This window comes from Anastrepha obliqua, chromosome 5 (genome assembly GCF_027943255.1).
Source record: "Anastrepha obliqua isolate idAnaObli1 chromosome 5, idAnaObli1_1.0, whole genome shotgun sequence".
Lineage (NCBI taxonomy): Eukaryota > Metazoa > Arthropoda > Insecta > Diptera > Tephritidae > Anastrepha > Anastrepha obliqua.
Window position 1 is genome coordinate 550,305 of NC_072896.1, and position 72,089 is coordinate 622,393.

Sequence of the window (72,089 nt, forward strand, 5' to 3'; positions counted from 1 at the left end):
ACAAGTGGTCAAAACATACTTAGAAACGCTCAAATGGGATGTCCTACCCCACCCGCCGTATAGTCCAGACCTTGCGCCATCCGATTACTATCTCTTCCGATCGATGCAACATGGCCTGGCTGACCAGCACTTCCGTAATTACGATGAAGTCAAAAAATGGATCGATTCGTGGATTGCGGCAAAACCGACCGAATTTTTCACAAAGGGAATCCGTGAATTGCCAGAAAGATGGGAAAAAGTAGTAGTAAGCGATGGACAATACTTTGAATATTAAATTTGTAACCATTTTACGTCAATAAAGTTTCAAATTTCGAAAAAAACCCGCACGAACTTATTCATAGTCCATTACAAAAGTGCATCCATTGTTTAAGCGTAAAGCAGAGCTGATGATCTGGATCAGTGTCAAACTAACATGTGATTAAAATCGAGCCAGCTCATGACCCACCCTGTTTATTAAAAACCATAAAAAATTAAAATATAAATAATGTATAGGTATATGAAAAATATACAAAAAAAAATTATTAAAAGCAATCTTTATATTACATATGAAATATTACAATATGAGTACATATTACAGCCTTTCAATCGAGTTTCAAAGGCATATCTTATTTTATAATGAATAAAAAAAACTAAGTGCATTGCAACAAAAAGCAACGATCTAGTAGCGTTATGCTAACTAATGAACGGCTGCAAGCGGCGAGTAGCCGCAGAAACATAGCTGCCAGCTGCACGAGCAAAATACTGACAACTATTGTAAATCAACGGAGCAAATATTTCCACACTCTTTATCACTCACACACAACCTTTCGCACGCTATTGGAGAAGCCTCAACAACGGCAACTAACCTAATATTACTGTCGGCATATTAGTACAATAACACAACTCTGCACAATCGCAATTACCATGTTCATAAACATATGCGCAACATGAGTGTGGCAATGTTGCAGCCATGACAACACAGCACCAACACCAGCAGCAAAACGTAGCTGTAGTGACATTATCGTCATGGTCAGCAGTAAGTCGCGTAATGTGACAATGTGTGCCACAAAGGTTTAGTAAAATGTTTTCCTGTAAAGCTGCGCAATGGCTGGTTCAGTTTGGTTCGGTTAAGTAAGTGCTGCAATATCCACGTTGATGCCAGACAAACACAAGCGCTCAACACAACGCAGCACAAATGAAAAAATTACTTAAAAACTCGCGCGCACGCATAAATACGAGGGTCGTTTGAAAGGTCCGTGCGATGTCAGAAAGATGGCACTACTGGTGCGTACCGAGATTGTGATTAGTTAGTAGCATTTCTTGGAGGAACACACTCCAAGTTTCAGCCAGGTCATTCTATTTTTTTGTGTTGGCATTCGTTCGAATCGAGTAAGTCGTGTGATTTTCAAAAAAAGGTCAATTTCCACCACGACAACGCACCAACTCACGTTGCAATTCTTTTCACATCCGCCCTATTCTCCAAACTTGACCACCTTTGATCCCGCGGGCTACTATTTGTTCCCCAATTTGAAGAATTGGCTGGTTATTTTTCGAACGAGGAGGTAATTACAGAAATTAATGGGTAGTTTTCAAACTTTGACAAATTCTATTATTCGGAAGGGGTCAACAAACTAGCACCAAGTGTATAAGCCTAAAAGGAGACTATGTCGAAAAATAAAAAAGGTGTAACTCAAGCAATTAAGTAGTTTTTATTTTTGCATGGACTTTCCAAGCGACCGTCGTACTTATAAGTACGCAGGTAGATACAGTATCTGTTCATTGAATTACGAACGCAAAGAAAATACACAGTTTCAACTTTAACCAGCAATGAAAATCCAATATTTCGAGAGAAAGCAACAAAACGTGACTTTATTTCAGATACTTATTTCTAATATTAGCTGCATTCGTTTTGCATCCGACCTGTCAGAGAGCACTAGCAGATTTGCGAATTATGCGGAAAGCTGCAACACAAAATATCGTAAGTGAGTTGATATAAAGAGGCTATTGTAGATGGCGCCAGGAAAGTATTTAGGAGGTAGCAGCTAAACGTCGAACAGCTGGATACACTCATAATACCGAGGCGCATCAACACAATGTCTGAAGTAAAATATATTATTTATGCCAAAATACAAGGCAAGAAGAAAACTTGCGTATTTTGTTTTTGTACTACCTTGAATTAATGGAATCGTTTAACTGCAGGATACACACTTAAGATGAAACAAACTAGGACAAGTGTAAGTAAATGTGAATATAACCGATTTCGGGTGTGCTTTTACATGTCAAATGCAAAAGAAATTCTACATAGGATATCTCAAACAAAATTTAAGGGATACTGTTACGATTTTAGGAAGCAAACATATTTTACTTTGAAAATTTCAATACATATATAGCACCTTTAATCGGATTTTCTCGAAAACTTTAATATCTAGGGCTAATCGTATTCGAAATTAGTTTTGGGTTTAAAAGTTTTGTGAGACTTTGTGTTTTTGGGTTTGAAGTTAGAGCGGGTTAAGTTTAAAAGTAGTCAGAGGATTAAATAAGCTGATACCCACTCACTGTATAATCGTGAATTTATACGCTTTGATTAACATATAAGCGAATATCCATGGGCCACCAGCCTCAGCCAGCCGTGTTTCTGTTTTCATTACCCTCATTTAACACCCCACTCTACCTCTGACGACAAAACTGCTACGCATACATACCACAATAAATATGCGGTGCTTTAATGTTAGTAGGCACGTTTAATTTTTACTGCTATTGCTGTAATTGTTTAACGTTTCTGTTGTGGTGCAATCATTGAATTCAGTTCAAGAGAGAGAAAGAGAGAACAGAATTTAATGTAGCCCCCATGCGCGTAACCAATGGGGGTTTTGGGGTTCAAACAAATCAATCATCAGTTTATTTATTAAAAAAAAAGATGTACTGCTTGGCTATAATAAGTAAAATATTTTGCAGAATGAAATGCGAAGAAAAGTCAAAAAGAGTTTTCGAAACCATTGCACTGAGCCAAAAGATACTCTTGAATATAAAAAATATTGTATTCTAGCTACACTTCGCATAATAACTTGCGAGAATGAAAAATCCTTTTTATTACTTCGTCAACTCAAAACACATTTAAAAAGTACAATGTCACAAGAGTGGTTGAAAGGAGTAACACTTAACTTCCTCGGTGGAAAACATTTACAAAAATGTGCCGAAAACAAGCGAACACTGAAGGTATTTTTAATTTCATTTGCCGTTATGTAGTCATGTACCTGGACATGTACGTAAAATATGTCTATTTTTGAAATTTTCCCACTTTTCATAAATCAAATATTGTAAGTACCCCAATAAATACTTACTTATTTTTTGTATTTACATTTAAGGTTTTAACAAAAATCTCTCCCCGAAAAAAATCGAGTTTGGGCGCCTGGTAGTAGTAAATATTACAACAGAAAAGAATAAGCCAATGCTAACAAGTACAAATACTCGGTATTACGAATTCAATGTAATTTTCCTTACTAAATACTCGCACAAATAACAAATATTGTGTTGTCTCAGTTGCATCACTCATTAATATAAATGCATACATACGCACATTCTCCAAACAAAAGACCGATTTTTGAGACTTCAATGCACAAATTTATTGCAGTAATTATTAGTACAAGTATATAATCGATCCTTTTGTTTCGATACCTTTGCACTCCGATACTCCAAGGTCATCCCCAGCATTGAAATATTTTAGAAGTATAGTACAATTTATGGAGATAGCCGTCAGTCCTGTTGTTTGGGACATTTCTATTCAACAGGCCCGTAGTTTGATGCGTATTATGGGCGTGAAATGTCAACAACAACAACACTTCAATCATTACGTACAAAGATTTAATTAATTCACGGATGTTCGATTGACATCGTGCGATAAGAACTTCTCGTTTGAACATTTTTAAAGTTTCTGCAACCTACTTTTCTTGTTCCTACAAAGGGTTTTTTTTACACCGAAAAAACCAAGTAAAGATAGTCTCAGTGAAAGCTACTAGCCGAAATGAATTTCTTTAAAGTGGCCAACAAAACTTTTCATACTTGTTTTTCGTTCGCAAGCTTTTTTCAGGCTAAAACAACAATAAGAAAATATATTGGAAAGTATGCGGAATTGCTTGGCTGAAATTTCATTACAGGTGTTTGCGGTTGGTGCTGAGTAGGTTGGCTGATTTCAAGCGAGTGGTAATTCAATTTTGGCCAGTAATTTAAGCTGTGTCAAGCGAATGATACGAGTACATTGTTGGAAAGGCGGAAACTCATGTATCGGTGGCCCTTAATTTTCCTCAATCATAATTTCACTTTCAACAGGAAGAACAGTAAAATATTTTCTTTTAAAAGTTACAATGAACACAAACATTTCTGTGAGTTATAAACAATTACTCGGAAAGGTCGCATAAACTTTTAAATACTTTTTACAGATATTTGAAGCTCTTTTTTACTACATTTAAGTATAATTATCAATAAATTTTAGCTATATAGAAACATGCTTGTGCATATGTATGTGCATATAATATTTATTTTCTTTTCTTTTTCCAATTTAATTTACACTATGTACTATAATTTACACAAAAGGTCACCAACGTAGTCTAAAGACGGCAAAATAACGCGATTCAGACTTACGTCGACTAGAACTGATTTTTTACTTTGTTATTTTTTAGCTTCTGTTGCAAAACTTTTATTTGTATATGCATCATCTTTGCGCAAATTCAGAAGCTAATAAAACGGCAAGAAGGGGACGTCAGTTTATTTATCAGTATTTGTGTGCATGTCATCATAGCCCATCAACTAACGGAGTCGCAAAAGACTTAGGGCCAATCTCACCTTAATCAAATTTGTATTTAATTGACTTTGAATTTAACTGCACTTGGGCATTTTCACCATCCAACACTTAGCTAGTATTTAATCGAATCATCAGAGCTCCAAAAATTAAAACAAATTTCAAAAAATTCTCATTAATGCTTTCCCAAATCTCAAATAATAAGGGATAGGATGAAAGCGACGCTGACGATGAAATGCTATGTGAATGGCGTTGTCCTAGAATTCTGCGAAAACGAAACAATTTTTTACATATTACGAAGGTGAAGATTTCCGATTGAAATATTTTTGTTGCCAGGAGAGCGGGTTGGATTATATTGGAACATACACATACGTACATATCATTTTTGTTTGATTCAGTAAAAAACTTATTCAGCTTTTACTTTCATATTCCTCAAACTTATGCATCACTTACTCCGATACCGAGGGATTTAGAAGAAGCTAACTCGTTCACAAAATTCTTAGGCCTTCGATTTTTCATCTTCCAAACTTGGTTTTAAACTACCTCTCAAAAAATACCTACGTAACTCTTAGCTGTTAGACGTACCGTAATTCTAATTTCAAAATCTGTAGGAAATACTAGATTAGGTAGGTAGGTGAAACGTTTGAAGTACCACTCTGGCACTCCCCAAGTAGCACTAAAGCGCCGTTTTGATACCATTATGAGACATCAAACACGCAGATATCTACAACCAGCCAGAGCTGTTGATGTAATGGAGGAGATTAATGGGATTTAGGTTGGCGCATTCCCCAGACTGTCGAAGAAGGAAGCACCCAGCGATCTTAATTGCCTAGCTGCCAAACCCAGACACTCACAGAGAAATTGCTCAACAGTATCCACCTCTGAAAGGTCCTCCCAGTTTCTGCAATGGGGGTTAAATGGTACACCTAGCTTTTCCACGAGTGTGCCAATCGTCCAATGACCGGCAAACTCAACTACGAGTTTGGAAATTGAATGGTGTGGAGTCCCCTGAACTTTCTGAGCCGTCCGTCTATTGTACTGGGGCCAAAGCGTTTCGAAATAGCACATGAAGAAATGGATCTCCATCTCTTCTGCGCTTTCCTGAGAAATAAGTTGTGCAATTCGCCATCAACAACAGTCAGGGCGATGCCGATAACCGGGTAGGAGGTCTCTGAGACCAATTCAGTCCCCTTCCCGTAAAACTCATCAGCAATTGGAAAGAAAATGCCACATGTCCTGGAATCCGATAGATTTGATCTCCTCCTTACAGGAGTTGACTAGTTTGACGCTGCACCATAGCGTCGTCAGAGCCTTGATCGCCGTATGAAAGCATTTTTAATGTCTTCAGGATCGCAGAGACTTCTGCCTGAGAAACACTAACAGTATTCGACAATTTTAAGGAAATAGTTAAATTGGCTGATTTAGAGAAAACTCCTGCTAATGTGCACCATGCTAGTCTGCACATGTATGTTGGATCCCTGTTAATCTATTCGTGATAAAAAATTTCCTAACAGCCCCCGCAGGCCCCGACATATACTTATATTTTACTGATTATTTCTCTAGCACACACCGAAACATTTATCTCCTGTGTCCTGGGCAACAACTTTGCTCCGACAACCATTGAACATTAGAAATTAAAAAGTATGAGCAAAAAACTTTTCGAGGCCAGCATATAACTTTTGTAGCTTCTTATTATTATATACCTTCTATTTGCAAGATCTTATTAAACAAGTGGAATGACATAACCATATAAAGGATAACCATAAATTTGTGGCCCTACGCTCCAACTTGAAACTCTAGGATTTGGTGATGATGATGATAAATTCCTTTTGACGAGGCTTCGCATGCATTTGCTCAGAATATTCAAAATTGGATCAGAAATGTTTCTTTCTACATAGAATGCGATCCAAATCATGGCATTAAAAGTTGATCAATGACACAAACGTTCACCAACAAACTAAAAATGTCTAAACTCAAAGATTTCAATTTCTACACTACAAAATCCCACAACTCTTCTAATTAATTATAATCAAGAAATCAAACACATTACAATATAGAAATCTAAAAAATCAGAAAATATTAATCAAGAATGTGTTGGAAAAGATTGAAAATAGCAAGCGGAACGCATTCAAAGACATAAGGAATTCATGTTAATACCATTTTAATTGCTGACAAAATGATGGGAAAACCGACAACACATCGACTTAAAAGTAGAACAAAAAAGAAGCGAGGAAGTGACAGTAAACAAAGAAAAACAAACAACCATCAGCAGACAAATTGCTAAAAGGCTGAACACTCAACAGGAGAGCGTAGAAGGACGCATAACTCGTACAACTATACACACAGGTAAGAAAAAAATACTTATAACCTACAAACAGTTGCATGTGGCAGAGATACATTTGAAGTAGTTAAAGTGCAACAAACGCCATAAAATGAAAAACTAGCAACAACTGCGATCTGCAAATATGGAAGAGTTAAACCATTATACACATGACCATCGCTACTTGTGCGGTTGTCAATTGGGGTTGCCTCAGTCTACTGCACCGCACGGCAGCAAGGAGTAATGGACAAGTGCCAAGTGCATATGAAGAAGTAGTCACCTCCTACTCACCACTGAAATATACAAACGGGCTAGTTAGTGGGTGTTCGTGAGTTCCTGCGTGTGTACGTGTAGGTTGCGCACAAGTGCAACAGTGGCGGTGCGGATGTGGGCATAGAGAGTGTTGGCGATGCCAACTAAAAGCAACCAGCCACATTCTAAGTAACAGCAACGGTTGGCCAACTTTCGAGGACTTGCATTAAAAATTTAACATTTTTGCAGGCGCATTAAAAATTAAAAATGAAAAATGCCAAGATGTTCGAAAAACAAACAAAAACATCGGATAGGTGGAAAAGGATGTATGCATTGCGGTTGAGTTATGAACAAATAAATTCACTAGGGACAGTTTTGGCACGTTTTGGTAGAAAATAAATACACAAATATGAAGCAGATCTTAGAGAAGAGGTGTTACAATAAATGAAAATTAATAGATTTGACAGACGTTTTTAGAGGCAACAAAATAGGAACCAGAGAGATGCTAAGGGTTTGACGACTTTGGTAAGATATTAAAAAGGGTAGCGTTATGTGTGTGTGGAAAAATCAGTGCGCGTGTTGTGTCAATTGACGTTGTCAATTTATTTCGTTACGTTAATCAATAAACGATTTTTCATTAATTCCAAGAGAATTAGAAACTCAAATGTATGTAATGCTTGGACGAATAAACATTTTTCCACCAATTTTTATTTAGACTATTTGAAGTTAGCCAAATTTGTTCAATTTTTACAACTATTTGCATTTTTAATTGCTTCCTACTCGAGTTATTTGATGTACAATAAGCCAAAAATTTACTCTTAATGACAAAATTTATAATTTAATAATAATTAATAATATTTAAAATTACTATACTTCTCAATTGAAATCTATTTCCAATGCGTTTAGGGTAGATACTTTTAAAACCCTAAATATAATTTTATCCAAATGATTTGAGAGCAGAAATGCCAGTCCAATAAGAACCTGATCTCCCCTATTTGTGTAACATTTATACGACAACAACTGTATCGGCTTTACGTTACAAGTTGTTATACAGTTAAGTGAACAAAAATCCTGAAGGATATTTCCTTCCTTAGCTTACCAACATCAGGCTATTTATCTCGTATCCTTAAATGTCAACTTTCGTATCCACCGCAAAAGCACAAAGGACAAATGTAGCTATAGTTTATTTGCACGTGAAACACTGTTACTTAAGTGCGAATAAAGGGTGCAGATAAAAAACTAAACAAAGGCCGTCAGAAAAGTTAAATTTACAAGTGGGCAAAGCGAAGTATGAGTATTTATACGCATACACAAGGGCACACATAACTAAGAAGGTAAACAAACACGAAGCGCAAATCAAATGAAAAGAATGGGCAAACTAGGGATGAAACAAAGATTAAATGGGGGAATGAGCGATTCAGTAATTTTCAGTTTTCCTGCTCGGAAAATAAAAAAACGAATCGCGTTACACAAACGACGAGAAGGAAATATATTGAAGGTTGAAGTAATAAAGCATATAAACACGCAGCGAGAAAAACGGCATCACGATATTAGCGAAATGACCTTTCGTATCAACGGCTTTGGGTCACCTTTGGGGAGACGGAACGGCCTTACGCGGAAGTGGTGTTAATTTAAAGTGCCAACCAGGCTCGGCACAAAAGCGTGACATGTCCTCAATCGGAAAGATATGGAACAAGCAAGCAAACAATAAAGGTCTGGAAACAAAAATTTGAAGAACTAGAAAAGTAGTGCGGCAGTGGTCAAATCAAAGATGTATAGTATGTCCAGCAGGCAAAGAAACAATTAAAGGCTATGAAGCAGAACATTGTAACACACGTTGATGTAAATTGAAGCTCTAGCCTGCCACCCATTGTTGACGCCTGCAGATAGCCAACAGCTGGTCGTAGTTAAGAAGTAGCGCAACAGTTAATTATTTCCAACAGTAGCGCGACCGAGATGCTTGCGTAAATACGAACCCACTTATAATAGACGTGGCACCATGCGACGTACTCGTACATGACCATGGAAATCTCAATCCCACTACCGCACTAAGCACCGCAAACATTCCTACCGCGAGCTGAGTTAGCTAGCCTCAGCAGTAATGCACGAACACTGGCCGGAAGTGTTGAACCAATGCCGATGACAAGACGCTACATGTGTATGTGTGCGAGAATACAAATTCCTAAGTATAAACATATGTACAAGGAAGGCTGAATCTTATAAATAGGTCAGTCAGCACCAAAGCCAGCCCACTTTACAAGAAACTTGCAGTCACTAATAAACACTTCTACAAACGCAATTGCAAGAGTGTGAAGGTAGTACCTTAGCATGGCGCTAATATGATGTTTCCTGTTCCTGGCCACAAGGATTGCTCGACTGGCTGGAGTGGTGGGTTGCCCCTGGCGAGCCACGCACTTAAGCTAGAATGGCGTTGTAAATGCGTCGCTTCCTGCAAATATCAAACCGTTGAGTTCCACGAAATGGTGAACGGTGGTGAACGAGTAAATGAAACATTAAAAGCTGTAAAACAACATCGTCATCATTTCGCTTGCGCCTTTGAATTTCGAATAAAAAGTTCTAAATTTCTAAAAGTTGATTCACACCCCTTCCAGGATTAATTTATATCGGTCAGCTTTCACTTATTTTATTGAATTTTTCTCTTATTTATAATTAGATCATCTGCGCTAAGTGAAAACTTTAAAGTTAAAGAAAAAAAATTTGGACGTGCTACAAAACAGCAAATCGCCATAAAGTATTTATTTTCAGATTCTTTTTGATTTTCTCCTGTGTACAAACTCTCGCCCGACGGTGTAGTATATAATTAGCTAAAAAACTGTATTACCCGGTCTTCATTCTGTTAACTCCGGATTTTCCTCGAAATAATTGTAACATATTTTCCCGCACTGAAGCTTAGTTTTTTCAAGAATCGTTTTTTCAACGTGAATATCAATTAAGTAAATTTTTTATTTGCAGGCCTCCAATAATGAAACCCCATTCAAATAGGCGGACCACTCAATCTTTAACTATTATGAAGTTATTAATGATTTAGTTGGCTGTCCAACACTTCTTGAGTCGATAAGCTTCAACATTCCTAGCAGGGTGCTAAGTTTCTATTATCCTTTTCGTGTTGTATTTACATATAATTACTTTGATTCTGCCCTTTTTACTGAAGCACTTGTTGAGATTAATAAAATCTAAGAGTTCTTTTGATCTCGATTTTGCTATGTCGAGATGTCTGTTTGTGTCTAAGTTTAAATCTATCTATCACTTGCAATTAGTCAGTAAGTTATTCAAATTAAGCTATTCTGTACTTCTAGTATGTAAAATTTTGTAATTATAGATCTAATAATACCGAAGGGATACAACTCTGGAGAATAACGTTGCATTCCATACGCATATAGGAACATGAAATTATAAATATTTTTTACGAACATATTCACGCGTTGCACAAACCCAACAAATTGGGCATATAAGTATGCCTGTGTTCACAATAAGGCAGCGCGGCATATTGAAAAGTTTGGACTATTTATTTTTCATTTAAAATTTTTTATTAGAAATTCTTACTTAATTAAAATTAAAAAGTTCGAAGTTTTTATGAAAACTTGTTGCATATTTTTAATCTTTTATGCAAAGTTTGAAACTTTAAGTTATATGATTTTTGTTGTAGCATAAGACAATATTTATGTGACAAAATAAAAAAATAATAATTAAATATAAATAAATAGGAAAAACTTGGCAATATGTTGCGCTGCTATTATTGTGAACACAGGGCTATGTGCCTAGTATATGTACAGCCCTACGAATAGAAGTAAAGGTGTAGCGTCTAAAAAAGCCCAAGCGCATTTATCTACATCGGCAATACTTGCCTGCTTACATGCAACAGCTTCCTCTGCTGCAAAGCCTGCAGTGATTTTTTCGTTGGTCCTAGACGATGTGGCACACAGTCTTGCCACATTTTTACATTTTCACACGCTTACTCATCTACATATCTGTATTCATATTATATATAGAAATTCAAGCAACGCAAAACAAGCCATTTTGTATGCTGCCATTCTCCTTTTTTCACACATTGGTGTGCGCTCTTTTCGACTCGCACTCATTCTCGACGGCAGGGCAAATGTTTAAATTGCTTTTTGCAAATCGCATAAATTTTATAAGGTTTGAATTTTACTCCATGTTTAAAAGCTCATCGACATTCAAAATCAAATATGTATGGGGTATACATATATACGTTAGTGGATGTGCTGCTATGGCAGTGAGTTTTTCCATGCGGGCATGAGAATGTGATTTGAGTGCCGTTTTTATTTGTGACCATACATTGGAGCATATTTCACCAACGGCCATAGAAAAACACATGCAGCATTGAAAGCTATGAAAATGAAATAATTTGCCTACACAAACATACACGCACGCTTTTCCATGAATACTATAAATGCGTGCGGCTGTGTGAACTGTTAAACTAATATATGCAGTGCACAAAGCATACTTTTCGGAGCATAGAATTTCAATCAATTTTCGTTTACGTAAATATCCTGTGCGACCTCGTTTAATGAGACAGATGGGCTGCGATATTGCGGCATGGCGTTGTAAAAATGTTACCTTTCCTAATATTGATGCTAATGACGACGTAAACGGCAGCTCCACATATGAAAGGAACAATCAACCGTCTTGCCAACATACATCAAAGAACAGGCTGGAAATATGCTGCAGACTACCTCAAACATTATGAATTTTACATAGAACTAACTTTAATTTTAATTATGGTACGCCACCGTCTGTTTCACTAGCCACTTTTCACTTTAAATATGTATATCTCATTTGGTACAATTTCGTCACTAGATATTCACGATTTTCTCAACATTTCATGGCTATTTTTTAGCATTTAAAAGATTCGTATCAGAAAACTTTTTAGGTCGCCCCGTGACATTTCTTCGCTCATTTAATTTATTCTTATTCGTTTAGTTATCGTTTTTGCCTCCATTGTTTTTGTGTCTGCATGTTTAAATATTCACATACGCACAAGTTGAACGGGATCGACATAGCTCGCCGATATCCATTTTCAAATATAAAGCCTCAAGTTAGGGAAAACGTTTGTATTACATTTAAAACTTGTTGGAAGGCAACACAATTTTAAAACAACAAACAAAACAGTGTGAAGTTATCCAGGTTAACATTCAAGTCAACCAGAGGTTTGTACCAACGAAGCACACATTACGATGTGTTCTCATAGAGCCGGGAAATTTTATTAACATGAGGAAAGTGAACTGCTCACGCCGAACCACTTTATAACAGCGACCACCCGAAGATTTTAAGATTTGGTCACCAAATTACAGCAGTTTCTGCTAATCTCCGAGCAAAAGCCAGAACAGATCGTTCACGTTCGTTCATAGGGCGCAACGTAGTAGCCTTTCTGAGGTGAGCAAAATGTCACCAGCATCTAGCAAATGTTTGCCTGCTAGAATAAATGGAATTCAAACTACCGCAAAATAAGCAGGACGAAACATTCAGTAACCATTAAACCATACGTCATAATAAAAGCTTAAGAGCTGAGGGAGCGGGTCAGAGTAGTGAGTCTGATGCCAACTAGTACATATAGTTAGTACAGCAGTATGCGTCATGTTAATGTTAACCCTCGCCGAGTTGTGCTTATCCATGCAGAAAGAGCGGGGAAACATCAAAATGTCTTCGTTGCAGCGGTGATCATTCGATCCTAATGCAAAGTATACACGCTGCAACTGTGGTATCAACATGTCAATGTTGGATAAACAGTTGGTCAAATTTGGTGGGCGGAGCTAGCTGTTGTACAATGAGTTAAAACGTGTATACGCATTTTGTACAATCAACTGTTAACATTTTTCTTTTTAGTTATTTACACACAAAAAAATTAAACAAAATAAAAAAACACTTTCTTAAATTAAAAAAAAAATATTAATTAAAAAAAGTCTTTAATAAAAAAAAAATTTAAGATAAAAAAAAAAAAAATTTAATTAAAAAAAAATTTAAGATAAAAAAAAAAAATTTAATTAAAAAAAAATTGAAGATTAAAAAAAAAATATTTAAAAAAAAAACTAAATAACAAATAATAAATGAAATAAAATTTCATCAATTATTGTTATTGTTATCAGAAAAGAAGTAAATTTTCCCCCCTTGTGACCACAACCGTGTCGTCCTACTCAAAGTATATTGACCTCTCAATACAAAGCAGCCAAATGCGAGCTCGAAATATTCGCGTTTCCTTTTTTATTTTTTTATGCATCATAACCTAGACGGACATGGGAAATTAGTTTTACTACCTGATGAAATATTCAAAAGAAGACATAGTACATACATATTTTCACTTACCGTGCTTTTGGTATTTTTTTCATGTCCATCTCATTGGGTTTAGTAAACTTTTTACTAAATTCGCGCATGCCAAATTAAGACATTGTTGCTTGCTGAATTTCCTTTGGATTTTCGCTGAATATACTGGCTTGCAGCTGCTGTTGGCGGCTGGTCTTGCTGCACAGGAAGTGGCGCTGATAATGTTGGTCAACTGGATTTCTCGCAGTACACTCTTTCACTCTTTTTGATTTTGTGATTCCTTGTTTTCAAACTAGTTTCTAATGAGTTCGTATGCACACAAAATGTGTTTGGTGTTTGTTAAAAGGATTCCGAAGGAAAATTAAAACAAAATTACATATTGAAAATATGCCCGCAGATCTGGAGTACTTTTTAGTTGATTTTGTTTTCGTTCCAATAACTGCACATAGCGCTACATAACTGTAAGCAATGATTTGAAAACGTTTGTTAGCTGCCGCACGCCCCACTGTATACGTTGTGTTTCTGTGTTTATTGGAGAATAATCGACGTTTTGTTGTAATTGTTATAACGATTGGTGTTTCCACGGAGATAAACTCTTTGTATTCGTTTAGAATTTTTCGCAAAGGTCTTTCTGTTTTCTTCAATATATCTTTCAATTCATAAGTGGGAATTCATTTGGTCAAATCCCATAAGCATTCTCACAGTGTTAAATATATTGAATGAATTTACTTTACTTACTAAGTGGTATTATTAGGTTTCGCGTATATAATAATGTGTATATAAAGTAACATATGTATGTATGTACTTGATTAATATTAAAGAGATTATGCAATTAATTTAGTGTTTGCTGTTATAGTTCTTGTATCTATAATACAATTACGATTTAGTTAATTAATTACTTAATTCATTTACAAATTGATTAGATTATCACATTTTCCTGCCTCCGCTCTATTCGTTTATAATAATTTATAATATAATTTATATATGTAAGTAATTACTTTTATTTTTGATAATTGATTCTTTTGTTTTTAATTTATAGCTTGTTGTTTTTGTCTCGCCTACGCTAACACAGCCACGAACATTTTAATTACACCGCGCGCGCGAACGAGAACGAGAATATGCGGAACGGGAAAAGTCCTAGAGGACACACGAAGGGGCTTCACGAGTACCGTCTGTGTTTAGCGCCGAGTTGTATTGTTTATTTATTCTTTATGCTTTCTTTGTCCTATTTTAATTATATTTACATTTAAACTTAGTTTTTTCTTTTTGTTTTTGGTGTTTTAAGTTTGAGAATTTTACTTACGTAATTGTATTGGTTGCTTCTTGTTGTTGGGTTTTTGAAGTTTGTTTGTTGTTTTTATTGCTTTAAGTTGTATGGTAATTTTGTTGTAGCTTTGTTGGTTGCTGTTATTTATATTGCAATGCTTCGGCTTCAACGTTCATTTTAACATCCGCACTTTCTATACGAACATACGTCACAGGAGCCGTAAATTAAGGGAATAACTTTATCCTTGCCGTTGTAGTCTTTATAACTCTTTCAAGGAAGTGGGGTATTTTTCTGCAAAGAGATCAAGATGTGTTTGTTTGTTAATAGTCGGTTTTTATACATACATACATACATACATACATAATTATAATAAAATATACGCTTTTAATATATTCAGTGCGTACGTTACTAAAAATTCAAGCATATAAATTTAGAGAATATAATTTATACCCTGGCATTAACACCCGTTGTACATTTGGAATAAATCAACTAGTTCGAGTCTGCTGAATTAGCAGAAATAGATAAATACTGGTCGAGAAAACTGTTTTTATGCACAGTTTCAATGTGACAAAGTGTGCAGTTGTTGTGAAGGCATGCACCAAAGTATGTTACACCATGCACCGATTTAACGCCATGTTAAAATGACAAACTCCCATCGTGGTGAAAATTGAAATTGAAATTTGAAAAAGGCGAACCAAGAAGCTCCCGTTGTATTGAAAGCTCTGGAAAGCAAAGGCCTACAAAAGAACGTTTGAACTCTGTATAATTTACAAATAAATACAAGCACATGTAGTTAGTTCACAACTCTGGTGTCATCTGTCTGGTCAGTTTGTGAAATTTGCAAACGAAAAACAATAAACAAAAATATTTAACAAAAAAACAAAATGATGTAATTCCGAAGATTCTTTGGAAAATTAAATTTATATATTTCTAAATTAAAGCTGCTGGAATCAGTGCGCCCTTAAGTATTTGATTTGATTTGTACTATAAAATGCGACCTTCTGTGTATGTCCTTCTATCGCCGTTATTAGAGCTTCTCGTGTCAAGTTGTTTCCGCTAAACTTTTTTCATTTCGTTCGCGGAGTGGGGCATATTGCAAGTATTTGTAGATGTAATATATGAAATTTCTTTCCGTCGGCCAGGTCAACCTAACCTAATATATGAAATTTAATATGTAGCACTTTTGATTTGAGCGCACTTCGTCCCCTTAGTATTAAAATAGCCTATACATTTTTTGATGTTTTGAGAAAATGAATTTCAAACTTTTTGTCGAAAGTAGCTCTCACTCAAATCTCGCTATGTCTGTAAATATTTATTATTTTATGACTGACGTTTTGACGCATTTTGTGGAACTAGAATTTGACAAAATTTTGACCACATATAAAATCGACGATGGAGAATCCAAAAATTCAATAAAAAAATAATAGCCTATGAACACATAGGCTATTGTTATACTAAGGGGACGACTTATCGAAAGCATGCCGGTCAATTTCGATTATTTCTGGGATTTTATCGACATTACAAAGTTACACGTAATTAGGTGTTACCGTATCGGAACCTTGAACACCATTCACAATTTCACCGACCTAGCTTGCATTTTCGCCTTTATTAAAGACTAGCAAACCCGGCCCCCTTCGCTGGGCACACTAAAATAGAATAGATATGGTTTAGAACAGAAAATATATGATTTTCATATTATTTATTTCTTTATTCTTTATTCAAGCGCTTTGGCATAAACAATATTTTTTGTCATATTTTTCCAAAATAAAGTGTAATCCATGTTACTCGTGGATAATGTAGTTTTCGAATGGTGAAAGAATTTTTAAAATCGGTCCAGTAGTTTTTGAGCCTATTCGTTACAAACAAACAAACAAACAAACAAAGTTTTCCTCTTTATAATATTAGTATAGAAAAACTATTAACTGTACCGAATTTATATATGTATCTGAAATATTGGACAAAACGGAAAGGTACTGTAACTAGATCATTTGGAATTTGAAACAAAACACTTAAAATATTGAGATCAGAAATCAGAAATGAGCCCTTGAGAAAAATCATATACTCTTCCATTTAATTTTTTGAAAAAATAGACAAGAATCGTACATAAAAATACCACAAAAGGTTCAACATAGTTAAGGGGGAACACCATTGTGATTTTTCGAAAAAATTGATTTCTTTGGTTTTGCATTTTCTTAAAGTAGATATATTCAAAAATATATAAAAAAAATTTTACCTGACGAAGTTATACCCAATACATACATTATGTGCAGGCAACGGCCAATGAAAACTCTAAATGCGTTTTTATCAAAACGACTTTTTCGAACACGGTGGCCTCGATTTCTCGAAGACTTATGAACCGATTTAAATTTTTTTTTGAATTTTTGTACATGTATTGGCTACAGTTGTACATAGCCGTTTTTTTAAATTCCAAAAATTAATATTTTTTTAAGCCTTTCGAAACAAACAAGGGTAAAAACACCAACTCATTTTTCAAACCTGTTCCATTTTCTTAAAAAACCGCCTCGTACAACGATTGACGTATATATTAAGATTTTTTGTGGTATTTTCTTTCAGATGATTTTTCACCGCTACATCGTGGCCACCAGGGTGCATCAGTTTTTTATGACGTCATTGCATTAATATTAATAACAACTGTAATTTTTAGTATTTTTTAACAACAATTTGTATCAGTGTTGTTGAATATATGTTAAATAAATTATAATTTGTCCGATCCTCAAATAATCATCCCTACTTATAAAAAAAATTATAAAAATCACTTAATTTTCACGCGTTCACAGTGGTATTCTCCCTTAAACTGGATAAATGTCCAGTTTGCCTCCAACCAGTCTGAGCCATAGCATCAAAGTAATTAATGTTTTTTTAATGCTTTTATAGTCCATCAACTGCATATATGCATACTTATATGTGTATACCTACATATTTACCATATGTGGATATGAAAAAGTTATGGGGTTGATTACGCGATTTGACAAAGACCTTAATTATTACAACCACAAATAAATTTATCTCAACACTGCAATTTAATCTCAACCAACAGTAAACTGTTTAGAGCATCATTTCACGAAATCCCCCTATACTTGTGTGTGGCAACCAGTCCGCACTGCAGACAATGCTTCACACACCCATATCCTCAGCTAATCCCGAATGAACTTTCTATTAAAGACCCCGCACCCTTAAACGCTATTATCTTCGTAATTAACCAAAAAGTCATAGGCCCGTATGCACTGTGTGTAAACAAATCAGATATATTGAACAACAAAATGTCAAAGCACATAAAGTAAGCCGCGGGAAAACTTAGATGGAAAACAGCAAACCACCACTTTATCACTCACAAGAGTTCAATTGTTCAACACTTACAAGTAACATCAAACAAAATACGATTGGCTTCATATACACGCATACATAAATGGATTTGTATGCATTTGTGTATTTGCTTTGATGTGTATGTACCTGTCGTGCAGGAAAAACTCAACTAGTGAAACACATTTCTGATTCAGATGTAGAACGATTTCGTCAATCGTCAACCAGTTCGTTCCTCATGTCGAGAGTAGCGACATCTGTCTGTAGAGAGTGAGTGTCAAACCCGAAAATTACCCCAAACAGACCGTTTCCTTACGCATTACAGCCGTGGCATTGTATGATAACAACGGCGCTTGTAGCAGAATGTTTGAGAATGAGTCTGGCTGGAAGGTTATGTAGTCTTATCGAATTCAATAAATTTAGGTTATTTGGTCATATTTGACTTTCAATAAATTTTCAATTTGAATAAAACCGATAAGAAAAAATAAATAAAAACTGAAAATTGTTTTGTCTGTCGCCAGAATCCCAAAAATCTATAAATATCTGAATGATATTCCAATGTACTTCCCGATTAGGAGGACAGCGACTGAAATGGAAGTTAGATTAGTTTCGCACCAGTGCAAAACGAGTGGATTTTCCTATAGGACATTACAAGACTTTGAGAGTGGTGTATACCTACAAATCCATCGCACAGAAACCTATACACATATGTATATATGTAAATATGTATGTATATACATATAGAATGCATTTAATACGCGGGTGTATTTGCATGTGTCAGCTGCAGGATCATGACAGCTTTTGTAAGGATTTGCTGAATAAAGGTATGTTTTTCTGAGTAAATTGATTGTGGTTTAAGAATGTTATGGCTGATTGTAGCTATAAGAGTTATTCATGTAAATATGTCGCATGTCGCGCCAACGATTTTTCCACTCACAGTATAAAATGGTGAATGGTGAACGGCTTAGAGTATATATGAACCTATAGGGTAGATAGATTCTAGGGTTTCATTTGTTTTCCACCCGCAAACAAAACAACAAGTCACTTGTTGAACTTGTGTTTGGCACCACTAAATTATAAGCAAATTGAAAAAATAATGGTGAAAAACTCGGTGAGAGCAAGAAAACATCAATAAATAAAATATACATATATAGAATGTATAAAAAAATGTGCAAGTATTAATTGGGTTTAAGAGATAACCGCTTAATTTCATACCCGTCTGTTGCGGTTTTGTTTATCATCTCATTTTCCGAATAAATCTCTGCATCTCTCGGAGAACTTATGAAGTCGTACTTATAAAGCGTACCCGGAGCACATACTGCAGACATGCCGCACGCACCAACGCGGCATATCAAGAAGTTCTTCCCAATAAAAGCGACTCTTCCCAAAAGTTCCAGTGCCACCAGGAGCAACAAATTATTTAAAAGGTGTTTAACAGTACCCCAAATGTAATGAGCTACTAAGCTGAAATAAATAAACACGTAAACGTACCTGGGTTTAATCTAACTCCTTTAATTCTTGGTTCACTTAATCGCCCTGAGCTAAACTTGGAAACACTGACCTAAGCTAGTTACTTGCGAGCTAAGCGGCAATAAGCAATGTTGCTTATGGGGTCTTCTCTTCGTTTAATTTATTGCTGCATTCCCAACATTTTTTAGCAAGGCCGACCATAGCCCTTTGGTGTACAGTCCTGGCTCTTAACGGTGGAGACAAGAGCAGCGACTTTACATAAACTTTTTATATTTTTATATCTCTTGTTATTAATTTCGCAGTAACAATTTCCTAAATTGCGAGCTCAAATTAAGCAAGCGTAGATGGACTTGTCCAGTTAATATGACTCGGGAGGAAGAAGGATTTTTCAGTGGGCGACTGCACACTTCTTCCAACAAAACTTTATTTATATTTTACGACTGACATATGTATATCTTTAAAATTGATAGTAGCCCTTTAATCTACAGAACTTAAAAATATTAATATGGAATAATGGACGCAAAACTTACCAAAGCCAATAAGGTGCACAAGCGAGGTAAATAAATTGTAATATAAAAAACAGTTCGTTATGGCGTTCACATTTTCATTGCCCCCAGATAGCAACATTTCTCTTCTTTCAAACTAAGACATTTTGTTTTAAATAAAATTGTTCAGCTAAATTGGAAATAGACTTCAATCGGCGACAACGACAATTTGCAGTTTTGCGCCCTGAAGTCGCGCTGTCGTCAAAAGAATTACGTTCATGAAAACGTGTGAATTTTAGTATTTGATAGATGCTGCTTTTCGTCGCAGTCGGCAATGTATTTGTACTATCAATTCATGTGTTAGTAATTTAATACTATTCCGATCCCATCATTCCCAAGGCCAAAAGTCGCATGTTGAACATAAATAGGCGTCTTTACGAAATCATGGTACGCCCCTCTCCCTTACAATCAGACTCAATATAATTTTAAGATGGGCGCAGGCAGATTCCAGCACCTTACGTACGCCAAGAACATTTTAGTCCTTTTACGTGACTTATCACTAACACATCGCCTGTACGGAGAATGTCAAACTCCACATTCTAAAACTCGACAGTTGCAACAGCTGGTGATAGACGAATGATCAGTTGGCGACTGATGATCAGTTGCGGTATTCGTACACCAGCAAACAGAAAGCTGCGCAGCTACACCGGTGGTTATCTTTGCAGTTGTGCAGTTATGTTGTAAAATTCACTTGAAACTACAAGGTGAGGCAAAAATAGCTTCTAATTTTCTTTTGTTGTACCTCCAAAATAATTGAAAAATGTTATTTATTGATGCATATTTCAACACTTCAGATTGTCGTTTTTGGCGAATATTATCCCTGAGGGGAAGAATGTTGCAGGCCTATTGATTAACCCAAAAAGTAGTCTGTGGCCGTCAGATCAGGCGATCTTGGCGAACTACCAATAACCTTAATCGAGAAATTAGTTTGCAATACAATCGATGTCGTAACTGTTACCAATCCAAAGTAAAAAGGCAATTATATTAATGGAAAGGTTTTAACGTCTTCGATTAGGGCAATACTGTTTGCGCATAAACGCACCCCAACAAACATTTCAAGTTAAAGTGAATTTGATGTATTTCTCAAATATCCAAAATATATCTCCAACAGTAAATATTTCAAATGCAGAATATAGAAAATCTTTGAAATATTTCGTTCATAAATTACAGGCCGTCTACTACATATCTACAGACATAAGTTAATAAACATATAACGAATTAACATTTAAAATATATTTTCTGAATTTGAATTTAAAACAGAAACGCAAACTTAAAGGACCCTGTACATTGTTGGTATTCTGTGTGCAGCTCTATGATCCTTATAGAATCATTACCACTGCTGCTACCATTGATTGGCTTGCGTGGCCGCTGAAAACACCAGGTGCTAAATACATTTTTAAACAATACAAGAACCAAACAGTTAGCCACCGAACGAGTATCTGTATCGCACAAAATAACAACTGGGGCTGCTCTTTCCAAAGTATTAAGAAAAGTTGACGAAGAATGAGCCACAGTTAAAACAACTTAATGTAAATTCATGGCAAACAGTATTGGAATACAGCAGCATAAATAAAAGCAACAAATTTATATATACAATGAATGTACATACATATACTCGTATAAGAGCAGCCACAACACAATTCACCAGTGGACGACGACAACGATCACACTAGCGAGTTATGAACAACGGCGACGATGTAAAATGAATTGTTTTCCATTATTGATACTTAAAAGGGCAATGCACGCAACACCCAGCTGGCAAAGCGGACACCACGCAGCCGCCCATAAACAAGTAGGATAACGTCAAGAGCATGTTAATGTGAGTGTGCTCGCTTGTGTGTGCCTGTGAGTGAACTAAGCAGCTGTGTCTGCTGACAGGATGCGAGTTGACTTTTACACTCCGCACGCTCGAACGCCCGCACGCTTGGAGTCCATCATAGGCACGGAAAGTCTGAGCTAAGTTAAGGATGTACCCAGAGACAACATCAACCCGAAGTCAATAATTACACTGTGTTCAGATTTTCAAAATTTGTTTGGGTAGACATTTTAATAGTTCATTGAATTTAACTGATACCTTTTCAGTTCAGTGCCATCCCCCGGTTTTAACAGTTTTGCTCCAGTTATCGAGATAACAGTATCTGAAAATTTCTTTGAGGACCGCTGAGAGCTCATTTAGGAAATGCCTAACTACAAAAATAAATTTCTCGCAAAACGGAAGACACTATCGAATTTAGAAAGGCCCAATGACACCCGTTGACAGCTAATTAGAAACACGATATTTTTACCATTTTTGACTACTTTTCTTTTATTGTCCTTTTTAATTTTTATTGACTTTTTATAAAAAACAAACATAGTTCATTCTACGACAAATACACTTTATAAAAATTCGAAAAATTTGCATCGAAATTTCAAGCTTTTTAATCAGAATTAAAAAAAAATTGTGTACAGTTTTATGGGCCATAAAATTTTAGTAAAATAAAACGCAAGTTTGAAGTGATTCGAAATTATCTTCAATTTTTGATAGTTTTTCCCGCTCACGGTCAGCGAACATTTGTTATACCTATGGAGAAAATGTGCAACAACGTCAGGTAAAAAAAAAAGTAGGAAAATTTGTCGAATTTTTATGAAACTTCTACAAAGCTCGATACTTTGATTTACAGTTATGTGCGATAAACCAATTGTAGTTTAATAATCACTTCGTATATTTATATTGTACAGGTATTTTTGAATTCAAAGAAAATGATTGAGAACACAATCACAATAAAACAGAAACCAGAGGGAAAACTCAAAAATAAGTAACGGTTTGCTAAGGCGAATCCGACGTCACGTAAAAAATATCCCTTTGTGCACACTTCCGCCCTTAAAAAACAATACTCTGAACGTAGACACTTCAATGAGTCCAACAAGATTAGTAAGAACAGATTGGAGGCAAAAGCTGGTCGAAGGGTATCGTTCCTGATCAAAGTAAATGTAAGAAAACGATTAGAGTTGAGGGTGAGATGCATGCTTCATAATACACCAGGATTTTGAGTGAAACCATGTTGCCATATGCAGCTTCGATAGATGTTTCAGCAGGCTCACGACAAGAATCACACATCGTAGCGGGCAAAAGGATGACTCGGTCAAAATGAATTCGAAGTTTTAAGCTTGCCGCCACAGTTTCCAGGTCTTAGTCCAACCGAAAATTTATGTACAAAGGTTAAAGTGGGCCTTAGAGGCAAAAATCTAGCCAATAAAGATGATTTCGATATTAGTAAATACCTACTGCTAAATACCAGATCCAGGTGATTTGAAACTACTTTTCAGATTATTGCGCTGTGCCACCGTTTGCATGTTAAGAGCAACTCCCACTCTGTAAAAGGAACTATACACCCCCAAGCATGCTGACGTAAAAGATCACGCCTATGGTGTCCTTTATCCAAAACAGAAAAACATCCCAATACTATAGTGCTGACTAATCCTACACTATAAGGCCCTCATCTCTACGAAATTCCCCAAAATGACCACTCACACCATTTAAGCTTTTGATTTAAATTATTTTGTTTACTATTGTCATATGTCAGTGACGTTGATAAGGAGATGCAAGTTTGAAGTGGCCCAAAAATCGCGTTGATTTCTGACAATTTCTTTCTTTTTTGTTGACGGCCTTGTGCATTCTCTCCATAAAACAAATGCTCAAATTTTTTGCAATGGGAAAAGCACACAATTTCTCGAAAATTTCTGTGCTACAGTTATTTAACGAACTGTAGGTAACGAAGTGAGCATTGCCTTTTATAAAATATGAAGTGCCTGATACTTATGGTCAAGGCTATACCATACATTCATCCAAAGGTTCAAAGGGAGAACTGTTGAATGGGGTATGTGTGTTGGAAAAAATGTATTTTACGAACAGATACTCGTAGTTGCCAGTTTCGACAGTGACAACGTAATTATCTTTTCCGATGTCAGTCCAGCAGTATTCTCCAAACATTTATGTTTATGCTAACAACGTGCCAGGCCCCCCGTCCGTCATCACATTATCGATTTAGCTTCTTAAACTTCCATACTGCCAATATCGGATGTTCCCATCGAAAACTAAATAATCTTTCCTTGACTGTTAGAGCCATGAAGTCCCGTTAAGGAAATAAGTTAACATGTCAAAGCGTTGGAGGCTTTATCGCAGAACCTTTGAAGTCAAATACCGAACACTTTAAATACAATTAATTATGTGTATATATTATAACTGTAGCAGACTCTCCCACTTCAGACTATTTGTTTTTTGCAACTAATTATTGTGTATGTGTTTTTTGACACGCATATTGTTACTTCATTATTGTTTTATTTCTCTGTTATAGCATTTTATTTGTTGCATTTTACTTATTGAATATATGCTATTTTAGATTGTCTGTCCCGTGCGTCCTTACACCCGTCTGTATGTGGGCTCATTCGTTGCGTTCGTGCACCTTCGGTATCGTCGACAACAACTACAATTACGCAGGCCATTATCATTCTCTCGGCGCGCAACCGACAACTGCGTGAATTGTGTTGTTTCTTCAATCGCTCTGTATTGCCGTAGCAGTTATAGTATTGTTATTGTGTTTCTTATTGTTGTTATTATGTGTATATAAGGAGCAGAGCCGGTGGGCAAAAGTATTGGTAGTGGTAGTGGTGGCGACATTTAATCGCCAACTGAGTATATTTGGCTAGCTACATTTTGTGCCTGTTGTTCTTATTGTTATTGTTGTCTACTTATACGGAGTAATTTACCCCGCCGCACATGCAAGATTTGTCGATTTGTCGTAATTCAGCGATGTAGCTCGTCGTATGTCGTGGGTCAGTCTTTCGTTCGTTTGTTGCGCCATAGCCGTCTTATCGCCGTAGTAGTCACCGTGGTTGGCACTGCCTAAACCGATTACTACCACTTCTACTTTTGCCCACTGAGTAGTCGCAGCCGCCCCCATCGTGTAACTTTTAGTTCAACACATGCGCTCATCTTCTTTCATTTGTCTTTGCGTTCGTTTTGTATTGTTGCTCGAAATGTTACTAATGTACCACCGCCATACCCACCAACCCCTACCAGAGCACCTTTACGTTATTTTACAAGCATGAAAAACAGCAAATTTTATTGTTGCTATTGCTGTTGCTGTTGCTGCAGTCAAATGACGACGCATACCGCACACTTTTCACTCATTACAGCCCATCGCCGCCCACTTACGTTATTCACACATTCACATATGTATCTCCTTTCATTCTCGGTTTTTTTCTATATGTACATTAAGTTGTTAAAATAGCGAAAGAGAAATTTTTTAACAGCTCCTCACGAATGGATGCCTGATATTTTGCAATAAATTTTTCTTCTTTAACTTCTTTCTTACTTCCACACACACATGCACATTCTTTGACTTTGTCATCACACCTTTTCATTTCAATTTTTTTCTCGTTTGTTGCTTACCCCTTTTCCTCACCCTTCTTGCAATTCTCTTTTACACATTTTATACTTTAATGAGCTTGTATTTGTAATATTTTCACTTTATCACTTGGCAATTGCCAATCATTTTCCACCTTATTATGGGTTTTTCAAGTATCTTCAAATTTTCTCACAATTTCACACACGCCTGTTATTTTAACAATTTATCCATATTTTTGCGACAATTTTTTCACCTATTTCAACATTAATTTAACAAAATTCACGCAGACGAAAACGCAGCGACTACTTCACACGGCTGAAGTCTATCGGAAATTTCTTCTCCGTTTTGATTTTTTCTTCATCTTTTTCTGCATCTCATTTCCCTCTCTTTTGTTCCTTTCATCTTTCGACTGATTTTGTTCTTCTAACCTTTTTGACATAAGTGCTTTTCTACGCCTGTGTTAGCAGTACCATCTATCTATCTCACTCATTTTGCACTTTGTTGTTATTTTTTCTGCTAAAAACTGTCATTTTTATGGCAAGTATTACGATAATATTATCGATACGAAAAACAAATTGTATTGGAATTTAAATATAATGTAATATACGGAATTAGAATTGAAAAATCGGTGAGGAAGAAGCTTTTATAATTCTAAAATTTTGAACTATTAGACATAAATTCCCTAAATTATTAAAAAATATTCAAAAAAAAATATCAGGGAAATGCCCCTCAATCACTCACGTATTAAATATTAAAAAATGCACTTTGAATTAGTCTGTGCATTAGAATTCTTTAAAATATAAACTTGTTATAGGAAACATTTCAATTGACCATTGGATTAAAAACCAGTCTTTTCCAACAGATCTTCGATGTTGTGTTGACGGATTAATATTTTGATAGCGAAAATAACCTGACTGCACCACAACCTAATATTGAATCTATGAATCGGACAAAAACTTTTATTATCTATATGCGGTTAATTGTCAGTTAAACAGAATGAGCGTTAGGTTCGATTTTTTCGACTTTATTGACAGTTTAATTTAGACAGAGTTCTGCTAAATTATGTCCTACGTAATGCGTAATCACTTTTTTACAAAATTAATCCGATATATGTTTTTAGAATTGTTTTAGAATTGAGCACCTCAAAATATGTTATTTGTAGATTTTACAATATTTATTACAACTCTTAAAAAATAACTAAATAGAATTCAACTGGTCCGTTTTTTTTTTTTTTTTGTATTGATATATTAGCACATAGAGGCTCCAATTTTTAGTTATATCGAGTTGAGAGGGTAGCTATTCAACACAACTTTCGTTTACGCAGTTCTAATACATATTAAATTTCATGAATGCCAAGGATGAACGGGTATTTAGGAGCAAATCGGTATTGGTCTAAATTATCTTATTTTTTCTATACTTTGGAGGTTTTTTATTCAATAATCGAATAGGAAGAACGTATGCCCATATTTCATCGAGCAAAATAAATACATATATGTATAAATAAATGTGACATCACAAACATGTTTCATATCAGATACTATCGATTTTCAAAACTTTACATATACGCCATGACATTTTTGGGCACTTGCTTGAAAGCAAATCTGCAAAGAAATATCCGAAACGTCAAATTGACGGCTGGCTACCACATATGTATACATATCTCTTTTCAGTACAGACAAAGCAGTCGATCCTCCAATAAATTCAACAATGCAAGACAAGACATAGAACGAAGGAGATAGCTATTGAATGTTTATTAATCATTCTCGCTTTCTCGCACGCAGACTGGTTTCACACATTTGACACAATTTAGCAAAGAAAATTTCGCAAAAAAAGGAGCATGTACGAGTGATAAAAGGTACACAAAAGAATCAGAAAAATAGTATGAAATAGAGAATCGTTGATAAAGTATGGGCGAAGATATGAATATTGAAAAAAATCATACACAGCGTAATGAACTTACATTGGTATTTAGCCCGTTAGCTCCACTTGCCTCTGTACTGGTCCACTTCCAATGAAATTGCTTTGATGAATTATTACTATTGATTGTGTGGAAATTATTTGAAAACATTTAGCTACTATTAGTCACAAAGTTATTACACATAATTTAGCATTTAGGCACCCGAAGGATTTAGATTGTCAAGTTTTTTGGCAGCTTTACTTGCAATTTGTTGTTAGTTTGTCTTGTTCTCACTATAAATGACGCACCTACTGATTTCCCACCGAAATTTATTCACTACACGACTTATCATTTAGCTTTTATGACAGATCTCTTAAGTGAAACATAGACATTTTGCATTGTTATTAAGTTTCTGCAATTGTAGCAGCAAACATAAAATAAGTCCACGGAAGAGAAATAAGTATATCCGACTTGCTGATTGCCTGCCTTGTCAAAATGGTGTTGCTTTCCTTTGCTGCCTGCCTTCGGCAACACTCATTGGCCAGACATCACTTTCTTTTTTAAACTTGAAAAACACTTCTCGCTTTTAATTTCACATACGCATGTTGCTTCCCTGGTAGCTGGAGGATTCTTTGCCGTTTTTATCTTCAATTTCGCAGTATTTCCGCTTCGATTTTAACAGAAACTTAACGTGAAATTCGGAAAATGAAAATCAAAGTTCGCCATTTTCTATTTTTTGTACGTCGCTTTTGTGCTGCCATTCGTTCGTTGGTCTACTCGTTCGTTCCAAAGAACGTAAATATACGTTATTTGTCAAATCTAATATTAAGGTTATTCAGTTTACTGCAGAAATAGGAAAGCATCACGAATTGATAGAATCCTCACGAAGTAGCCAAATGAGATATTTATATTTGCCAAATTCAATACCTAAAACTCTAAGTGAAGAATGTAAATTGTTACAGAAAATTTAAGAAATTTTATAATTAAGGGGCGTTGGAGCCAAGGTAGTTGTAAAAATCGTTTGGTGTTTTCTTTTCTGATAAAAATGTTGCATTTATTATGCCCTACGCCACGGTTGTCAAAATAGTCAAGCGAAAATTTTGAATTTATTATTTTATTTTGGAAAGGTTTAAATTTGTATTGATGCTTTCTCATGTGCAACATGAAACAGTATGAAAGTTTTTTCCAAGAAAAGAAAAGAATATAATATTAATAGGGGCTACCACTCCGAGCTCGTTATTCGCTTTTAAATATATAAAACTTAGTGTTTATAGACATGCAACCAAGGCGAATTGAGTATCTTAACGTGCAACCAAATTTTATATACATATATATATAAGCAGCTTCGGCTTTTATTACAGGAGTATCTTTTTAAATGCGAAGTGATCTCCTTGAGCTAAAAGCGAGATACATAATATATTCATCCCGACGGACTATCGACTCTCTTCACATGTGTACTTAAACCTTTTAATTAAACAACCCATACTGCCTAGACCCGTTGTTGTTGTTGTTGCTGTTGGTGTAGCAGTAACTTTGCCCAGTCAGTGAAGTGTAATCACCGGTCGTCTTCGACTAGCTCATCTAACCGTAGGTCCAGGAAACTAGCTGTTTCGATAGGTTGGGTCCAAAGGGAGAGGGGTGTTAGATGATCGGATTTGATGGGGCATGTGAAAAGGTGGTTAGTGTCGTGCGGGGTGCCTTCACATGCCGGTCATATGTTTAGTACGTCTGAGTCAATTCTGGATAAGTAGGAGTATCCAAAACGTAATTGTGCCAAGGTTACGCGGGACTCTCAGGGAAGTTGGAGCTCTTCGTCTACAATTGGTGGTGGTTGGACTCCGATAATGGCATTCGGGGGTCGGGAGATTAAGAAGGTGGCAATGGTCTTCCGATGAATGTCGTTTATGGTCTGTCTGTACACTGTCCGATCCAGTAGCTGTTTGTCTGTTTTGTCTTGGATTTGTGCGCGTATATGAGGAAATGCATCCTGACATGCCGAGGAGGCGGCTCAGGTTCAAGCAGGTGTCTGCATGGGTGAGGTCTGCGGTAACACCCTAGTAGAAACTGCCTGCTAAGCAGTTTGTTATGCTCTTTCACAGGCAGCATGTGAGCCTCGTTGTGTAGGTGTTGTATCCTGGACATCATGAGGCCTCCTGTCGCGGTCTTTATTGCAGTGTTTTGGCAGGTCTGAAGCTTCGTCCACTGCGAATCACTGGTTCCAGGCGACAAGACAGGCGCAGCATAGTTTAGAACCGGTCGGCCTATTGCTTTGAAAGTCGACAGCAACATTTCCTTGTCTTTGCCCCAAGTGCTGCCGGTAAGAGACTTGAGGACCTTTTTGCGATTCTGTACTTTAGTTGCAATAGCGGTTGTACCTATGCGCTGAGAAAGAGAGCAAACTGTCAAAGATAACTCCCAAAATTTTGGGGTTGTTAACCATCGGAATTGGTGTGTCGTCGACTTTTACCTTTGTCTAGGGGGTGAAGAGAGCAGCCGTGGATTTAGTGGAGGAAAGTTGTAAGTTCCTCGCAGTGAAGAAGCGAGAAAGGCAGGCGAGGTAGTCGTTTACCTTGCCTAGACCCGTCGATTCCTGTGCCTATGACTGCGAATTCATTAACACCGTCAACAACACTCGCTCATAAGTTCGTACCTGGAGACCAGCCATCATCCATAATTGATGCAGAGTTCGAATTAGGCGCCGATATTCCCTATGCCCTTGGGCCCATCTATGCTAATGGGTTGTTATCTGGGTCTGTCATTGGATGACATCAATTAGTGACAGATAATAAAACTGTATTTTAAACTATCTGGTAATGTTTTAATTAGGGTTTGCAGCCCCGGGATCCCGGGATCCCGAAATCCCGGGATCCCGGTGTTTTTTTCAAATCCCGAAATCCCGGGATTGAAATAACTAATCCCGGGATATAATTTTTGTCTGAATTATATTTTGAAATTTTTTTCTCATCAAAATTTTCTAAGAATTTAATTCTCAGAAAATTTATTTTTTTTTTATGAAATATGTACGTAGAATTTTTTGTTTTGGAAACGGAATGACACCGCGCCGTTCCGCGCCGCCATTCCGTAAATTTCTGTTAAAGAAAACACTCAATCACAACAAAAATACAGTAAAAAAAAGGAACGGCACGGCGCGGTATCATTCTGTTTTCAGCATTACAGAGAACGTAAATTCATAGAGAAGGCGCAGTCCCGGCCCGTTCCTCCTAACAAAATACGGGTAGGAAAATGAAATCAACACAAGTTAACATTAGGAAATTAATTAATATGGCTGCCGGAGAGAAATGAGAGGGAGAGAGTGATACGCAATGTAAAAAAATGTAGTTTACATTAGCTTACATTTGCTTGCGTACAGAACAGAGTTGTTCATTTGATATGTCCATATGATTTGTATGCAAGTATACAGATTTGTTCTTTTTGGTTTTTTTATGAAAATTGCGCGTAATTTAGGACATATGTATGTAATTAAGTTATGAAAATTGCGCGAAATTTTATGTATGCATGTTTATATACATATATTAGCAAAGGACATATTTATTTTAGGTTTACATATATGAAAATTGCGCCAAATATTGGAAAAAATGTATGATTGCATTAGATTTGATTTTGATTAGATAAATGTATGTATATACATATGTACATACATATATGAAATGTATGTGTATACATATGTACATACATATATGAAGCGCCCAATGCAGCCTATTAGATTTGAGACACTGTCATCAAAAATTCAAAAAGAAATGTCTCTTTTCGAAAATGGAGGGAGACGTGGTGACTACCTGGAAAGAACATACTCCTATTTAATGACGATAAAACCTACTAGTGTAGAGTCTGAATGAGCATTTTCTTCGCCAGGACAATTTGCAACAAAAATAAGAAGCCGTTTGAACGATGAAACGCTGGACGAGTGGTGTTTTCTAAAAGCTTATTTACAACAACACAAGAAATGTTAATTTCATTATGTATTATACTATTTTTTATTTGTTTTTTATGATGAATTAAGTTTTGTTTTGTTTTGTTTCAATAAATAATAATATTAAACCAATTTTTTAATTATGTTTTCAGTTTTTTTGTACTTTCAACTATGATAATGTGTAAGTATTTTTCATAAATAGTCCAATCCTAATCCCGGTACCAATCCCGGGATCCCGGTATTTGGATAATGTAATCCCGAAATCCCGGGATTGAAAATATAACACGGGATTGCAAACCCTAGTTTTAATTCTTCTCAATGTTCTTGTTGGCTATAAACAAAACACAAACGCAATTGCATGCAACGGAAACGCCCTGTGCCAACATTACGGACAACACCAAAAGAGAATTCGCAAAGTTAAAGCAACAAACAAATGGCCCTCTGTGAACACGACCTTTAGGATATACATATCAATACGGAGTATCATAAACAAATATTGAATTGGTATCGAAGGAGCAGAAAAGATAACCCGAATAATCAAAATGTAGAACCTTATGCTATGGCAATTCGAACTGAGTATCTTAGGTGGCGCTTTTAAAAACAGTTACTTTATTTTTCGCGATTTTGACAATTCTGGCATCAGCTCCCTTCCTAATACAAAACAAACAAAAGTAGGAGAAATTATATGTTTGTGTTTGTTTGCAGTTTTTTTGCGTTTTTATGCGGAGGCCGCCGTGGCAAGAAAGTGAGTGTATGTGCGCATATCTTGTGTTTGGTTGTTTCTATTGTTTTCGCCTACTCTTCCTCTTCAGAAACAAGTAGTTCTTCTTCCTTTTGATTGTGTATGCATAGACTCTTACGACACAGCGAATTCGGAAGGCGCAATCTATTTCTCTATCAGCTTGATGCTGTGCTTCCCACTGCACGCAGTTCATGACTTACCCTGTTTCCACGCATTTGCTTTATTTTATTATTACGAGTATTTACTGTGAATATCGGTGATGGAGAAAACAAAGATCTTACTTTATTTTATAGCGAAGGTTGTATTAATTTATTCCTACCTATTTCCAGTAATAAGACAAAGTGCCAGCAAATGGCAGTAGACCAGCGAAAATATCTTTGTTTGCTTTTTATTCAAATTTGTCTGGCTTTTATTCAACGCTTTATGAATGGGAGGGCGAATTACATGCCCTGGAAACAAAGCATTACGCAGAATCAAAAAGAAACACCCATATTGTATCACCCCATAGGTATCGAATACGGATATATCTGGTATCGAAACAAAAGTATCGATTATATCAGTGTTATCGCTGCATCACTAATAGAGCTTGATTGTTTAGAGTATGCAAGATCGTTATGAGTTATGCTGTGGGATATAGGCGAACTAGATATTAATTACTATTCATTTTAATCATCTTATGCCCACTTTGCTTTGATTGCACTTAAAACATCTTCCTTAAACTAACTTCAGCTATGCTACCCAGAGTATTTCTGCACAGGCGGCATTCCCGCTCCGCTTAGGCTCGAACACTCGAATAATACAGGTTTTGCAGTACTTACAAAATTCTGCGACCCTGCCGTAAATGCTGATAGTTTTCTTATGTTGGGCATTAATTTGCATAGACAACGTAAATAAAAGCAATGCGCTTTGTATAAATATTTTCCTTGATAATTTCAGTATTGACGGTAATTTGCTATTAGAAATGAAAAGGAAAGTTAGAACACTGAACTTTGGGCAAAGTTACCAGACTTTCAAATCGAAGGTGAAATTACAAAAATCGTGCATGATTGCGATTCGAACAAACCCACACTTTTACGGGCAAAATAATAGAATTTCGATATTTTGACTCCTTTTTTGTTTCTTATTAATTTTTTATAAAAATATAACTCACTCCATAACAAATATTATATGAATCAAAGTTCTAAACTTTGTACCAGATTTATAAAACTCGATAAACTTTGATAAAAATTTTAAACTTTGTAACCAGAATTTAGAAAAAACAGGGTACACAGTTTCATAGCCATTACATTTTTGTATAACAAATTCTTGAACTCACTCGAAATTCACGTGTACAGTCGAAAGCAGATTAGACAAGTAGTAGTTGAAAGGTACTTGAATATATTTACTTTTTAATGAAATTATATCTCATTTATCTGGACTGTTTTATGCAACTTTATCCGTATTTTTTATATACATTTTATTTTCTCAACAACAGTTGTGAAATTCGTTCTCGTGTCACTTGTAATTTGCCCGATATAAGCTATTTTTCTTCTGTTGATGTCTGCCATCGAAAATTCCCCTAATCCGCTTAAATTTGAGAATTTAGTCTAGTTGCTGATCTGCATTAGTTGAACTTAATTCGAGATAATTCTGAATTAAGTCGTTCATCCCTCTCAACGCCACCTGTCTGCTTAGGCCACAAAATCACCTTCGTAGGGAAATAATTCGCTTTGCCGAATACTTTAATTGTGATACCATTCGCGGCGTAATTCTTTCATTCTAATGTCGTGCTTGTTCCTAAATGCTGTATTATAGTTCACCGACAGCAACATATTGACTGCACTGGTCTCAGAAATCGTTAATTTCTATAATAATGCGTTTACAAACACTTCTTAGATGACTTGTACTTGCCTCTCAAAATTCTGGAGCACAATTTATTAATAAAATTACCAACCTAAATAACAACGAAATTTATTTATAGTAAATACATATAACTTCATAGAAATTTTCGTATATTAAATTAAAATTAACCGAAACTTTCTCAAGCCAGAGAGCCACATGAGACATTTATATTATCAAAAGCGAGCGTTTTGCTGAGAAATAAATATATGCACTTGAGCCAAATTATCTCGTTTCTACTGTATCTTAATTCCGGATCATAAAATACTTGTTGAAAAAAAAAAAATAATAATAACATAAAACATTACTTTAACATAAAAAATTTAACGCACTCGTTACACGGCTTTTAAAATAATATTACAACATAAGGCAGTCCGATTTGACAAATTATTTATGAGAAAAAAGGCATACCAAAACTGCTTATTTTCAATATTTTACTACGCCTTTAGTGCTACTCGTACATATTTACTCCTCAACATCGTAAGCGTCTCTTTTAATGTACACACCGCTGCAATCGCGGCCATTGCGGCAGCCGTGCGCTACTGAAACTAGTTGTTGGACTTGCATCTTTGCACTGTTAACCGCCGTAAGGCATTTCGGAAGTTGCTACAGGGAAATCGTTTTGAGGCAAGCATCCAACATAGTTTGGTTGTCATGCGGCAATTGTTTGGTTAGATGACAATTGGCAGTAATTAGTAAGTTACGTTTTTGGTTAGTCATAAAGAATATTGCCCAAATTTGTAAGGATCACAAGCACATACAAATCAAAAAAGGAAAAAAAAAAAAAAATAAATTAAACGGAAAATCATAGGTTAAAGGTTTAGAAAATCAGGAAGTTAGTAGCAACTTGTTCTGACACCATGATTTTTTGGACGTGCGGGTGTGTGTGTGCGCATTAGTTCAAATAATTGTGCAAAAGTATGTATATAAATAAGTAAAGGCTAAGTGACAGGGCCGGGAAGTGTTAGTTTATACAAGCAGCCTTAAGAAAACAAGTCACACATTTCCAACAGAACAGTTAACTCAAGATAGTCACAATGCCAAGTAAATAAATAAAAACCCGTAAGTCTGTCGAAAGTACAAAATTTAACTTAGTTTATTGTAATAAAAGCCGCTTATAGCGTTCCTGTTTTAATAATCTTAATTCAGATTGATTAGAAGAGAAAGACCAGTGCACTTCATTTTTTCTTATTGGAGTTTCCATTTAAACCAAAAAAATTTGGTGAATGCATTTTTTGCATTTATATGACCAGAGTTTCTTTAAACGAACATTATTTCCCAACCCTGTTCATTACACAATTTATTTCTTACTATTTTTGTAGTTTTTTTTTTGTCCTTTTATTTATTTATATATATAAAAACAAATATATAAATGATTTGAAAAATGCGCCATGCGATATAATTTTTTTCCATTTATGTATGCGCACATTTACACATTTGTTACATTTTCCACCTCACTGTGCTCTCCATTACACTTTTTAATTGTTATTATTTTCTCATTTCTTTATATTGTTAAACCTTATCATTTAATATATATAATTATATAAATGTTAAACACGTGCATTTCATTTCCTCCTCCGATTTCGTCTACTACTCATTAGTGTAAGTTTATATATTTTCAATGCACTTTCGTCGCTCTCACTTTCATCAGTCATCAGTCAGTAGTCAGTACTCCTGTTGTTACTTTTGTATGTATGATCTATTTTGACTGCTTTATGCCTGTGCTGACCCCGATACCAATATCGTTTGCTGCTTACTTGGTTTTATTGCAATAAGTGTTTGCATAATTTTTTTAGGTGGCGCATAAATCATATAACTTAATTCCCTTTTGTCTCTTATTTTGAAAATATTGCTGTTTGCCTTGGTCGTGGTTATTGGAAATTGGTATAGTAGGGATTGTTCGGAAATGCATAAACGCAGAGCATCAGCCCCAATATTTTCAAACCATAGCAGCAGATAGCCTCCGCAATGCGCAACCACGATGGCATGCATCTTAAATACAACTTAGTTGCGCAAAGTGGATTTTTTGTCTGCTATGGTTAAGAAATGAAGGGATTTAGCGCCCTGCATTAATGCACTTGATACGTCACCCATGTTGTCGTTTTGGTTTATTGAATGTGTGTGGGTGTCAAACTCTTATTGCGAATTTTAGATAATCATTTAAAATGTTGCTGTATTAACTAAATGTTAAAATCTGGATCTTACAAATACGGCACTTGAATCGTGTTCGCTGTAACCAAGCCGTTTTGTGTGCTTAAAGACCTCATTTGTGATTGCGGTCACAGGCATCGATTGGTCCAAATTTTCCGCCATGCTTAGCACAAGGCGCAGATCCTTTTGCATATGACTCAGCGGCTGTTGGGGGTTGAAGTCTCCCTTCGCCATTTCTGCAGATGTGTAGAAAAGAAATTTATATTAAATTCGTATACAAAGTAGAGTAATATCCATTTTCAAAGCATGTTTTTACTTACCTTTGCCTTTAGCTAATAGTAATTGAGATTTCATTGATGTCAATTCAAATATGTCAATAATGTCTTTTAATGAAATTGAAAAACGGTCGGCTAGAAGAAACAAAATATTGTGGATATTAATATATTATATGTATTTAGTCGGGTTAACAACTGTAAAGCAAAAGTAAAACTCACCCAATGCTAAGGCCTCAGCTAGTCCAACCAAACTCACTCCCACTATCGTTTGCAGTATTAAATTTACTTTGCAAGCATTCCCAACTTCTGCTAAAATTGGGTGAAGGCATTTTAGGAAGCATATAGACAAAGATAAAGTTGCACATTAAAATAAAAACAAGTGCGGAATTATTACGCTACAATATTGCATAGTAGATAATGATCATAATTCAAATGCCAGAATGAATGGGTTAATTGTAAGCATTGAAAACAAGTGTATGAAACTTACCGCCCAAAAAGAATGTGTTTTTAGCAATGGTTTTGAAGCAGGAATGACAATCTTCAAACACTGAACGGTCACCACCGGCAAGTATGATAAGCATACCATCTTCCGCCTCCTGTCGGGTGCCGTGGATCTGCAAGGGAACACGAAAAATGTTTGCTATACTTCCTTGACACAGTATACAAAATTACGTCTTACTTGCACTTCCAAATAGCGCCCGCCTGCAGATTGTATGCCCTCAGCTATATCCTGCGAGGTTTCGGGATCTATTGTGGACATTTCGACGTATGCCTTGCCATTCATGTCCTTCACGCCCAATACGCCACAGTTGCCAAATACAAGCTGTAATAAGAGCAAATTTTCCGATTAGAATTTTAAAATACTTACCAAAACTTTTTACTTTAAAAAACAACTTACATCCTTTGATGCTTTAGGATCCGAGACACAACAGAAGATCACGTCTGAGACTTCAACAACGTCCATGGGTGTACCTTTGACATCGGCTCCAGCTTCGGCAAATGGAGTACACTGAAACAATCAAATTAAGCTCCTTATTAAAAAGAATTTGGCATACATTGGCAACATAAATTTCATTTAATACAGATATAATTTTTAGTTTTCAGATCGTGATTTTCCTACTAATATACTTTCCAGAAAAAATCGTTACACGAAGCTTCCTCTTAATGTAAGGAACTCTTTTTGTACAAACTTCGTAATTTGCAAAGAGTTTTATTGGAAATATCTGTCGTTCCAGCTTACAAAACAAATATACTGAGTTCTATGTAAGGAAAACAAAATCAATAATCGCATAAGAAACATCGCTTCCTGAATGAAAAGATTGTCAGCTTATCAAAATCTGTAAGAATTAATTACGCCTTCAAGTTCCACAATTTTTTTCCTCTAAATATCTACTGAGCATTACGCACTTTTCACAAAAGGCTTATGGCCCTAATATTAGACGGCGTGAAGCTGAAATGCGAGTGTCTATTTCTCTAATTGGGGATGCAGCGGTCATGATCATCGTTAGGTAACGGTAATTGGTACAAACGAATGTTTTGTATTTGAGAAACAGAAGAAGAGCCACACTTACCTTCGACATTGTGCGATTCCATACGACCACTTTATGACCGGTACATAGCAGATCTTTGACGATGGTCGAGCCCATAATACCCAGACCGAGGAAGCCGAATGTCAGTTGAGATGGTGTTATGTCGCGTTCGGCTAGCGTTTGAGAGCGCGCATTCATATCGATTGCTTGCGCTTCGGGACGCGAAACCACCGGCCGATCGAGCAGAGCAATCGAGTTGATATTTCGTCGCGATGTGCTACCAATGTGCGCTAAAGCATCGGTATTTATTTTGCGACGCGACGGTGGAGTTGTCGTCGACTTTCGGTTTATGTAATCATTTAGATCCTCTAATGCACCGACAGAAGAATTGCGTTTACGTTTGGCGCTACTATTTGCCGTCTGTGAGGAGCGGCGACGCTTTGTGGATGACTTTGTGGCTACCCCACCAGCCGATGATTTTGCTTTGACTGCAACCACAGCGCTTGATTTGGCTTTTGGTGTGCGCTTGACAGGTGTCTTATATGGTGGTGGTACTTCCTCTAAATCGACCGCAACATCACCGGTTATGGTTTCTACACCGTTGTCCGCATCATCGGCGCCGCGCATGTCGTTTGTTGTGTCATCATCAGTTAGACCGTCCCGTATCTTATCGAAGTCCGCTTCGGTGGAATGATTACTGATCGTGTTTTTGCTAACCTCCGCATCGACTTCTGTGGGATCTTCAATGTAGGCATTTATATCAGCCATCGCATGACGGAACGAGTTCGGTTTATTAACCTTTGCCAATTCGGGTTTCCATGGACCTTCGAACGGTTTGATATTGTTGGTTTCGATCCAAGCGCTGGGGGAGTAGTCACAAAATGTTCATTAACATTAAATAAAATATAATCAAATTAGAAGTTAAGATATTTTAATTTAAAAAAATTGTTTTATTATAATAAACCAATACTAATATCTTATAAATAAAAATCTTTTCACTTTCTAAGTGCGGAGTCACACTGTGCGTTTTCACCGGAGCGGTTGAAACGCATGCGTTTTCACCGCACCGGATCGACATGTCACACTGTACGGTCACTCAGCGACAATCTGCTGCATTCTGTAAGCACAACAAGATGTCCCGGCTTTTCTTGAATGCAAGTTATAAATTTATCCGTATCGAACATGATTGCAAAACGCTGCGTTTGAACTGCACAGTGTGACGGTATTCGTAAGAATACTTGTGTCGTCGATGTCTTCCGGTCTTGCGGTCAAGCCGCATCGCCGCAGCAAGTTGCGGCAACCGTCCGGTAGGTGCGGCGACAACGCATAGTGTGACAACTGTCATACAAACGCGTTCGTCATTGCCATCCTTTCGCGCCGGAGCGTTTTCAACGCTCCGGTGAAAACGCACAGTGTGACTCCGCACTAATGGAAATAAAATACAGTGGAATCTTTCTAGTTCGTAAGTTTGACATCGAGCAAATATTAATAGTGAATGACAAAAACGAAATCCCACCAACTCGTATACAAAAACAAATATGTATATACTTGGTCACTTCAATAAAGATTTTTTTCATTTAATTTTAGTATCCGGCACAATCGTTTTCTTAATTATTAATGTGAACCAATAAATTCGTTTGTTCGGTGAATTTTTCACGCATGAAATGTAGAATTTTTTTCTATGAAAATTCGATTGGGAGTTGTTGGGATTATACTGCATTTTACTTGGGTTAGTTTTTTAAATCAAACTTACCGATCTTAGGCGTATTTTGCCACTACAAACTATTTTAATCGATGGTAAAAATACTCACAAGTTTCGTGTTCCAAAGAAAAATACACTTTTTGTATTAGCTTTGCGCGGCTGATTTAGAAGATCAATGGACGGTTCAACAATCTACAGGAAGGAATTCGAATTGTATATATATTACAATATAATAAATACATTTTTCATTTTTGGTTAATTTTAATTTTTTTATGTAACAGTTCATAAGAACGACAGTGCGAAAAGATGAATAAGTCGAGAAGACACATTTCTATAGTCATTATTAATTGACATTCAATATAATGTCTTGAAGTAAATAACGGCTTACATAGAAGTCACGCATTAAAGTATTCCTAATGAAACAGGAAAAACGTTTATTCCTGCAAAAGTAGGTATTTTTAGGCAGTTCCATAACACCTTTATTTCTGCATATTACTGCACTCCTAATAAATGTTGCAATTCCGTAACCTTGTTTGCCATGCATTCTTTTGATGAATATACTTTGCTGCTTTAATATGCTGATTACTTTCACGTTAAATCCTGTCTGGGCCTGGGACCGAAAGTTCTGCCAGTAAGGTTTATTGATAAGATTGCAGGCGTTGCTGACAACGCTCTAGAGCCCTAGCAGCAATTGCAGCAGAAACTTAAAACACCAAGCATGAGACATATGGTATATATGACGAAGCAACACAAGCAAACAACAGCTTTGGCAGCTACGAAACAATCGGCCAGCCACTTAGTGCGGTAAGGCAAAAGTACAGTCAAAATAAAACTCAATATGATTGCACTGTGCTGGGGTGGTGCTATGATTCTGATCCAAAGGTAGGTTCAGAAAATTGTACTTACCATTGCTGGCCACGGAGTGAAGCCTTTCATTTTTGCCCTGAAATCGAAAAAAAACACGATAAATATGTTAAATCAATAAATAAAACTGTTAGGAAAATTTAATAATTATTAAGCACCGATATCCAAGTCACCGATTTCCACTACTTGTATCTTGCCGACATAGGAAAAAAATGCGCGGGAAAATTTTATGTACTATATATATCACACTTGCCTTCGCCTCTTAGTGGAAGGTAGTGGCGGAACGGTGACAAGCGAAGTATAATAAAGCTATCTATGCCCCTCGAGTAGCACCAGACCGGAAGGATGTGACAACGTAAGCAAACCTAAGCATTGGATGCTTGGAAAAGCCATTCCTGATGGCCTGCATGCTTCCTAAAAGCCTTGTAGTAATCTACTAGCAGGTATATTTTTAATAACTTCGCTCAAGTACTTAGGATTGACAAGAGTAGGCCGATGTTTTGAATTTTCTCATATGCGATGCCATCCACGGGAATTTGTTCTCAATTATTTCCGAGTTTTCAATTAGTTTTCTAGGTTATGTGCGCTATTTCTTACTTCTCCCTATTCATTCTCCAATAATACTCGGCTGCCAATTGGAATTTGTCTAATTTGCTTTAAAATTTTCTTTCTCCCCCAACAATTTTAATTTTACACTTACCAAATCAAGTCCTTCGGCTTGTAATTGAAAAATTCTGTTGAATCATTGCTAGGCAATGATAATTTTTTGGCTTTCGACATTTCAACAATGTTATCGATTCTGAATTGGAAACTTATTTTGCCGCCGTTTGAGAGTTATTTTTTACTACACCGAAAAATAGTAATCTACACGTAATACTCCACAATATATTAATTTTTTGCACGATTGACGTGCTGGAATACACACAAAATATGGTTAACGCGTTATCACAATTAGAATCCACCAAGCGATCTCTATTTAGACTAAAATTGCAAGGTTAAAATGTGAAGAAAACTATGAGAAAAAATTAACGCAACCACGACGATGCGTTTCACTATGGTCGGCCGTTGAATTTCGTTACTTCTTTCCTTCTTTTTCGCCGTCAAATTTGTGAAAACAAAAATGGCGTCGAAAACAACAATTCAGCCAAATGCTGAATTGCTGACAGTGCGCGATTATGGCGACATCTAGAAGAAGGCATAATGAAAGTGGTGATTGACTGGACTAAAGTTCCTACAGAGGGCGACATGTTTTCAACAATTCCCGGTAGTATTCATATAAGGACAGAATTTTTCGTCTTATTTAAATTTATTGGAACTTCTGTAAAAATACAAATAAATGCATAAATAAAGCTGTATTTCACGCACATATGCGTCTGAGCTTCAAATTTGTATCAAGCAATAAGCGCTCAGATTTATATGCGTTTATGAAATAGTTACGGATGACATCGGTGCTTCCAAGTTTGTTATTAGTTTTCGGCTTTTTGCAACCTGCTTTGTCGGCCATCAACAAGTCGAAATATTCGAAAGCCATTGGCCCTGACGGCTTAAACGCGCTGATGCTGAAGCATCTGGGACCCCTGGGAGTAGGATTTCTCACAAGGGTTTTCAATCTGTCCATGGCCACTCTCATCATCCCTGACAAGTGGAAAGCAGGGAGAGTGGTCCCATTACTGAAACCTGGGAAACCCGCCAACCAAGGGGAGTCTTATCGGCCAATAACTCTCCTTTCCCCAGTAGTGAAGACACTTGAAGCCCTCCTACTCCCACTCTACACGAAACACCTGGCCCCAGCCCCACATCAGCACGGCTTCCGTCGAGTGCACAGCACCACCACTGCACTCACCGCCATAAACGCCCAGATAAATCGCGGGCTTAACCAAAACCGCCCCTGCGAGAGGACTGTCCTAGTAGCGTTGGACTTGAAAAAGGCTTTCGATACAGTCAGCCATTCCACGCTACTAGATGACATTTATCAGTCGACACTCCCGCCAGGGCTGAAGAGGTGGTCCGCGAACTATCTGAGCGGTCGGCACTCGTCAGTGATATTTCGAGATCAAACGTCAAAGCAGAGAAAGATTAAGCAAGGTGTACCGCAGGGTGGTGTCCTTTCTCCCTTGCTGTTCAATTTCTACATCTCGAAGCTCCCCCAACCACCAGCCGGAGTTTCCCTGATCTCATACGCTGACGACTGCACGATCATGGCGTCGGGCAATGACATCGATGGCCTGTGTTCCAAAGTGAACAACTACCTCACCGACCTTTCTCGCTTTTTCACTGCGAGGAATCTCCAACTCTCCCCCACCAAATATTAAACGCAATCTCCACAAAATAGAGAGTATATACGTTGATATTATACAGCACACTTTTGGAATTCTGAAGACAATTAAGATATACATATATGTATGTGTATGTGTATTTACCAATACATTAGTTTGTTCTTATTTTATTTCTTACCGCTTGAATTTTTCAGTTCGAAATTTACTTCAGTGAACATTGATTTGATATTAGGCCTCTTCTATTCGCCAGTTCCGCGCTCGCTATCTCTACACTCGATTAACTTGACGAAAAATTTGCATGCGAAACCAACAACAAAGTTATCGAGTAAGATTCGTTGCTAGCGAGTATGGCTATAGCTCATTAGGCTGCACTGCATTACCAGCACATGTAATTTCAGCAGCGTTGCCGACATGTGTTCATTTGCTTCCTCTATTCGCCACTTGCTAAGTCTTGGCGAAAAAAGAGGCCTATTATATTTGTTGAGCAATGATACCAAATATTTTTATGGATTATAGACGCGGTATTTGTTTTTTTTGCTGTAAGCGCAGATACATACATACATATTCGGGTAAAACAAACCGACTTTGGTTAACTATTTCACTAATAAAAATGTAAAGGGCAAATGCGCGATGAAAATAAACCTTGGCAAATAATGTCTAGTATTGCCACTTACTGCACCCCTCTTTAGTCCATCTATAAAGTGGCCACACATTTTATAATTTGCTAGTTCATGGAATTTAAGACGGAAAAAATGATCACTATATATTAAAATATTATATTATATGAGAAAAAAAGCATATCTTACCGAATAAAAAAACTCGTATTTATATATAAAAAAACCCTCAGATAAATAACAAATAGAAATACAGACGCTACAAAAAAAAGCGTATGTTGGTACCCACTATGTATGTATGTATATATTGACTAATTTTGATAAATTTTGGCACTTGAACTGTAAACTAGATATTACAAAAAGAACAATCATCTGTAAATATCTCTCTCTAAAACCTTTTTTTTTTGCATGCCATTGCATAAATCTACAAATATTATTATACTTATGTTATTACTAAAAAAACCCTAATTTCCTCAAAATGTAATTACTGTAGAAACTCGAATTTTGTACACCTCGCGACGCAATTTTTTGTCACTGCGTACTCAGTACCCGTGACATTAGGACATTTTTACCTCGATACTTGCAACCTTTTTTTGTTCTATTTTTCTCTTTGCTCTTTTTACGTTGTATTTTTGAGAATAAAGCTCGGGGGTTACCGTCGATGTCGTTCTGGCAATGACATTTTTTGAATAGAATCAACTGAATAAATTTAGGGGAAGTACCGTCTAATTCAAATGCTGGTGAAATGACGGTTTTGCGTTAAGTTTTGCATGATGTGGTCTCATAATGGCAAAGAGAAAATTTACGCAATATGGTTTCGTTAACCATTTAACCATTTAATCATTTAAGATGTAAGCAAGTCAGCGATCATTTAGCACCTCTTTTTCATGTATTTATTTATTTTTATTACCATTTTCATTCATTTCCAGATATTTTTACATACACACATACATATGTACATATAAATGCACATTTTAATTTTCATTGAAATAGTAATTCGTTATACAAATTTGCTAAATTTAATGGAATCTCGCTAACTAAAAACTAATTAAAATTAATTGGAATTTTTCTTTCTGTAGTTTTGGAGTTTCAGAAGATATTCGGAGTGTCTCGACAAATGCTCGTACAAAATATTCACGTCCAGTTCATTTTCTTTTGGGCCGCCATACTACAGATAACAGAATAAATAAAAGAGAGAGAGAAGGAGAACATCGAATTAAAGATAAGTACATACATATATGAAGAAATTTCAATATTTACGTAATTGCTTAATTTTATTAAAACTACAGGGTGGGCCAAATAAGAGCTACTAATGTTAAGCACAAATAACTTTTTTATTTTTTGACATATTTATTTTTCTCTTTTTGTAGGGTATAATTAAATTGTTGGAAATTTATTATGGAACCCTACAGTACAACACACAACACCTTAAAATTATCGAGTTTTCCTATTCTTACACAATTAGCCACACAAATTGATTTTTTAAATAATGTTTTGATGTCGGATGAAGCGCATTTCCATTAAAAGGGTTATGTCAACAAACAAAACTGTAGACTCATAAATAAATGTACTGTTTGGTGCGGTGTTATGGCCACTAGCGTTATTGGTCCATATTTCTTCGAAAATGAGGATGAAACGGCGGAATCGATTTCAGGAACTTCTTACAGGCGGAGCAGTATCCTAATTTGTGGTTTCAACAAGATGGAGCAACTGCGCATACTGCTAGTAGTAGCAGTAGTAGCATTAGTAGGTCTCATTTGGCCCACCCTGTATATACAGTGCACTCTCTCTGAAGCGGACACCTCGGACTGAAAAATGTGCGTCCTTATGGGAAGTGTCCGCTTATGAGAAAATTGTAAAAAAAGCTAATAAAGTTATGGGAGAGTTGTCGGCTGAAGGGGGAAAAATTTTAAAAATTTCCTAAGGATTTGTGGTACTGAAAAAAGCGAAAAAGCGTATGGGAGGTGTCCGTTAGGAGAGCGTACACTGTGCATACATATTTATATATAAATAATAAATGAGTGCGTAAACGTTTATATACTTTAATTCCAATTGTTTTAAATTGGGTGAATACTATTAGGCTTAGAAATATGTCATATTATGTATTATCCGAAGTATAATGAAGTGGCAGAGCCTTTCTAGCACTTCTTGAGCGAGTGTCCAGCACAGTGAAGAGCGGATTTCAGATTTCGTCGAAATACCAGAAAGCTATTAGCAGACAGAGTAAAATCTGCTCGCAATAAAACGCTCCCTCTAACCTATCACTTTTTAGAGTTTATGGGAGGTCCATTAGCGGACAAATTTTTCAGTCTTTTAGTGTCAAATCACAATAATGGTATTTTATGGCTACTTGAAAGCGCGCCATTTTTTACGTACCTCAGCAGGCAAATTCTCGTAACCCACCATATTTCGCAGCTTATCGAAATTCTTGCCATCGTGGATGTGTATCTGTATATGAGTAAATTAATTAAAGGGGTGTTGAATAAAATTAGAAAAACTAAGTAGTAACAAGCCATAATTCGTCATTAACTCACTCGTTCTTTGAACTCTTTGCTAGCGAAGGACATCATCAAATTGGTGGTGGCATTCAAAATCATGCCCCTCTGCATGACATGAACGATGCGTGACACGAATGGCATAACATCATTTTTGGCATTCACCATTTTGGCCATGGCAGGTGAGGCAAATCGTAAAAAACGTTTATTGGTGCTAAATAAATAAAAGTTTAAACCCACAATTAAACATATAAATTTATTAGTATCCATATACAAATGTAAATGGTGGCAAAATTTAAAGTAGTCAACACACTTTTTAAGCTAAAATGGGAAATTATTGGTGAATTCGAAAACGAAACGGTGTTTTTGTTTCTGACAATCAAATATGGAAATGTTTTTTTTTTTCTAAAAAAAATCAGTCATTTTATAAGAATGAAAGATTTAAAGTTCTGTCATTTGTTAGATTTTATCAAAATATATATAAACTTATGCCGCACATCCGATAGCCGACGCAATATAAGTCAATAGCTCCAAAAATACTGTCGTGAATTAAAGAAATTTGATGCCAAATGAAATTACATATATTTAAATTTTGAGTTTGTTGAGAATTTATTGCAAAAGAAGTTCTTGTGTGTGAATTCATGAGCGTTCTAATGAAAAATACTTCACATTCTGAAGCCGATATTGCCACTTTTGGCATCATTACTGCATGTATGTATGTACATATATGTTGTGTGTCTCTAATAGAATTTGCCAGCTTTTCAGTCATGGCAGAAGTAATATTTGCCAAAGTCTATATACGAGAGCTTCTGCTGGTGGTATCCCTCTCATAAATGTTCCATGAGATTGAGATCTGAAGTTTGTGGATGCTGAGGAGCTGTATGTTTCACAGTAGGCAGCAGCAGTTCTTTCACCAAAAGGATGTTTGTACATATGTACATATAAGCACATACTTACGCATCTTTTGCGTTAATTTTCTCAGCAAAAGTAAAGACTCGAGGCAAATTCTTCAGCAGCGGAGAGCAAATTATTTCTGTAAATATCTGAATTGCGTTTTACTAAACTTTTCATCCAAAAACCCTATTTTTCGGTATTCCGGTATTTTTATATAACATCTGGCACATTTCAATCCAGAGAACTTTGGTAGTATTTGCATCCGAGCGCTTATAATTCTTTCAGAAGATTTAAAAAAAAAAAAGTTAAGATTTTGGTTTCTTTTGACATCAAATTTTTTTCATTTCCCGACAATATTTACATACATATGTACATACGTTTGTACCAGTACATGCAACATACCCACTCAAATCGCTTATGATTGTGATTCCATATTTCTGCGCCTGCGGTAGAAGTAAAATAGATTCGAGAATCAAATCATCCATTTCGATAATATCGTAGATGTAATTGGGGAATGTCTTAAAGGCATCGACTGCAATCAGCATAGTTGAAATTTTACTTTAAATTAAATGTATGGGAAAATTTAAAAATATCTTTACCTGTTTTTGACACAAAGATCACACGCCCATCCTTGTCCGGCTTGGGCATTATGTATTTGCTGAGCGTCTGATAGATATGGTCTCGAAAATAAAGCACCGGGTGATGTGCCAGCCAATCGGGATTGTGCTGCTTAAAATCATAATACTTAATAATTGCGTCATAGGCGCGTTTTGCTTCCCAACCGCCGAAACTGAGGAATTTCGAGAGGAACACATCATCGGTGCCGATCTCGAGTTCATTTGAGGCTAGATTGGAGTTGTAGGAAAGAAGTAATAGAAAAGGGCTGTAAGAACTCGTTAAGTAATGAAATAACAAACAAAATCAAAGGGTCGTCTAGATATTTATCTGCTGTACTTATACAAAAGGAATCGTTAATTTTGTAGATGTTTTTACGTTTTCTGGAATTGTTTGTTTATTTTTAGGCCTTCCAAACACAATTTATTAGTTGCTATTTTCCTTTATTGTGTTTTAAGTGTTGATACTTTGCGAAGAAGATCTCACCGCATGCGAGATTTGTTGTTCGGTTTTTCTCAGAGTTATTTTAAGCTTTCAAAAAATATTTATTTAAGGTTTCGCCGCCTTATTTGCGTATTTTCTGACGTCGTTTTTAACGCTTTAAATATCATAGTTTTAACCAAGTTTTTTAACGATCTCGCTGGCATAGAACGTTATTCTTCTTTTAATTTCAAATTCTTAAACTAATCTTAAATTCAAGTGCTTTTGAGTATTTTATTCTATGCCATTCACTTAGACATTTTCATTTACAACCAGGCTGTCTCAGAATATTCACATTGTCCTATTTGCTTATTTTTTGTTTTTTTGTTTCTTTTATTTCACTCACTTTCCACTAAGTCGCGCAGTTGCTGTATTTTCTCCAACTGCTCAGCAGTGTGTTCAAATTTTGTTGACAATAATATTTGCATTTTACTTGGAAAAACTTTTATAGTGCACGCACGCGCCTTCGCCAGAAGCTGTCTGAGTAATAAGTTAACTTGATTTCTTAATTTCTGTTTTATGTTTAGTACACCTGCCGCTCGTTGTCGTCCGGCGACGCTCGTCGATGTTTTAGCTGTCAATTAAATGTGTCTCATAAGCGCGTTTGTTTATAAAATGTAGATCCGTCGTAAAGCGGCCACAGGTGTGGCGCTACATGGAAAAGTGTGGGTTGTGTTGCGGTGAGATGTAGCAATTGGAGCGAAGAGTGGATGAATACACCAGACATTTTTCTAACATTTAAGCGAAAATTCAAAATTATTTCAACGTTTGGTTCATTTCCTTTACTTTCCATGAAATTACAAGCAAATGGGTTTCCCTCATACAAGTATTATAATATTTAAATTAAAATAAGCCAACGAAGCTTTACAACATTGTTTTGCACTCGGAGGTTCGCCCTCGGCCCCCTCGACGGTCACACGCTTACAATTACTTATATTTTTTTATTATTTTCTTTTCAATGTAAAAGTTCTTAGTATATTTTCATACTAATTCATTGGTTAATTATTCCTCTTGTCAAAAAATGACTGATCGTAGCGTGAAAATATCAAATTCACTTTGACCTTCATTTTAAAAATTTTGCACATTCTGATACGAGTTAATGTGCGCCTAATTGTTCTAATATGAATTTTTAAGTACATCTTTTTTTGCTATTGCGTCAAATCATAAATTTGTAGTTGCGTATTTCGCAGGTGCAAACTTTGGAAATGGTGATTAAAGGGGACTCACGGACTTTCTTAGACTTTGGCCACTGCCTCAACTTTGACTGCCGCACTATAGAGACAAATTAGAGGAGCACGTGAATAGAATAGACGTTTGGAAGCAATAAACTTGCAGTGACAGCTATAAATTTTATATTAAGGGGGCAGATACTCGTATCTGTAAACGGCCATTATTTCCCTGATTTTCATTAAAATTATTTAAAATGAAGAAGTCAGTATATTTTTTCAAAAATTGGCATACAGTTTATTTATACATTAAAATAATACAATACACAATTTTTTTTTTTTTTATTCGTTTAAAATGGCGGATGTACACTCAATTCTTCCAGGAACGACGCAGTGGGGCTTCTCAACCGACGGGCATTGTAGCATCGGCTTCATTGACCTGCATACAAAAAACCAAAAAATTGTTTGTTTATTAATGTTATAATATCTATATGAATTAACAATAAATGGGACAAAAAAAAAATTCGCGGAATAAAATGCTTAAAAAATTAATTTTGGGGAGAATTTTCCTACTATTTTTGCTCGGAAATAATGATTTTTTCGAAAAATTTTCAAAAAATTGTAAAAACACATCATAAAAAAGATGTGTGGAAAATTTCAGGGAGATCGGTCAATAACTTTTCGAGTTATCGTGTACACCAATTCGAAAAATACAGTTTTGAGAAAAACGCGTCCAAAGTTTGAATACAACGTAACAATACCTCTCCCAGCGCTCGAACGCAAAGAATAGAGACGTCACGGTTGACGATCTATAATACAGGGTGGGCCAAATAGCGTTTGCTTTTTGAACCACCTATTTTTTTGAGAATGGTAACACAAATGACATGTCAAATGTGTTCATAATTTACTTAAAGGTTTGACATTTACGAAATGGGACGCCATACGTTTGAACAAAATTGGGAAATATTGAAAACCTATTTCCCAAGTGGTGAGTCTTCTTCTTCCGCGGTTACAGTAAATGGCGAGCGTTACCGTGACATGCTCAACGAGTTTTTGTTTCCAAAAATTGAAGAGGATGACATGAACGACATTTGGTTTCAACAGGACGGTGCAACTTGTCACACCGTTTTTGAAATCCGATATCAATTGGCCGCCTCGGAGCTGTGGTTTAAGCCCGTTGGACTATTTTTTGTGGGGAGCCGTTAAGGACAAATGCTATGCGAACCATCCAGAGACGATTGATGCTTTAAAACACGAAATCGAAGTTGCCATTCATGAAATTGGAGCCCAAACAATCGAAAATGTGCTTAAAAATTGGGTTGATCGAATGGCCTACTGTAAAGCCAGTCGTGGCAGTCATTTGATCGATATTATTTTTCATTCATAAATGACAATGTTCAATCTTCAAAATAAAAAAAAGGCTTGAAAAAATATTGATTAGTTTTTATTTTATAGCCGATTCAAAAAGCAAATTTTACATGGCCCGCCCTATATAAGAAATACTTAGATTTACCTGGCAATCAGTGTTTATTTCGTAAATGTAATAGTTATTAATAATTGTTACTCTTTTAAATAAATAAATAAATAAATAAACAAATATACAAATCTGCGCATTATATTCTATTTGGTTTGGATGCCGAGACATGCACTTCCCAAAACAAATTAACATATTCTAAAATGTTACTTTCAATGGCATAGTTTACGAGCCTAAGTGAGCCACTGCATTAGCATACAAAACACGAAATTTGGAAAACTCTACTTTTTGTGGCTAAAAAACCTCAACCGTTATTGAATGTTATTTTGTTTATACAGCAAAACATGCCGCCGAATAAATAAATAACAGCAGCAATCAAAAAAGTAAAACTAACAACAACAACCTTGCTAACAGTAATATGTGCTGGGCAAAAGAGAATACTAATATTTGCCTGGCTAATTAATTTGCACGACACGTTGAGGCGACAAATCATCGCCGGCACCCTCGCGGCATCCCTAGCAGTCACCGTCACTGGCGCAATCGCGAACGTCATTTGTGTGTATTTAGCATGCTGAGGCTCAGGTCAGGGTTTGAAATCCATATTAATGTTTTTTTTTTTAATATTTTTGTTGTGTTTTTGCATTTACAGCTCTTTTAATTACAATGGAATACAATGATGCGTATGTATGTACATATGTTTGTTTACTAAATGTCTACACGAATATGAATCATTTCTGCTTTACAAAATTAAAGCATTTTTTGTTTTCGCTTTGCACGCCATATATTTAATATGTTGCGAATAATTATATGCATGTGTGTGTAAATATTTACGTATGTGTGTGTGCAAATGGGGAAGGGTTGGTGCGGTCTGTTGGTTGATTTGAGCGCAATGTTTAAATATAGAACCGATGAGTGAGTTTTTTATTTATCTTTTTTTCTTTCAAATAGTTATTTTTTACATTTGTTGTTTTTTTTTATTCTGTTCAATTACAACTTGTCAGGGGACCTGTTTAGCATTTTGCCACATTGTTTGTGGGCGATTGTCCGAAGGAAAGGGATGTGACACCCTTCGATTATGTGACCATATGGAAAAAGAGAAGCATATCGCCCGCGCAAAAACAATAAATCGTTAGGAGTTTTAAGTTAATTGATGTTATACTCAAGCGCAATTTTTAAATTACCGCTAATATTATCAGTAAAAACATTAATATTTTTAAAATCGTAGTTGACATATGTTTCTTGTGAGTTAAGATATGCACTTTTTAACTAACTTGAAAGATTTATAAAGATTCCTATATTTTCTAGAAAAAGTATAGTTTTAAGGTGTGCGGGAATGGAGCCAAGAATAAGACAAAGAGAAAAGGAAATTGCTTCTATTTCCACATGGTATTTCAATGATTCGTACGACTTAAGCCTTAAGGGGAGAAACCAGTTTAGACTTATTAAAAAATCGGCCTTGTTTTTAATGCATAAATTGTTAGTATAACTACTCAAGAATATGTGGCAAAAATTTTAAAGCAAAATTTGTATTACTCCCGATTCTATGAGCACTTCAGTGACTACCCGTCGGTTCCGCACCGTAGCGCGCGTTAGATTTTTTTCAACTGGTGGGCACTCTAGCTCAAAAAGTTATCGACCAATCGTTATAAATTTTTTTCGGAGTATTCTTTATTCAATCCTAATTCTGGGATTATATTATCATTAAAAATATTTTTTTTAAGCAAAATAATATAGATGAAAAAATATGGTATGAAAAAATTACATTGTGTTCAAGGGCCTCAAAGATATGTAATTTTCAATATTATTTTATCATAATTAGGTTCAAATTCTAAGGAAACATGTTGTTAACGAAAAAAAAATTGTTGTTGATTACGGAGAAAAATTGCAACTTCAGGAATGCCCACCAGCAAGATACTCGGTTCGCGATCGTTCATGGACAACACGCTCTAACGCCACTATTTCCGGCGGAAATGGCTTGAAAGAATTTTTTAGTATACTTAAAAATACGAGTTAAATACCCCCAAAGTTTAAACAATTTCTGATTATTCCTTGATTGTTCAAAAAATTCACGAAGAACACCAAAATTTCGGCCTCCTAAACCGGTTTCCTCCCTTAAATAAATCGTGTGGAAGTGCAATTGACTCATGACAAATTTTTCCGTTGTATAACATTGTAACACACTAGCTGAACACTTTAAAACAATATTCTCGAACGAAAAAGACTATCAGAATATTGAACAAAATTTAAATACGAGTAACTCAGAAAAGAAAATGAAAATAATAACCTCAGCAGAAATCAGATATCATTTGAAAAATCTGAACAGTAAAAAAGCACCGGACTACGATCTGATAAATGGTAAAATACTAAAAGAACTACCTGATGTAGCAATTACATATACGAGTATACGACAAATATTCAACAGCATATTAAGGACACAATGCACCTCACGCCTCTGGGAAGTTGCACAAATAACGGCAATCCCCAAACCAGGTAAAAATGCATCAGAAACGACATCATATAGCCCCTACAGTCTCTTGCCCATTCTTTCAAAAATGTTTGAAAAAATATTCTTTGCCAGATCAGACAAATTTGGATTTAGACGACAGCATGTAAATCCACAGAGTTATAAACAAAATATGAAATGATATGGATAAGAAAAGGATTTGCATAGCTGTTTACCTGGATATGTTGTTTGAAGACAACAACAAAAAATTGCATAATAGCCACATTCGCGGATGACACGATGGTTGGGGACCAAGAATTCCAATACTACTTTAAAAATATTTACCTATTGTTTAAATTTAACATATTGTATTTAAAAAGGGAAATAATAAAAAAATGAAGGATTTGTAGAAAAATAACTCGTGGAGTATCCGTGAATTTTTGACCAAGAACGAACCGAATACCATCTAACAGCCTTCCAATTCATCTGATATGGCTCCCTGAAATTTTTTTCTGTTTTATCGAGTCAAAAACCCATTACGGAGAACGCGTTTTAACAGCCGAAAGGAAAAAATAGGAAAAATTGTAAACGGGGAGTAATGGAAAAAGTTAAGATGGGGAGTTTTTTGAAGGAGCTAATATCACTTTTGAGCAATAAAATTGTATTTTGAATTTTCTGAATGTATTCCGAGAACTTTTTGATCGAAGCGGGGAAATTAGCATAAAAAGTGGTTGCTTATATTTATTACTTCCAAATCATATTTCACGAGAAGCGAGATTTGCAGTTAATTTTACTTTGAATAAAAATATGATATCGGACGGGACAATTTTTTCCCTCATAAACTTTTTTTTATTTATTTATTTGAAAGAGAAATAATTATAAATAATATCGTAATTCCACTAAAATATTAAGCGCTGGCTGCCAGGGCCTTCGGCTTATTAAATAAAATCTTAGTCGCGTGTGTATATTCCCATTTGAGATTGAAATATTAAATAAGAAAAAAAAAAAAATTCCATATAAAAGTACATCAGAATAGAAAAGTATTGTTATTATTATTGTATTATTTTTATTAAAATTAAGAAACAAAGCAACAGTATATGTTTTCATTCAGTCAATGTATAACTAAGAAAAATAAAGTGTAATCTCATTTCATAACAAATTTAAATTACTTTTTCATCTTTTACCTTAGGGAACATGCCGTTTATGTATTGATTAGACAACGACCAACGCCGATTTATAAGACCGAACCGCTCTTCGTGCAAGGGTCAAAGTAATAAACAAACAATAAATTTTTAAAAATACTGTATTACTAAAAAAACAAGAAGTGCACACGTTTCCAATACATTAATATCAACTTGAAATATTAACTCAAACTTTTATTATTTATGAGTATTAAACAATTTTATATTGAAATGTAGCTAATCGGTATTTTCAGCTTGCAAGCGGCATCATCTATCGGTATAGAGCTGATCTGCAGTATGAAAGGAGGAACAGACAAGTTTTTCTAACAAAAAATGTAGGCTTTCATGGCAGTATTCAAAAAATGGTATAAATACTAAATTATAATCTATATAAATATTGGGTTGGTAACTAAGTAATTGCCGATTTCACTCATAGATGACTTCAGCTGAATTTTTAGGTTTGCAGACGTAGTATTATACAAATGTAAAACACATTTTGTTATTTGATAGTTGGCAATCCAGCTGTCAATCAGTAAAAAAAGTTTTTTGATCGGTTGCGTAGTTTTCGTTTGGCGTTCGTTGAAAAATGGAAAATCAAAAGGAACATTTTCGTCATATTTTGCTTTTTTATTTCCGCAAAGGAAAAATCGCATCGTAAGCTCATAAAAAGTTATGTGCTAGTTATGGGACGAAGCCTTAAAAAACGGCAGTATCAGAATTGGTTTGTCAAATTTCGTTCTGGTGATTTTTCACTCAAAGATGAAAAACGCTCTCGTTGTCCAGTTGAAGTTGATGACACCCTAATCAAAGCAAAAATCGATTCAGATCGTCACTGTACAACACGTGAGATTGCACCGAAGCTTCATGTATCACATACATGCATTGAAAATCACTTAAAACAACTGGGCTACATGGGTTCCTCACGAACTGAAAGAAACGCATTTAACGCAACGCATTAACAGCTACGATTTGCTAAAGAAACGTAATGAAAATGATCCATTTTTAAAACGACTGATAACTGGCGATGAAAAACGGGTTATTTACAACAATATCAAGCGGAAAAGATCGTGGAGCAGGCCAGGTGAACCAGCTCAAACAACAACAAGAGCTGATATTCATCAAAAGAAGGTTTTGTTATCAGTTTGGTGGGATTACAAGCGAATTGTCCACTTTGAGCTCTTACCACGCAACCGAACAATCAATTCTGATGTCTACATTGAACAACTAACGAAATTAAACAATGCAGTTGAAGAAAAGCGGCCCGAATTGACAAATCGAAAAAGTATTGTATTCCATCCTGACAATGCAAGGCCACACACATCTTTGGCAACTCGGCAAAAATTATTGGTGCTTGGTTAGGATGTTATGCCTCATCCACCATACAGTCCTGACCTTGCGCCATCTGAATGGTAAAACATTCAATAATCATGATGATGTCAACTCGTACCTAATTCAGTTTTTTGCTAATAAAAACCAGAAGTTTTATGAACGTGGGATTATGATGCTGCCTGAAAGATCAAAATAGGCAATACATCACAGAATAAAGTTATTTAGTTCCATGAAAAAATTGTCTTTAATTTTCAAAAAAAAAATTCGCAATTACTTACTATTACAACACAATAGTTTATACAATTTTTGAACAAAAAAAAAAATAAATTAAAGATATGCTCAGCCCAAGTTCTGCTTTTTTGCCGAAATCGAACTGAATCCGAAATGAAATTCTATAGCCGAATACGAATTTCGGTTGTTCTCTAATACTGATTATCGGATAAATGAAAAGAAACAAGGTTTTTTAATTTATGGCATATACCGGCCATTATCCATTTATAAGGGAATACATTTTTTGCCGAATGCGATATTTCTTTTTTCTTTCTTTGAGAAATTTTTGCCACTTTTCGCTGAATTTGCCATTTTCTTTCGATATTCACCCTTTTTTAGCATATTTTTTTCTATTTTTAGTTGTTCCTGTTTTCTTTCAATTCCTTTCAATTCCACCACTTCGTGCTTTTTATCCTCTTTTTCCATCTGAGTAGAAGTTCAAGTTTCTAAATTCTTTACTTGCATTAATTATTCGCAATGTCGAAGGTGCCAAACTTTAAAACTTTATGTATTTTTTGATAAGTCGAATTGAAACAAAATTGTTTATCTGTTTTACTAGTCCGAGGTTACTTGGAGACGCTTGACTTTAAATACCAATTTTTTGTTTTTGCTATTGTGTTAATGAAATTTGGGTACTCTACTCCTATTAACGACTCATAAAAAAGTGTTCAGGGATTTTAATTTTTGTTGATGTGGTTGATATTTTCATGGAAGTCCCCATATAACGTACCATACATACGTATATTTTATTTCATAGCGTCTTTCAAGCCAGAGATTCATAGCATAATGTATGTATATGAGTTTTTTAATCACCTAAGTTGCTATCTTTCGTGTTATTTTGTTTAATAACAAGAGTGTGACGTACTTGACTACCAAAGGTTAAGTAAGGGTGAGCTGAACCTCTAATTTAATCGTGCGCCTGTTTTAGCGAGATACGGCTTTACGTCGTGCTTGCAATCGCGATTCACAATAACAATTCTATCCATGGCCACAAGCAATAACCTCTTAAGTTGAATTAAAAAAGATTTTAGCTATATTAGCTGCAGTGTTCTAGTAACAAAAGTAAGTAAGTTATTGGTAGAAACATATTAAACACATAATGTACATAAAGGGATTTTAATCGAAAGTATGATTTTCGACTTAGGCGGTTATTGATTGGTCCGTTGGTATTTACTATTATCTTAGTATTATATTTTATGTTTAAAGATATTTGAACAGAAAAGATTTTTTACTCTCCATTATTTCACTTTTCCAATACTTCCATTTGGTTCCACCTGATTTCATTCAGTTTTTTGTAATTTCAATTGATATTTCGTAGCAATCTTGGCAACTCTACTCATATATAAAGCACACAAGTGTTGCCTAGCTATTTTCTAATAAAATTGCAATTCATAATAAAGGAGCTATTGGCTGCTCACAAAATGGCTAAAACGATATGTTAAGAAAAAAAGACGAAGATATAAAGAAAGCTCTTCTCCAAAAAGAGTGTACATTCGAGCAATAAAGCAATGCGTACAAAGAACACACAGTTCGAAGTCGTTTATACGAAGACAATATCAAAATAATTCAGAAAAAATGAAATGTCGCAGAAATTGCAGTGTGAACTGTAGCAAATGAAAATGTTTCCATCATTGGAGTGCACATTCATGCGAGCATTGCTCATAGTAGCCCCCCCCAACACAACCAGTAAGTGCCCACCCGCAGTAACACACACAAAGACACACACTTTCATAAATAAATATATAAATAGTTGGTTTTGTTGCTGCTTTACGAGTTATGAACCGCTAGAGTTATTTCATGCATTATTATCGTAATTTTTAATATCTTCAAGATAGTGCACAACAACAACATCCCATCGAAATTTGTTATTGCTATGGACTGAGAATGATTTGAAGTTGCGAATTAAATTGGTAAATAAAACGAAGAACGGATTTTATTCCTTACTTGTGTGCATTTATGAGTGATACACGAACCATTAAGGCTTCAAATATTTAATAGCGATGGATTATTTTTTATGGAAATATTCTATTTTCAGGTCAGTAGCGGCCTATACTATTTAAGCGAATAAAACTTTAAAGCTTTAAAAAGAACTCTTAAAAAAACAAATAAAAAAGGAAACGAAACCAAAATTTTAGTTTTCTACTTTTTTTCATGCCATCAGTACCCAGGAGGATAGGCTTAACAAATATTCCAATAAATGCATAATCATTACTGTCACGTAATAGAGTACTTTGGGGTATAATCCCCCGGTCAATGGATTCACCTCTTATATATGTATATATATGTATATGCATATAACCCTTTACTCGGTGATTGGCTGAGCTTTTTTTGCGATTTGTGGTGTGCGTCTTGATGTTATTCCACAGATGGAGGGATCTAAAGTTTTATGCGGTCTCCGAACGGCAAATTGTTTTTTGTGAGGAGCTTTTTCATGGCAGGAATAGACTCGGAGGTTTGCCATTGTCTGCTGAGAGGCGACCACAATTGGAAGAAACTTTTTCCATTATTTGGTGTTTCATGCCCGAAGATTCGAACCCGGACAGTACAGAAGGGTAGTCACGCCACACCATTCGACTACGGCGACCACCATTTCTTTATGAGTTAACAAAATTATAGCACATAAAATCTCCATGAGCAGTATGGGGAAAAGCTTGACAAAGAAATTGAAAAAATTCATACAAAAATCCCAGGAAAAAAATGAAATAAAAAGTGAAAATGAATATGACAATAATTTTAAATGAAGTTTTCAATAACAAACTTGCAAAGTTGGATTTGAAGTGAGTATGCCATTATGAACTTCCAACGCGTGGCCAAACGATCACTTCTGATCTCTACGGTTAACAGCTGACGATCGATTAAACTCAACTTGTTAAAATCAGAAATTCTATATCTAAGGAATAAGGGCTCCCATGCATGCACATCAGAGACCTGCATGGCTCACTGTTTTCTTGAGTTGTTCATACGCTAAATTTCTTGCTCACATTCAGTCAATTGAACCAAAATATTTGGTCAAGTGCAGTCAGCGCATGCAGGCGAACGCGTAGTTCAGCTCAGTCAACACGTATGATGTAATGTCTTCGGCTCAAATCTAATCATTGAAGAAAAAGCAGCATTGAATGAAATTGGCATCGGCCTTTGCGTTCAAACGATCAAACTTGTTCAAAGAAGTAATTGTCATTATTGTAAAAAGCACATGTTCGAGCAAACGAGCGTTGGCGTACAATGTACGCTGTAAATCGCGTTTCGTATTTGAAAGGATTTGTTGGTTTCAGCCGTTGTAAAATAATGTCAAACGATTTTATATGTTTTATTATAAGTTTTAAGAAGAAAAAAAACAAATATGAAAATATAGTGTTTTTGCTTTAAAATTTTGCTTTTACTTTGTTACATGCAAAAACTCATGCGGGATCATACGTGTTCAAACCGGCTCATTTGGCTCTATAGAGCTTTTATTCTTGCTCAAAAAAATGAATGTACAGCCGAACGAGCAAATACCCGAAACGGCTGCTATGAAGACGATTGGTGATAACATCGGAGAGCTAAAACGCAGCAAATGATTTGATTGAGCTGAAATAAACAATGACAATAACTTATTTGAACAAGTTCGATCGTTTGAACGCAAAGGCCTGTTTTTTTGTTCAAGCGAAGCGTATGAATGTTTTACACTCAGCGGGTGCAGTTCTCTGATGCACATGCGAGCAGTGTTGCCATTTTGGTGATTTTGGAGCTAGATTTAGCTCTTTTTTTTTAAATTGCTCCAAAAATTTGGATTTAGCTCCTAGCTCTTTTTTTAGCTCTTTTTAAAATGAAATAGTTCTTTTTAGCTACAAATATTTTAAATATTTAAACAAAATAATTTACTACTTATTGTACTTAAATTAATTCGACGTGTTTTTTTTGTTGCCGTGTGGTAACTCCTGTAGCCATGAACGATTTCTATGTTCTATAATCGATTAGTTTCAAAAGTATCATACCTAATACTATTGGCGCATTTTCACTTAAAAACGCGCAATGGAGAGGTAAGCCTTTTTTTTATTTTTCTAATTAATAATACTTTAAGATCACTTTTTACTTATGCAGATTTATATGCAAAAGACTGCCGACTGCCGCCAATGAGGGTTCTGACCATGAATGTTTGGCAAAGCAAATAAGGTAACATTTTTGTTATTTTGTTTAATATAAAAATAACCTCTTTAATGCTTATAGGAAGTACGAGCAAAAACCGCGATCTACATGGCTTCAAGACAAAAGATTCAGGAAGTGGTTGATCGAGACTGGAAAAGGTTTGCAATGTAAGTACTGCCACTGCAGCTTGAAATCCAAATTACACGACCTTATTCGTCACGCTGCCACAAGCAAGCACATAAATGCAGCTTCGCCATTTATGTCGGACCCTCAGCCGACAGTTTCATTTATAAAAAAGCAAGAAATGGAAGTACACAGAGCGGAATTGGCCAATGCGTTATTCATCGGAGTACACACTTCAATTAGAGTGGTTGACCACCTAACCATTTTGCAAAGCGGGATATTTTCGGATAGCAAAGCTGCACCCAATTTGAAGCTACGAAGATCAAAGTGTAGCGCTATACTTAAAAATGTGCTAAGTCCCTATTTTAAAAGTTTGCTAATGGCTGATCTCAAAGATAATAAATTTAGTCTAATTATCGACGAAGCAACAGACATAACTACAAAAAAATATGTGGGCATTGTAGTCAGATACTACAGTAACTCATCGAAAGTTTTCGTTAATACTTTTTTAAAACTCGCGGAGTTGGAAAAGTGCACGGCGGATGGCATTGTGTTAGCCATTTCCAATACATTAAAGGAATTTAATTTAAGTTTTGAAAACATGGTGGGTGTAGGAACAGATAATGCTAGCGTTATTTTTGGGATTAATAACGGAGTCATTACTCGACTGAAGGAATTCAATGCCAATATCAAACTCGTTCCTTGCATTTGTCACTCAATACAACTAGCTGTTTGTGCGGCTTCGAAATGTATGCCAAATGAAATCGAATTTATAATTTCCGAAACCTACAACTGGTTTTCAAAATCTTCGCTGCGACAAGCACAATACGAGTCTCTATACTCTACCATTAACGATGGTATGTGTCCATTAAAAATTACTCGAGCGTGTGAAACACGGTGGCTGTCAATCGAACCAGCAGTCAAAAGAATTGTAGATCAGTGGTTGGAACTTAAAACTCATTTTGGCATAGCCGCTTTGAATGAATCATGTCACAAAGCCCAACTTCTTTCAAAAATGTACACTGATGAAAATTTGGCATATTTCCAGTTTTTAAAACCAATTTTAAGTGAAGTGCAAAAAGTGAAAAAACTTTTTGAAAGTAACATAGCTGACCCTATGAAATTGTTTTCCGAAGTTGTATATTTAATTTCAAGCTTGTGCATCAGTATAGTGTCACCTTCTGAAGATTTCAACCCTTTAACGTCTGAATTAGACAATTTTTTTACTCCTATTCCTTACATTCATTATAATTTTGAACAATTTATTCGACAAAAAAAAGAAGACAACACCATAAATGAGAGCACAGAAAACGAAATTCGTAATATTTGTCGAAAATTTATAATGAAATTAATTGAACAGTTGAGGCAACGTTTGTCACATAACATAAATACTTAAAAAAAAATTGATTTTTTTTCCACTGAAAATACTCTAAAAACAATAAAGCCTCAAATTTTTGATTACTTTGAAAACGAAAAAAATAATTTCAATATAGATGAAATTACATGCTTGGAAATGCAGTGGCGCAACATACATTTATATGATTGGAAAAATGTGAACAATACTTTAGATTTTTGGATCGAGGTTAAGGAATATAAAAATTCTGTAAATGATAATCCGTTTAATGAACTGGCAAATTTTGTATTTTCTCTTCTTGTGCTACCACTTAGCAACGCTGAAGTTGAAAGAACTTTTTCGATGATGAATTGCATTAAAAATAAACAACGCAATAAAATTAATTTGGTTATGTTAAACACTTTGTTAACAATAAGATGTGGGCTTAAGAGACTTAATAAGTGTTGCCATGATTTTGTCATAAAAGATGATCTCTTAAAGTTGATGAGAAATGATATATACGACTGCAACAATAATGATGATATTGTAGAAGATTTTTGTGGTGATGAAGAATTTGATATATTTTGATATATTTAAATTGATATGTTATATCGTTACACTTTATTAAAAAAAAAAGTAAGAAATGTATTTTTTTCATTGTTTTCCATACATAAATGTGCTCCTAATGAATTCTTTAAAGTACAAGATTTATTTAATGTGATGTTTAATAGACTATTTTTTTTTGTTTCTGCTTTTGCAAATAAATGAATATATGAACTTTTTCATATATTGTTATTACTGAATTGTTTAAAAATAATTTTAATTTTTGTAAAAAAATAAAATATGTGAATATATAAATGTGAAATATAATAAAAGTCACTGAAAAAATTTTAGCTCTTTTATTAGCTCCAAAAAAAAATTTTTGGCTCTTTTTAGCTCTTTTTTTTGACAAATTTAGCTCCAACAGCAAATTTTTTCTGGCAACACTGCATGCGAGTGCATACATATATGCGTTACGAAAGTTCATTAATTAAAAATTTAAAATTTTTAAATTTAACTAAACTTTTTTTAATTAGCTAGAATTTGTTACTGAACTTTTTAGGCCATTCAATACGATTACACATGAAGCGTGGGCCTCTAAATATAAATCCTAATTAAAATTCGAACCAGCAATTTTTCGTTGTGACTATGGCTGGGTTTGCGTTAACTAAACATTGTTAGAAGAAGAGGGTATTTTTTTCCCAGTGACCACAATTATTTGGGCGTGCCAAAAATTTAATGAGAAACCTATTGGAAATTTATTTTTCCGATTATCATTATTTTGTGGCATTTGAGTCTCGTGGTGTATTAAAATTCTAAAGGGCAGCGCAGAACTGTCCATGTGGTAGTAACAAACTCATTGAGCTGTAAATATGTTGTCTGTGGCTGGCGGCCGTTTGAATCGCTTGGTTGGCCAGTGGCCACCAACAATAACGATCAATTGTATTAGTTGTATAATGTTTATTGCAATTGGCACTCGCAATTGCCAATTTAAATGACAACAACAACACCGAGAACAATGCAGCAACATTCATACTAAGTGCAACAATAAAAGCAGAGCTAATAACAACAAATTGCCGTAAAAACGTTTTTGTCTGTACCATAAAATTTGTTAATGAGTATAACTATTTTGCATAGAAATAAATTTTGTTGCATAATTACTTGGTAATAGTCCCTGGGGGGTAAGCAGGAAAATCTCTCTAATATATACAGTAGCTGTATGTATGTGTGTAATCGCTTTAAAATCGTTTAACATACAATTTATGTTGGGAAGGTTTATGGCAAATAAGTAGAAATATCTACTATAGTTTGTAGTTGAAATTGTTTATTTAATTTATTGAACACATATTTTTTGATATTATTGTTGCCAAGCATAGTGAGCAAAGTATTTAATTCTAGAGAATAGTGCAATTTGTTAATTAATAAAGTTGAGTTACGAGTCTTAATCCAGATCAAATTTCATTAGCTGCGGAACATCGCACCAGACCACAGCAACAAAGTAGTTATTTCACATTATCCCATTTCACAACGCTTCCCACTTTAAATCACATCATGTCGTACCACATCACATGGAAGGCCCTTGAGATATATTGTTAACAGCTCACTTCAAACAGTGTTGCCAATTTAGCGACTTTGTCGCTAGAATTGACGACTTTTGCTTGAGTCTTGGCGACAAAAAAAAAGTTTTGACGACAAAAATGATTTAGCGACTTATCTGGCGACTTTTGGAGAGCAAATCAAACCCGTTTTAGGCAATAGATACTTTTCTGCCAACTTGATTACCCGTGAATGCCTTTTACCTTCCATACTCTAGAGTAACAATTTACTGACTATAGGTAAAATAACGCACTACCTATTGGTGTGTTATCGTTGATAAATTATCGATCTATAATTGAAATTTAAAATTTGTTTTTACCTTAAATTTTTTTTTATGAAATTAACAACAATCATACGTTGTATTAAGAAATAATAAAATATATCTAATTCAATTACACTTTGTTTCACACAATTGTAACCAAATTATTTTTACCACTGATCACATAAGAGCAATGCGGTCGGGGAATCCCCGGATTTTACTATGTTCTGTACGTGAAACAATTGAATTGATATAGGCTCAGTTGATTGTTTACTATCTTCTAGCTTACTTACTTTTTAATTAATTTTAAGTAAATATAAAATATTTAAATCTATCTCTCAGAATGAAATTTAGGATCCGCCCCTGATGGAGTTAGCGACTTTCTAGCGACTTTTGATATTGGCCCTAGCGACTCAGAGTTATTGGCGTTGGCAACACTGACTTCAAATGGCTCTCTATAGCAGATCACATCGCAACTTATCACATCTCATTGTCCCACACCATATCCATATCACAGCATTTTGCTGCTCGTGATATCATTTATATCATTTGTATACATTTTCACTAAATATCGCATTAAATATCATACTTTTGCATGAATGTTTATCTCAATTAAATATATTTACAAATTTAGAACTAATCTCATCATTTTAAATCATATAACCATATGACGTTGCCCCAGATCACATCACATTACCCCGCATCACATCGCTCGCACATCATATCAAAAAATTCCTCTTCACATCACATCTCATGGCATGCCGTCATATCATCAGATTATTTTAGTTTAGATCATACAACCACTTTTACTTTGGTAGTTGCTATTTGACCGTATTTAGTACAACAACAACATTTTGAGATTATTAAAATATCTATAAAATCAATAACTGCATGAAGTGCGGAAACTTTTCGTGAGACGGATGAAAATTAATAGGCCCAGGTGGCACGATAATTTTGCTGTAGTACCTGGCCAGCTCAGAGCCTCAGGACGCGGCAAAAGGGGCGCGTTCTAAGACACATAAACACTGATATTATCACGACGCAATATCTGCATACTTGACAATCTCACAAGGTAGGTGGAAATCCATAAGGATTGTGTATTATGGTTAAATTAAATATCCTTGGAAATCCTGTTCTAGAGAACAGTGGAAAGTCTGAAAAACCTAAAGCTGTAGTTGTTTAGACATAAGTTCAACTCTTAGAATCGGGAACTCTTTCCTCTTAGGAGGGGAACTAGGGAGATGATTATAAATATAACTCTACTATCTATCGAACACTGTTGTGGTAGACACCTCGTGCAAAATCGCTACGAAATCTTCGACATCACAGCGTGTAAAGGGAAAACGTATACATACTAAAAAACTCTACATATACTATTTTGTTTATGCACACACATACACATACATGAATGAGTGTAGCAATCGTAAAATCATAATAAACCTGCAATTTCTTGTCAATTGATGTTTGGGTGGTAAATAGGGTACGCACTTAGAGGGTGGGCAAATAAGGTTCGGAAAATAAGAATAGCGGCCTGCCATTTCAAGGAAGTTTATTCGTAAAAATGCCAAAAAGTAATTTTACTGGAAAAATGTTCACTTTACAACTCATTGAACCACATACATCTATACTAATATTATAAAGAGGAAAACTTTGTTTGTTTGTTTGTTACGAATAGGCTCAAAAACTACTGGACCGATTTTAAAAATTCTTTCACCATTCGAAAGCTACATCATCCACGAGTAACATGGATCATATTTTATTTTGGAAATAGGGCTCGAGATATAGGTCAAAACGTGGACCCGGGTAACCTTCGGATGTGTATGTACAATATGGGTATCAAATGGAAGCTGTTGGTGAATGCTTTAGTCCAGAGTATCTTTCATGCCGCTCCGTGACTAGGGTCTCGAGATAGAGACCAAAACGTGGACCCTAGAATGTGTTTGTACAATATGGATATCAAATTGAAGCTGTTGGTGAATGCTTTAGTACAGAGTATTTTTCATGCCGCTCCGTGACTGGGGTCTCGAGATATAGGTCAAAACGTGGACCCGGGTAACCTTTGGTTGTGTATGTACAATATGGGTATCAAATGAAAGCTGTTGATAAGTGCTTTAATACGGGGTAATTTTCATACCTATTGATGACTAGGGTCTGGAAATATATGCCAAAACGTGGACCCGCCGTGTCTTTGAACCGAATTAAACCAAACTTACACACATTGTTAAGGAGGTATTGAAGATGGTTTCCGTATAGTATGGATACCTATTGGTAGATAGGGTCTCGCGATATAGGTCAAAACGTGGACCCGGGTAACCTTCGGATGTGTATGTACAATATGGGTATCAAATGGAAGCTGTTGGTGAATGCTTTAGTTCAGAGTATTTCCATCCGCTCCGTGACTAGGGTCTCGAGATAGAGACCAAAACGTGGACCCTAGAATGTGTTTGTACAATATGGATATCAAATGAAAGCTGTTGATAAGTGCTTTAATACGGGATAATTTTCATACCTATTGATGACTAGGGTCTCGAAATATATGCCAAAACGTGGACCCGCCGTGACTTTGCACCGAATTAAACCAAACTTACACACATTGTTAAGTAGGTATTGAAGATGGTTTCCGTATAGTATGGATACCTATTGGTAGATAGGGTCTCGAGATATAGGTCAAAACGTGGACCCGGGTAACCTTCGGATGTGTATGTACAATATGGGTATCAAATGAAAGCTGTTGATAAGTGCTTTAATACGGGGTAATTTTCATACCTATTGATGACTAGGGTCTGGAAATATATGCCAAAACGTGGACCCGCCGTGTCTTTGCACCGAATTAAACCAAACTTACACACATTGTTAAGGAGGTATTGAAGATGGTTTCCGTATAGTATGGATACCTATTGGTAGATAGGGTCTCGAGATATAGGTCAAAACGTGGACCCGGGTAACCTTCGGATGTGTATGTACAATATGGGTATCAAATGGAAGCTGTTGGTGAATGCTTTAGTTCAGAGTATTTCCATCCGCTCCGTGACTAGGGTCTCGAGATAGAGACCAAAACGTGGACCCTAGAATGTGTTTGTACAATATGGATATCAAATGAAAGCTGTTGATAAGTGCTTTAATACGGGGTAATTTTCATACCTATTGATGACTAGAGTCTCGAAATATATGCCAAAACGTGGACCCGCCGTGTCTTTGCACCGAATTAAACCAAACTTACGCACATTGTTAAGTAAGTATTGAAAATGGGTTTCGTAAAGTTTGGTTGTAATTCGGAGCACTGGCAACGGGTACAGCGTTCTTTTGAGCCAGCCATAATGTCGCTTACTTTTTTAACGCTTGGGGCGGAACTGAACTGTCAAATTGACAGTGTGAGTTACAATGTGTCAATATTTCTTTCTGATTTGGATGCCATAAGGAAAAAGCGTAAGTGCAACATGTAAAAATTGTTTGTGAATTTTTTTGGAGTGGATTTTGGAACAGTGAATAATTTCTTACGAAATTTGAGAATTTAATGTGAAATCCGAATGAAATTATGTGTTCGTGGAAAAAACAATTTTTTTCGTTTTTTTTTTTTTTGAAAAATATAAATGGATAATGGTTAAAAAAGCTCCAATGCTTAATAAAACATATAAATTGAAACGAAAAATTCATGGATGATCAGGAAAAAGACGGCTGTTTCTTAGTTATTCATTTGCGTTGATTTGAAATTTAAAAACAATCTTCTTTTTTCCTGATTTTCAATTTGTATTTTATATTTACTCAAAAACAAATAGAAAAACAAAAAATATTGTTTATGCCAAAGCGATTGAATAAAGAATAAAGAAATAAATAATATGAAAACCATATATTTTCTGTTCTAAACCATATCTATTCTATTTTAGTGTGCCCAGCGAAGGGGGCGGGGTTTGCTAGTATTATATATAGGGGAAGTTTGAGAATTAAGGTTCGCACTTCTATTTTGCAAAACTATAATATTTTTTTTTACAAAACTACAAATTGTTATAAACTTTTAACCCTTTGCCTTTGATGCCGCCACAGTGGCGGCATTTGTAAGTCGTCGTAAAAGTCGGTGTCACCAGTTTAGCGGCAAGATGTCATTAACGGGAAAGGAAAAATTTCCGAGATCAGTTTAATATCAGCGGCTTAGGTTAGGTTGGACTTGGCTGATTCTGTAGATCGCACATAGACCAGAAATTGATACAAAGTGTAGTGTACTTGGGATGACTAGAAAGCTGTTCTGTTAAACACAATACATAAATCAGTTTCAACAAATTCTGTGTTTTCGTATATTTATATATTTGCGTTAAATCACTAAGGGACAAGTAACTCCGAAAAGCTAAATTTGTTCCGAGTAGCTGGTACTGTTATCAAAGAAATTTTCCGTTCGCAAAGCGCTAAAATGGAGGCGATTTGTGTGTGTAAACACTTCATTTTTTCAAAAGGCTTCAAAAAACAAATTATGATGGAAAATGTTTATTGAAAGAAGTGTTAAACTAGTCCCAATTGCAAAATTTTATTTTCGTTAAATTAGGAGTAGCTCCGTCATCCTGTATGTTCTCTGGACTGAACCCCCATGGGGTGAGAAATTTGCGTCGAGTGTTGAGGCCGTCGACGAACTTTAAAAGGCTTAAAGGTTGCATTGTTTCGCTTTATTTAGAGGCCATCGAAAAAGTAGAGAATAAAAATAAATAAAACAATAAACAAAAAAAAGTAATGTTCAGTAACTTACTGATATGCACATACTTTGCATGACAATCGTGCTATGTTTTGGCAGGGACCACAAGTAGAATTTGTTTGAGTGGTTTTACAAAATCCGTTAAACCATTTTAACTCATTAGTCGAGTATGAAAAATTACCCATAATTAATTTGCATGCGTAATTGTTAATTTATTTGCTATACTGCAACAACGCAAGGGAGGCAACGATTTCGCGTAACTTCCCTTTAAAGCACTTCGTGCTTGATTGGGTAGCTCCCTTCAGTTCCTGTACGCCATCTATTGTTGTTTGTTATGTGTTGTGCGCCGCGTGCAATTTCGTCAATTCTGCGCACATAATATTTTGTGCAAAAAATTAGCTTTTTTGTTTTTCCTCGTAGAAATTTTGTTATTGTGACTATCGTTGTTGCGCCATTAATTCTCACTCCCACAACAAAGCAGCGACGCTCTGTCATTGTTGTGCTTGTGGTCGGTTTATTCGTTAGCGCCGTTGCTGTTGGTGCTATTGCATATAGTATGTGAATGCAAATGTTTTGATTTCTGCTGATGCTGCTGACGTTGATGCTAGCTGCTTTAGCTGTTTTTACTGTTATTCGTTTTGCTTGTGTGCTCTACCCATTTCCCTCTCATTTGCTCTCGTACAATGTTTTTTTTTTCGATTTTGACAGAGCTCACCGCCCGCTTCCATAGACATAATTAGTGTTGTTGTTGGCCGGTTGGTTGTTGGGTGTTACCGACATCATTTTTGCATGTGGCATTTTCGGGTAAACAAAAGACCACAACCGCTGCTGGTTTGTGGTTGTGCGCATTTTGCACATTTGCGGTTGATGCGGTTGCATTTCGTTGTTTTCACAATTGTTGTTATGTTTGCTGCCCGAATTTCTGATATTGACATTATCTTTTGTTGTTGTGTTAAATTCGATTTTGCCCTCACTGCCTATACTACAAATGCGAAGCCTTGCAGAGTGGAGTTTAAATAAAACTTGAAATGTCACATCAATTGCGGTTTATTCTTTGTTGTATTCGACTGTTTTGGTTGCACGTGCATAAAAATCTATACTTTTTTGTTTCAGTTAAGTAGTTCATATGTATGTATATGTAGGTGGGTACATATTCTGGGAGGTGGTAGGTAGTTTTAAAATCAAATTTTCCCAGTATTTGCTAATTTGCTCGATTGTAGAAGTAAGATAGCAGGGCTTAGTCATAATAAGTGTTTTAATCTGGGGAATGTACAAGTCATTAATGAGTTTCCGCCTAGAAAACCTGGAAACCAGAAAATTTGAGCCGTTCACAATTAAATTCAAATGGCCTGGTTTGATTTATAAATTACTTGTATTATGGCAAATATCGACATTTTATTCTTGTGTTGCCATAATATTTTGTCCATGCCATGTGCCGAAAATTTTCTTCAATATTCGTCTTTTCGAAAATATGAAAACTTCATACTGAAACTTTCTTCTTACAGATTTCATATTCATTCAAACCGATATACCGAAAGCGAACCGAAGTTAGAAGTTTACAACATTTAGAAAGTAAAATTAAGAGATATATTCTTTGAACCCATTTTGATAAAATAAAGTCTATCCATAAAAGCACATATTTTCCTAAGCTGAGTTCAAGTCAAGATTTCGAGCATCCCTGCTGAAATTTCAAACATTGCGTGAGTGAGCCACAACCATAGCCAAGTATTTTTCATCGAAGTCGTAAATGCTTCAAAACGACTTTAATGAGGAATGCTTTTGCTGTCTCACCCGTTCGCACCAGATGCTTCCATAAAGATAGTTTCTCCCATATTTACCATCTACCGCCTCATAAATGAGTTGCGTGCGCAGTTCTTCTTTAACATTTTGGATGCGATATTTAAGGGTTTCGCAAGTTTTCTTGGCTTCTAACTCATTTCCGCTGCTTTCGGTTGTTTCTATGGATGCATTCGCCGTCTACTTTTGGTGCTGGCAAACCGTTTTTAGGGCGAGGATTTTTTCCTGCAGATGAAATTAAATTGTCATCACCCGACGTGGATTACCACTAACGTTAGAGTGCTTTTCATCAAGCCTGAAGCCTGAAGTTTTGATGCATGTAGCTAAGAAATCATCTCAATTATTGCTTATTGCAATACCAATGGTTTCTAATTGACAGAGCTAAAAATAATACAGAATGTGGACAAAGAGCGTGCGTGTTTCGCTCCCATCAGCAAATGAATATCTATGTCACAATATTCGTCAGTATTTGTTTCCTTAAAAAAGATGAAAAAAAACAAAAGAAAATGATGCAAAACTAAAATTGAACAAATTCCTGACAAATTGGAATTTTCTATAGTTTTAAGCCGGAGCACCCTGCGCCACTCGGCACCTCCTGCAGCGTTTCATTTTACTTACACACTTTCTTTGTTGGCCTTTTCATTCGACTTTGCTGCTGCTGGTTTCGCCTTGCAATGCTTGATTTGCTCATTGTTCTTTTGTGTGTATTTTCCGCACACAAAATTGAAAAATGGAAGTTTACAACAATTGCAATTTGTTTCTGGCCACATGCGAGCAACAACGAATTTGGGGGCAGTAGGGAACAAGCAGTATTCTGTTGAGCCTTTGTGTCAATGAGGTGGCTGATCGCTGGAGTATGAGGGCATGGCTGCGGTTGCTGTCGCAACATGATTGAGGGCGGTTAGTGTGACTTTGCGAAAGTTTTTTACATACTGAACGAACCAACTTCGATATGCTGCCTTTGCCCACATGCCTGTGTGCGTTGGTCCCTTGCACTCGAAACAAAAAAGTTGGGTGTGATAATGTGCGCTGGCTTAGTCGTTGCCGGCACTTATGCATTCTGTTGCTATGTAATTGGTGTTGTTCTTGTTGTTATTACTGCGATGTTACAGAACTTCTATTGCTTGCTTTATTGGTTTTATTGTTGCTTTTGCTATGCTGTGGGTGTCATTCGACATGACCAGCAGACTGTTTGGGCGTTTTTGGTTAAAGCGTTGCTTTTTGTTGGCGGATATGCAGAGATCAACGTAGTATGCCATCCACCGGAAGGAAATGCTTAGTGTGAAACACAGGGTGGTCGTGCTAATGTGCTTACTCATATGGAATTGGTTTTGTTTGCGCTGCCCAATAGTGATTTATACTTCAGCAATGAATGATTGTTAAAAAAGGAGAGTGTTGGGAGAGAAAACTCGAGCCACATATTTATATGAGAAATGAAAAGTTTTTCCAAAACACGTATGTGAATTTGTTGTTGCAATATTCTTTATGACGACTACTTTTTGGATGATGGCCTTGATAATTTGTGAGTGAGTAGATAAGCAACTGAAGTGTGGGTGAAAAATAAGGCAGAATAATTAAACGCTGGAGTAGGCGCGTGCCGAAGTGTGCAGTGACGCGCATTGCTTGAAGGTCGCGAAAAGAATATAAGTCGTACAAAATATTAAAATAAAATGTTACGAACAGCCCAACCTACTAATGCAAGCACGCCGGCTATTATCTGCCAAAAACTCCTCATGTAGAGGGAACTTGTATGAAACTAACGAAAATTGTGCGGCGTGACGCACATGAAGAAATTT

At 35.7% G+C, this 72,089-nt stretch overlaps 2 protein-coding genes across 3 annotated transcripts; both read right to left on the reverse strand.

The window, feature by feature from the left end:
- Window positions 1-35,453: 35,453 nt before the first annotated feature.
- On the reverse strand, window positions 35,454-41,707 carry LOC129247486 (cytokine-like nuclear factor N-PAC). 2 transcript variants are annotated; one of them, XM_054886626.1, is made up of 10 exons: window positions 41,306-41,707; window positions 40,648-40,684; window positions 39,851-39,933; window positions 38,082-38,901; window positions 37,409-37,519; window positions 37,190-37,333; window positions 36,998-37,124; window positions 36,730-36,816; window positions 36,556-36,645; window positions 35,454-36,471 (listed from the first exon to the last, which is right to left on the reverse strand). In XM_054886626.1, the coding sequence occupies exons 1-10, from the start codon at window positions 41,383-41,385 to the stop codon at window positions 36,272-36,274; spliced, it is 1,779 nt and encodes a 592-aa protein (XP_054742601.1). In that variant the 5' UTR covers window positions 41,386-41,707; the 3' UTR covers window positions 35,454-36,271. The 2 variants fall into 2 exon arrangements, with proteins under 2 accessions (XP_054742601.1, XP_054742600.1); XM_054886625.1 differs by having other exon boundaries at window positions 36,730-36,819; window positions 41,306-41,706.
- A 2,658-nt stretch (window positions 41,708-44,365) lies between these two features.
- On the reverse strand, window positions 44,366-48,543 carry LOC129248168 (retinaldehyde-binding protein 1). Its single transcript, XM_054887625.1, has 6 exons — window positions 48,326-48,543; window positions 47,484-47,729; window positions 47,287-47,416; window positions 46,030-46,204; window positions 45,872-45,943; window positions 44,366-44,663 (listed from the first exon to the last, which is right to left on the reverse strand). Exons 1-6 carry the CDS (start codon window positions 48,405-48,407, stop codon window positions 44,550-44,552), a joined length of 819 nt encoding a protein of 272 aa, XP_054743600.1. The 5' UTR covers window positions 48,408-48,543; the 3' UTR covers window positions 44,366-44,549.
- Between the last annotated feature and the right edge of the window lie 23,546 nt (window positions 48,544-72,089).

Coding starts and splice junctions, on each gene's coding strand:
- LOC129247486 (XM_054886625.1), bottom strand. CDS start 41,385: ATGTCGAAAGCCAAAAAATTATCATTGCCTAGCAATGATTCAACAGAA. Junction 40,685..41,305: donor AAGCCGAAGGACTTGATTTG/GTAAGTGTAAAA, acceptor TTTCGATTTCAG/GGCAAAAATGAAAGGCTTCA. Junction 38,902..39,850: donor TTCTTTGGAACACGAAACTT/GTGAGTATTTTT, acceptor CTACTCCCCCAG/CGCTTGGATCGAAACCAACA.
- LOC129248168 (XM_054887625.1), bottom strand. CDS start 48,407: ATGCAAATATTATTGTCAACAAAATTTGAACACACTGCTGAGCAGTTG. Junction 47,730..48,325: donor ACTGCGCGACTTAGTGGAAA/GTGAGTGAAATA, acceptor ACTCCAATCTAG/CCTCAAATGAACTCGAGATC. Junction 46,205..47,286: donor ATCATAAGCGATTTGAGTGG/GTATGTTGCATG, acceptor TTATTTATTTAG/CACCAATAAACGTTTTTTAC.